At 43.4% G+C, this 71906-nt stretch overlaps 3 protein-coding genes and 1 long non-coding RNA gene across 6 annotated transcripts; 1 reads left to right on the forward strand and 3 right to left on the reverse strand.

Annotated features, from left to right (window-relative positions):
* Positions 1 to 925: 925 nt before the first annotated feature.
* Positions 926 to 26803, reverse strand: LOC104938476 (enhancer of polycomb homolog 1-like). Of its 3 annotated transcripts, XM_027274145.1 has the most exons (15): positions 26614 to 26803; positions 25964 to 26051; positions 14575 to 14734; positions 13084 to 13229; positions 12624 to 12830; positions 12389 to 12537; positions 10249 to 10402; positions 9090 to 9248; positions 8924 to 9013; positions 8566 to 8714; positions 6911 to 7335; positions 4357 to 4478; positions 3914 to 4055; positions 3338 to 3752; positions 926 to 2736 (listed from the first exon to the last, which is right to left on the reverse strand). In XM_027274145.1, exons 3-15 carry the CDS (start codon positions 14672 to 14674, stop codon positions 2664 to 2666), a joined length of 2331 nt encoding a protein of 776 aa, XP_027129946.1. In that variant the 5' UTR covers positions 14675 to 14734; positions 25964 to 26051; positions 26614 to 26803; the 3' UTR covers positions 926 to 2663. The 3 variants fall into 3 exon arrangements, with proteins under 3 accessions (XP_027129946.1, XP_027129944.1, XP_027129945.1); XM_027274143.1 differs by lacking the exons at positions 25964 to 26051; positions 26614 to 26803 and adding an exon at positions 22001 to 22685; XM_027274144.1 differs by lacking the exons at positions 25964 to 26051; positions 26614 to 26803 and adding an exon at positions 22001 to 22681 and having other exon boundaries at positions 3338 to 3749.
* Positions 26804 to 28072: 1269 nt separating this feature from the next.
* Positions 28073 to 40545, reverse strand: LOC104919703 (integrin beta-1-like). The gene is made up of 16 exons (XM_027274270.1): positions 40514 to 40545; positions 40256 to 40319; positions 38229 to 38320; positions 37005 to 37227; positions 35807 to 35977; positions 35220 to 35464; positions 34688 to 34843; positions 33049 to 33144; positions 32119 to 32208; positions 31873 to 32013; positions 31547 to 31752; positions 31229 to 31461; positions 30918 to 31137; positions 30100 to 30335; positions 29735 to 29904; positions 28073 to 29409 (listed from the first exon to the last, which is right to left on the reverse strand). Exons 2-16 carry the CDS (start codon positions 40317 to 40319, stop codon positions 29344 to 29346), a joined length of 2409 nt encoding a protein of 802 aa, XP_027130071.1. The 5' UTR covers positions 40514 to 40545; the 3' UTR covers positions 28073 to 29343.
* LOC113744450 (uncharacterized) lies at positions 30986 to 35325 on the forward strand. Its single transcript, XR_003461538.1, has 3 exons — positions 30986 to 31098; positions 33081 to 33195; positions 35189 to 35325. It is a non-coding gene; the product is annotated as an uncharacterized LOC113744450 (long non-coding RNA).
* A 2405-nt stretch (positions 40546 to 42950) lies between the features above and the next one.
* On the reverse strand, positions 42951 to 52072 carry LOC104919704 (serine/threonine-protein kinase H1). Its single transcript, XM_019279382.2, has 3 exons — positions 51801 to 52072; positions 49986 to 50715; positions 42951 to 43927 (listed from the first exon to the last, which is right to left on the reverse strand). Exons 1-3 carry the CDS (start codon positions 52070 to 52072, stop codon positions 43556 to 43558), a joined length of 1374 nt encoding a protein of 457 aa, XP_019134927.1. The 3' UTR covers positions 42951 to 43555.
* Positions 52073 to 71906: the final 19834 nt, after the last annotated feature.

A 71906-nucleotide genomic window follows, 5' to 3' on the forward strand; every position in this document is an offset into this window, starting at 1 on the left:
TAGATTTATTTAATTTGTTTATACTGTTCTATTTAAAAAGAAAAAGCTTAAATATTCTGTATTTACTCGTGTTTTACAAAGGGTTTAACCTGAGCCAGGCCTTACCACAATGATAGATAGTTGCGGCCTAAAATTCCTGATGTTGCACGAGGTTTTCCAAAAAAAATTGCGGTGAAAGTTGCTTTTTACATTTTTGTTGTGGGAGGAAGTTGTGATAAGTTGCGATTCGACAGTCGTGGAGAGGGCGCATCGAGCCAAGTCCACGGTCCTGGAAAGCGTGAGGTCCGGCGGGCGGGCGCTGTAACACCTGAGCCCCCGAGCCTTTCCAAGCCGACTAAGAGCCGGTTGCGGTGCACCGCCGCAGAGGAAATGCGCCCGGTGGGGGCCAGCCAGCGCCGGGGAGAGGTCCCACGAGGGGATCTTCCCGCACCATGCGCCCGTCCAAGTTCAATCCCCTGGGCAGGCTGCGCGGAAGTTGCGGAAAAATCGCGGTGATTGGTTAAAATTGCAACACCGCCCTGAATTCACGGGGATTTCACTGAATTTGCAAATCGCAACATCGCGAATTCCTGGAGGGTCTGAGTACTCGGTATCGGCCAAAACCCACAGCACAAGTATCGGAATCGGGAGGGAAAAAATGGTATCGGAACATCTCCAATTCCTGCACAGCTGTATTTATACTTGTAATACTTGACTTTCTGTATCTTTCTTATATTTTTAGATGCTGTTTGCACCAGTGACACCAAAACAAAATTCCTTGTTTGTGAAAAATCATACTCGGCAATAAACCTGATTCTAACGTGACGAGGACTGAACCTTCGTACACGAGGCGTACACTCCACCGGGTGAGCTGTCAAAAAATAAAAACCAAGTGAAAGCATAACACACACACACACACACACACATAAAGACAGAGTCCAAAGGGTTCACATTTAATGCCCTGGGCTTTATTGTCTTATTTTAGTGAGAGTTCTGTCACATTTTTTTTTTTTTTTAGTCTTTTCAGCCTCCAGGTGGGACAAGTAAACCTCAAGGATATATCCTGCCATTGGACTGGGCATTCAGATTCACGACAAAGACGAGAAGCACTACTAAGTAATGCTGCCTTTGTGCCTAACTCTTCACAGAAGAGAGTACATTAATATTCCCCAAAGGAAGGCACCCAATACTTGTGGTTTTTGGCCTTGCAGCCGTCTGGAGATTCTTTTTTCAAAGAAAAAAAATCAAAGAAAAATAACAAAAATAAAAAACAAAGGGGGGGGCAGGCGAGGTGGAGAAACCCCACCACCCCCTCCGCCCCCTCTCTCATTAGCATGTTTTTGTTATTAAAAACTGGAATGATGAAACACGTACAGCGATCACTGCCCATTCACCTCCCTTATCACCTAATGCACGAAGAACAAGTAACAAAAAAAAAAAAAAAAAAAAAAAAAAGGAACCAAAGAATGAAGTCTTTCAATAAACGAAAAGCTTACAATCGATTCGACCACAAGGAGGAAAAGAAAATACAAAAATAACTCGATTTTTTTTTTTTTGTTTTACAAAAAAAATGTTTGTGGGATAAAACTAAAATATATATAATAATAATAATAAAATAATAATAATAAACAAAAAGGGACTCTGCTCGCATGAAAATGAAGAACGACCCTTTTTAAAAAACAAAAAAATACAAAAGCAGCATTGATATTTTATCAAAACCATCAACAGAAAACAAAATAGTGCTTTAATCAGAAGCAGCGAAGGCTTCTGGGAAGAGACTTCATCCCTGTTTTGTTACTTGTGTTTGGGACGATGTGACACAGAGGAGCGACCCCGCCTCTTCACGCCAACACAACCTCCACCCTCCTCCTCCTCCTTCTCCGCCTCCTGGCTCTCCTGGCCTGTATGTACGTCACCATTGATTTTTATTTTTTTCCCCCTCACATGATCCACAGAGAGAAGCACAGGGACCCGAAACAATAATAAAAAATAAATGCTAAAAACGTTGGGCGGGGAACCTGCTTTGTGTTCACAATATACAAAAATACCCAGGAGTCCGTAGCTACCTAACATTTACTACAGCACAGGAACCAACGAAGGTACAGTGTACAAAGAAAAGGAACGAAACAAACAAACCGAGAAACAAAGAAACCTGTAAACACGGCACAATAAATAGATTTAAAAACAGCAGGCTCCGCACCATGCACGTCATGTGATAAAACTCTTTGTCTATACAACTCCTACATCTCTCACTCGCCACAACTTACTTGGCTTTACTTCTTTTCTTTTTTTTTTTTCCTCTTTTTTAACTTTTAACCTTTTAAGTTTGACTCCCAAGTGCAAAACATCACAAATGGACAGTTCTGTATTCAAGTAATATATACAAGGTGGTGGGGGGGTATTACAAATATGTAAGTTACTGTACAGATACTAATTTTGCCGTATTCATAATTTACAGATGTCGTTATCTTTTTAACGGTAACAAAACAAAACAAACAGGGTTTAAAAGTTCTGATGAGAGATGAGAGATGCAAGCGTCCGTCAGTCTGCGTCCGAGTCCTGCTGTCCCTTTTTGCATTCCCGATGCTACGATGCACAGCACCTAAAAAAAACAAAACAAACAAAAACAAAACAAAAAAACAGAAGAAGAGCGGACTCCATCGCCGAGTCGCGCCGCGCCGCTACTACGTCACCTCCATGGCCACTGTGTTGTCTGCTATACTGTTCAGTGCTGGCTTGTCTTCGTCGTGATTATCCCTGCAGAGAGAGAGGAGAGGCGGTGAGCGATCAAACACGTTACAGGTTGATGCTTCGACCAAGTTTTACTCTTTCGAATAATCAACCACAGTTACAGTTACACTGCCGCCTCGCCCGGGAATCTCACCGGGTGCAGTGTCTCGTCCAGACACGACGTCCTCCCCCCCATGCTGACGATTCGTGGAGGCCCGGAGAGGTCCGCCAATCACGGCATCATCATCATCAGCTCTCGCTCAGCTGTGAGATTTTAAATTTGTGCTCCAGCGAGACTGACACGCTCACAATAGCGTTCCCTTCTGCGCACACACACTTATACATTTTCTTTATCGGTGTCTTTTGTCTGGGGCGTGGAGGCGTCGTTTGAGATGCCGTCGTCTGGTCGCCCACACCTGTACGGAGGCTCTGCAGCTTCAGTTCTAGTCTGAACTGATTGAAGCCCGTGGGCTGAGCGTCTGTTTCTTCTCAGTCAATCAATCAAACAATCAAACGGCTCCTCTGTCAGATTTCAGAGTCGAACAGCACTGAACTGCTAACGGGCCGAGCCTCAACTAACGTGTACAAGTGTACAAGGAAAAGGAACCGCACAGAACAGGAGCCTCACCTTGAGCCCAGGTCCATGGACGATGCTGCGGAGACTTTGGGCATCTGCAGGTTGGTGGTGGCGGACAGCTTTAAGGCAGAGGGCGGCACGTTGCCGAGGGTCCGGGGAATGTGTCGTCCGGCCAGGCTGGCGGCCGACGGCACGCTCAGGCAGATGTTGTTCCCGATGAGGACCTGAGTGGTGGCGGGGGTGGCGTTGGCGGCGCTGCATCCCAGGATCCCCAGCGCGGCCGCAGCGTGGGCGCCGGGGGCGGTGGCGAGGGAGGTGGGGACGGCGTTGGCGGGCGAAGGGGTGGCCGAGTTGGAGGAGGGCTGGAGGAAGGTCGGGGTCGCGGAGGTGGTAGTGTGTGTCGACTGGTTGGTCTGGTGGAGGGCTGCCGTGCTGCTGGACAGGTGCACGCCTTTGAAGACACCTGCCGAGCAGAGAGGAGCTCGTTAAGCAAACGACATTCAGTAACAACGCAAACCTCTAAACCTTAAAGACCGGCTCGGGTTCATCTGAAGGATTTTTAGAAGTCAAAGACACAAACTGAAGTTAGAATAATAACGTCTTGTTGTTGAAGTAAGCGGCGCTCACCTGCACCCGTCAGGACCCCGTTGACTCCGCTCGCCAGCACCAGCTCCTCTTTGGACTTGTAGGCCAGCAGCTGGTCCGTGGTGACGAGGGCTGAAGCAGCGAACTGGGCGCTGGCCTGGTCCAGCGTCTTGGACGCGAGCGCCTACATGGAGAAAATAAAAAACACACACATGTGGGTCGGAGCCAGAGACTTGACCGCTCGGCTGAAACGTATCAAACTGTCGAGCTCAGCACTTCGGCTGCCAAGCAGGAACTCGGCCAGCGGCGGTAATGCTTCTCGTGGGAGTGAAGATGCGTCCCGTGAACTGACCTTCAACTGCACATGATTTCATACCGGGACGAACGCACGGTGACAAAGACACGAGCCAGAGGAGACACACATCTGACTGCTTCAAGTGTGCGTGTGTGTGTGTGTGTGTGTGTGTGTGTGCGTCCTCGCTGACCTGTGTGTTGGTGCTGGCTGCAGGTTTGTTGGCTTGTTGCTGCTGTTGGCTCTGCTCCAGCTGCTGCTTCTGCATGAGGGCCAGCTGCTCCTGGTGCTGCTGGTACTGCTCCGCCGTCAACACTGTGTGGACAGGAAGGATTAGACGCGCCAGTCAGAACCAGAACTTTGGGTGTTATTTACTGCACGGTTCACTTGGCGCTCTGAGCCGAGGACACATTTTCGTGCTCGTGTTCGTCCTCCGTACGGGTTTCTGAACTCTTTGGGTTTCAGGGTGAAGCTTCCAGGACATAAAGCAACAGCTCCATGGAAACATGAGGGAAGAATTCAAGGTAAAAGTCCAGACTGAAGGCTCAACACACACACACACACACACACACACACACACACACACACACACTACAATAGCACATCCTGCACTGAGTCACCAAAGCAGCCAATAAAGTCGTACAGTGGAAAGAACTTCACTCAGTTTGTTTACTTCATTTCTGAGCCACAGTTCTGGACTCTGACCAAAGTTCTTGTGTCAAAATAAAAGCACCGTTTCGATACGAGAAGCTACGCTCTTATCTTGTAAACTCTTCTCTCAGCATGTCAATGGCACGCGTTAGTTCAGAGACATCGAGAGACGATCTCTGTTCACGGCGAAAGCACGACGACGCAGCGACGCCCACCGACGAGCAACAAATCACACACAACCTCATTTCACTTTGATTACAGAAAAAAAACATCGAGGTGTCGACGATTTAATATTTCACAGAATTAAGGCATCGATGGAAAAGATGAAAAATATAAACAGACTAACAGGTCGTGAAACAAACCAACATATTCCACGTTCATCATATGAATTTATCTCATGTGACGGGGTTGTCGGCGCTGATCGGAGGCGCTGCGGTCCGTTTCAGAAGCGGGTCTCAGCTCGGGGTCGCTCGAGAATAAGCAGCCTGGAAGCGGGTCTCAGCTCGGGGTCGCTCGAGAATAAGCAGCCTGGCTGACCGAGCTCACAGGAAGTCAGAATCCGGCTGATTTTCAAAATAAAAACAGCCAAAAGTGAAAACAACTTCCCTCCGTGGCATATTTATATATTTAGAAGCACATAATGTGAGCAAGTTCACAAAGTCTGCCTCTGGAAACACGACAGCGTTACGTCTCCAGGGCGGACTCGCCGTCACACCGTGCGGATCAGAACAACGAATGAAACGTGAACACAGTCAGACGCCGTGTCTCCCCACAGACTGATCAGTTTGAGGAGGCGAGGTCGGGGTCAGACTCACGGCAGCACGTCTCGTCGATCCATCGACTCCCTCGAGCCGTGAGATGAATTCATGTATTCTGATGTGAACAGAGGGTTCAAGCAGAGTCCGGGTCAGAGCGGAGCCGTCTACCTTTAAAGGTGTCAGACGAGAGCAGCAGCTTTTTATTCAGACTTTGTTTCCACGTGAGCAAAATCAATTCGACGGCGGCGCCTCATCATTTCATGCATACAGACTCCCCGTGCACTGAGGCGATCCTCTAACGGTCGAAGCAGGCGGCGTCTGCTGCCGCTACTTATTTATTAATTAATTTATTTATTAAGCCTTTATTTGGGTGATGTGATGATTTGTCACACACACGGGGAGATTCTGTCGTTTCCATTCATACAGAGTGAGTAACACCGTTTTAAAACAAGACACCCTGTGGAGTGTTTGACCACACAGCACAACAGAGACGTTTTTTACAAGTGGATCCCGGCTTTGTTCGTATCGTGCACGCACACGCACACACACACACACACACACACACACACACACACACACACTAATAAAGGACGGTTGTTTTGATTTGCACAGGTAAGACGATGACGAGGCAGTGATGTGAAATAGTTTTCCACCTTTAAAAGTGTCGAGTACATAAAACAACAGAAGGCGCCGTGACGTTCTTCATGTCGACATCACAAACTTCTAATTTAACCAAGAGACAAAAAAAAGCTGCAGTTCCTCTAACGTCCACCTGAGGCTGGCTCCAGAAGTGAGTCAGTCTCCATAAGTCCCCATGTTCACAGCAGAAATAAACATGTTTACAGCCTGGTACAAAAAACAGTTTTGGTCTCTGTAGCTAATTTCCCCGTTCATGACAACTGTACTGAGGGTGAATTTATATACAACTCACCTGTTCACATTATATTAAGGCTTGAAGTTATGCAGGATTAACAGGTAAGTGCCATTACAGACGGTTTACTTGAGCAACCCGGCGTCTTTCGGCCCACCTCAGGTCAGCTGATCGTCTTTGCCAATATTTAGTTTAGCTATAGGAGGAACAGGCGGCTTCATATTTTCAGCTTCCAAGTCACAAGATCAGAATCTATCGTCATCAGTCACACCGCAGAACAACCAGAAGACAACGCAACAGTGTAGAAGCATCGACGACAACAGACCGATCTGAAACCGTGAGACAGAACCACGTGAACGGACCTCGTGGACAGACATGGACGGTGATGTCTGATAAAACAACAAATCCACTCGAGACGTACAAGAAGAAGACAGCGAGCAGCGCGGCAGAGGAAACAAGCCACTCACCGTTGACAGGCGTCGGGGCTGGACCGGTGCGGTTCTGAGTGCTGGCTCCTCCAGACAGAGTCCGGCTTAGTCCTGATACTGTCCGGCTTAAATCCCTAAATCCTCTGCGAGACAAGTCTCCTCCACCCAAGGGGTGATGGGATAGCGTCCGTGGTCTGAAGTGCCTCCAGCGGCAAGTTTTAATGTTCAAAAGAATCCGGCTGAGGTCCACGGGCGTTGGCGATGACGACGACGACGGAGGTGACGGAGAGGAGGGAAGGTGGGAGGAGCTGGTTGGGTCCGAGGTATTGGTTTCTGAGGTACTGGCGTTGGAGTTGCGGAGCGGAGAAGTTAGAAGTGGTGAGGCGAGCGGTTCGGGCTCCGGGTCAGAGTCGAGGCTCTGACAGATGCTGTCCAGATCTGCGTGCGCTCTGTCCAACAAGATCCTGAAACGACGACAGAACAAATCATCAGAATAAATCATGAGCGAGCCGTCTGAGGTCAGACCAAATGAAAAACATGCTGCAGTCATTAGCAGCACATTACCACATCAACATCCTCTGGTTATGAGTCGAGTGTTGCAAAACAAAAACTCCTTGCATACCGCTCGTATAATTACAATGTCCAGTGGGCCAGTACCAAATATAGAGCTGTTGCACAAAAACGTGAGTTCTGCCATGAGCACGGAGCAGAACACTTATGTAACGGAACAAGGCTCCAAGTTTACGGCCACGCTGCAGCTTCACGAGGCCGTGATGCTTTTTAGAAATCCAAAAACAGAGAGACGACGCGGCTGTTCTCGAGCTTTACCACGAGCGCGGCGCGTTTCCTTTGAGTTGGTCGAGAGCAGAGGCCGCGCCGTTAACCAGATGTAGCGAGCGGTGACAGATTTAGAACGTCGAAACTGCGGCGCTGGCTAAAATCTGAGGGAATAACCAAAGTCACGAGGACACGCTTATTCATAGAAATGCTTGTTGACATATTTAACTCTGCTCATCTGGCTAAAACAAACACACCGAGCTCCGGTTTACCCACATATGATCGAGTCTTGCTCTTCCCCTGATAAGGTCGACTGCAGTCACAAACAGAACACTGCTAATCTCGTGTGCGTCCGTGAAACAGATACCGCCTAACCCGGTCGGGCCTTCTCGATGACACCCGGAGCCGTGGGAGCCTCTGGGTAACTCTCTGCAGCCAGCATGCTTTATTCAATCGCCTGTGTAATTACAGAAGAGATAGGAGTGTACGCCGCGGGACGCGTTGCTGTTGAAGTTTCCTGATTTGTCTTTACAGGCCGCGGCGGCAGGTGAATCCCAAAAAATGGGACTGTCATGTTCATCATTTCAGCAGCCAGCTTGATATTTATAATAGAACGCGCCCGCCAAATGATCGCTGGGAGCCTGCCAAAGAGCCGATATGGTAAACAACCTCGGCTGCTACAGCCAACACTTGGCTGGATTTCCGCTGCTCAGCGTCGGCGCTGGCAGCATTCCTACACACGTTTCATGTCTGCATCTTCTCAGACTTCATTTTCTCTGTGAATTCTGGATGTCGTGAATATGATGAATGCACCTGGGCAACGTGCGGATCACAACACACGTATCAGAGGACGAGATGACGCTTCAGGAAACGCCTTGAGATTTGGAAAGAATCCAAGCGTCAGGAACTGAACTCACCTGCCCCCTCTGCCTACGCGGCGCCGCGCCAAACCTATGCAGCGCCGTGGCGTGTTCAGCGAGGTCAGACAGTAGCGGAAGCGTGGGTCGCCGAGCCCGCCCTCGGACGGGCTTACCCAGGGCCAGTTGCCATTCTGGTCCGGATGAGACTGGAGGAAGATGAAGGAGGAGGAAAGGATGAGGGAAAGAAGGTCACGTATTAAAATTGAGAGCAAAAGACAGAAACTGGGAAATGAAAAGTCTGTTTGTTGCATTGTTCTGTCCGCCGGACAGCGGACGACGAGCCGGGGCAGCCAGACTGACCGGCCTGCTGTTGGCACTATAAATAGAACCACGGGAGTCACAGGAGGGCACTCACAGCGTAGTACTGACAGCCGGCCTTCCTCCTGAACGCATAGCAACCATCTGGATCGTTCTCCTCTTCTGCCTCTGAGGAACCTGAATGGATCTACACAATGAAAACGTTATCAGTAAATGAAGAGTTTCAGAGTTGAAACCACCGTCATACTCTCTCTGAGCGTTACCTGTGAGAAGGGTTCTTCATCTGAGCTGGGGAAGTCGTATTGGTTGAGGTCCTTGGGGTTGAACACCGAGGGCCCTGAATGCTGCGGCGCCGACAGAGGAGGGATCTTGGGTTTCTTTTCGTATTTCCTTTTGGGTCGCGCTGCCTCTGTCTTCTCCGGCTGTGGAGAAAAGGAGGCGCTCAGTGTTTATACTGCAGGTCCAAGATGCAGAGCAACTCTGCTGCTGGTGGCAGTCTAGAGTCGGTGGTCTACGAGCGTGTGCAGAAACAACAGTGAGTAAAAGAGGCATTGATATGCAGATGGCAGCATGCGCCAGATGCCACTGCCTAGCCAGATGGCTGCTCCCCCGTCCTCCTCCTCCTCCTCCTCCTCAGTCCAACCCGTGCCACCGCTAACCCCAACTTCCCCAGTGGGACGACCCCTCCCTGTCTGAACAGACTCCAACTCTACTAGGATTAGTCAGATCCTATTCAGCCCTTAGACACGGGGGACAAAGCAAACAGGGAGGCAAGGGACTCTACAGTGAAGGACTGCTGTGTCAAATCAATGAAAGGAGGAGGAGGGTGGGAGCGATGAGGGAGGAGGTGGGCAGAGGTAAACCAAAACTGAACGTCTGTCAACAAAAGGGAAAAGTCAACCAGCTGGTGGAGGAAGAGGGGGAAATAGTTGTGTCCCTGCAGGGCAAGAGGAGGAGGGGGAGGGTTGTTGGACACTGGAGCTAATGAAGTTATAATGAGAAGAGGTGTCACGGAGTTCAGCGACAGCGCGGCGTAATGAAGTGCTACGTTATCGAAGCATACGGCAGCGCTGCTTTAAACCAAACGCTTGGAGTTTGAAGCAGAGCGACACGCGACTGTTCCGTCCTCCCTGCGTGGTGAGAACTTTCAATATTTTAAAATCGTCACATCTCAAGGTCTCATTTGAGCCAGTGTGTTCTGCATTTTACAGCTCCTCGCCTCAGCCGTCATCGCTGTGCGAACTGACTGAAGTGAAGGACAAATGTGAAGTCACTAACATTTTCTGATGCTTCTGCAGACATTCTGTTCCGACGCCCACGCTCGCCGACAGCCAGAGAGGGACAGAAATCATTTTCCCGCTCTGTTCCCGGCGTTACTGCGCCGAAGCGCCGCGTGCCGCAGAACACATAAGGCGGCCTCACCTTCTTGTAGTCCTTCATGTCCAAGTGGTCCTGGTGTCTGTACTGGTTGCTGTTGGACAGGGGAATGATGGGGATGGTGTAGACGGGCTTCACCAGAGCTCGCTGCGCCAGCGCCTCTGCCATCACCTCGCTGCCGAAGTCTGGCATTGCGTTCCTGACGGGGAGGGACAGAGAAGAAGGAGACGCAGAACATTCAGAGATTATTTTATGGTTTGATTGAATCAATGAATTCAGACTAACAGTAGAGTAGTTCACACTGAGGAAAATAACGGTGCTATACAAATAAAGCAAAGAGTGGGTGTACCACTGTAACATTAGAAGAGTCAGCAGAAAAATTCAACTTCAACTGTTCAAAGAAAAGAATCAGAGCCGAGTCAGTTAAAAGACAATCTGTTAGTTGCAGTATTGCAATTTAGGGTCGCAAAATTCTGGGAATTTTCAAAAGTTGGAAACTTTCCATGGGAATTAACAGACATTGAAGGTTGGATAAAATATATTTGATCATCATCTTGACTAAAACAACCAGATTTCCTGCAGGTCCTCTTGAACATCTGCTCTTCCTCAGTCACATGCACATAGCACACTGCTTACTGCAGGTCTACTGAGGCCACGCCCCCCTCTACCTGCACAGGTGATCTCTGTACCTGGACCACACTTTAGAGCCCAGAGCACACAGAGACTGTTGAAGACACACATGTGATTCTGTGGACTACATCGTATCGTTCAATGAAATAATTCAAACGGATATGATGCAGTTTAAATTCCCATGGAGAATTTGGAATATTCCCAAAATTCCTGAGCTTAACTTCTCATGGACAGTTTCGGGAAAATTTCCTGGAAACTTTCCACCCCTTTGCAACCCTAATAACAAACCCTCCCCTACCCGGTATAAAGGAGAAACACTTGAAAGGCCTGTCTAGAGTCAGTGTTGCTATAGAAACAGTGTTTCAACAGACCACTCCCATAAAAGGATGATAAAAAGAAATATATAAATAAATATAAATATTTTTTTTTCAGGTGATTATACCTGCTTAGAAATCTTACACACTGGACCTTTAACTACATTTCCTGCACGCCGCATTCTGCAATATTCAGCAACAGCATCTAATTAAAGCTTTGCTGTCGACACCACGCTGCTGTGGCCAGCACACAAAAACAAACCAAAAAAAAAAACAAAAAACACACTACCCGCCAGACTCCCAACACCTGGGTCACTCCACACTGGCGTAATATCATGAAGTGGGCTGAGAGAAGCCATCGACTGAGAATAGAGTCGGTCCAATCTGGGAGCGAAACACCGGCTTTGATGCACAGGCAGAAAAACCAGGCCCGGGATAACAAGAGGAAATTGAAATGTCACTACAAATCAAAAGCACTTCAAGGAGAAGGGTCCAATTTAAGCTCACACACCGACAGCTACTTTCAGAGCAAATTCATTCTGTTCGGGTGTCATGTTTAGATGGATCGCTCAGGCGAAAAAAGGGAGAGAGGACGACTCGGAGTGGAGCTGGGAAAACAGTAAAATAGAGAAATTAAAAACAGAAAATGTATCATCCGGTGTGGACTGGGGAAAACACTGTAGCAGCCGCGGAGAAGTCGATGAGCTCATTTGCTCCTGACATAACTGAATAAACATGGTGAACTCTAAAATTGATAATGCATGCAAAAACTGTGTACATAAGCGTGCCCTCAATTAACACGAGCAGCGAAGCATGACTTTACAGAAAGTGTGGTTGACTCTCTTGTGCATCAATCTGGCCTCCACTCGGGATTTCAACTTGACGGATAAACAAAAGCCTGATCAGACGTGGGGTGACCACATCCAGAAACACGCATGAGGTGAGAGGGACGACACCGTCACCTTCTCAGCATTGAAACCTCATCAGGAACAATCCCCCGAACGCTCCTGCAGACAGGGCGAGAGCACGGCCGCAAAACACAACACCATACCCCCAAAAATAAAGTGTCTGCTCATGGACATCTGTCGTTTAATCAGATTCATCACACTCCTGCATCATAAATCCCCGTGATCCCTAATAGCAGCCACTTGCCTAACAAGGTAGTTAGGTGCAGACAACCCTAAGAGCCGCTGCCGAGCTCTCTCTTGGCCAATTTCACACGCTGGTCTCGTCTTTCTTACCTCTTCTCCACAATCTCCAGAGTGAGATGCAGCAGTTCCCTCTTGCTCTTCTCCCTCCTCTTGATCATCTCCAGGATGGTGACAGCACGGCTCAGATCCCTGCGCAGCTTCAGCATCTTCTCGTACGACGCCTCGTCGTTCTTTCGGTTCTGAAGATGGGACAGCGGCGACACTTCAGACAAAGAGTTCCCACTCGTACGAAAATGATTCCAGTTTCACATCTTCCGATTCCTACCTTTCTGGTCTGCATCTTCTCCGTCCGTCGGCGGAAGGCCACGTAGGGGTCGCTGGTGCTAGAGCCGTCCCTCTTCTCCTGCTTGACGTTGGGAATGAGGCAGCTGCCCTTGCAGGTTTTCCTCTTGCGGCTCCAGTAGTCGAACACCTCCTTGATCAGCTCATCGTCCTCCTTGAGCAGCAGTTTGGCCTCCTGGAGACTGACGAGCTGAAATATAAGAAAAGATTTCGGTCATTTCAGACGGCCGAAAACACGACACGTGCTGGAGAGGCCTGGCTGCCTTCAGGCACACCTCATCAACTCAAAGTTTGACAGCTGATTGAATTTCAGTAGCCGAACCAAGAATTTATTCACCACTGAGTAAAGCACAATATGACTTAGTGAGTTTATTATGTGTGTGAAGCAAAGCCAGTCGTGTGTTTGTGCAAATGCCATGCAAAACTGACAGACTGACAAATACCTGCTGTCCGCTGCCTTTCTCCAGTCGGTCTATCATTTCTTCAAACTGCAGGGCTGTGATTTCCATTTTCTTCTTCAGCTTATTCACAAACGTCTCGTCCTCGGAATCTAGGTCGTAGTCTGGCTGCTCCGTATCCAAACTGAAAGCTGAGAGACGGAGAGAGCGGTTCATTCAGAGGCACTACAGGCCGCACTGTACACAAACCTGGTGATTTATTATCAAATAATTATGACATTTGAGGATATTAAACGACGCTTGCACAGACAATTTTGCAATTTTCTGTTGGGTTAGATATGCCAGACGCACTATGAAACTTTCAAGAGCAAATATGGTCAACCAAAGTGAAATAAAGTCGCGTCATGACTCGATTACGCACAGTCATTTGTGTTTAGCGGCAGTACGTTGCGGGCAAAGTCAATAAACGAGCCACGGGCTGTGAAACGCGGGCTTCTTTATCTTCAGACAACCACTGCCAAACTTTGTTCAGGAAATAAACGCGGCGCTTTTATCGTGACAAATAACCGCGCTTGTGTTTTGCTCGGCGCCTTCAGCAACTTAATGAAGCAGCGCTTTGGGACGAACACCAGCATCCAGGCTGGGAACTTAACCAGCCACTTCCTCATAAATACTGCCTGTAGCTCGGGTTTTTTTGTCAAGTCTGGCCAGAATCTCCAACCACGGCCTGGAGACTGTCCAGACAATAACATATTAGTCTGCTAAAAATGGGGAAGTGGCTGTCTGTTGTAATCCATCAGCTACTGTGGCCACTGCATGAACACACACACACGCGTTTACTGCACTGTCACTTTGAGAGCCTTGATCTAATCGACACATTAACCTGTCAAAACCTGAAGCGCTGTCTCTCGCCGCCCCACATTTGAACTGTTAAGTAACAGAGCTGCACGATCACGGTCCAACTTCTCGTGCTGGTTCACACAGCGCATCTAACGGCTGCAGCACATGGCAAACAAACTGTTGTCATGTTTGTTTGCTTTACGCCGTTTTCTCCAGATGAAGAAACAAACCACGCTCGACAGCTCGCAGCCTGCAGCCGATAACGTGACACTGTTGACCAGATGCTGGCAACAGTTCACTGATGTGTAAAACATTTGCATAGAGCGATGAGTGAAATCTTAGAGAGGCGATAGCAGGCAGATAGAGACCGTCACATAACGTGTCACACACGTGTCCGTTTCCGTCATGAAACCTGCAGCGCTGCACATAAAGTAGAGCCTCACGTGCGGCTTCTGTATGAACTGTATGCACTTTGCGAGCGTTTAATCTGACACAAACGAGGCGCGCTTAATTAGTCAGCAGTCACACTCACAGCGATACAGAATTAAGCACACAAATCTCTCAATCGGCAGCATTAAAACCCGCCTGAATCCATCAGACACGCCCCGGTGCATCCGAGCGCCGCGGCGTGCCCGCGGACCACTAACACAGCTTTGAGAGGATAATCCTGCTGCGAGCGGTCTGTCTGCTACTCACGCTGTATGTGAATAAGCTGCTTTGGCATCTTGAACTCCCCGGGGTAGAGGGACTCGTAGTGCGTGATGTTGCGCTCCGCCTCGGGGACGGGGATGACCATGTTGTCCCGCTTCTCGCCGTATACCTGCTGCGCCGAGATGGCCCGCTGGAGATGGTGCTCCTGGAAGAGAGAGAGAGGAAACAGCTGTTTACAACAAACTAAAGACTTCAGCAGACTTTCTTTTTTCATCTGGAGACATGAACGTCGGCATTATAAACCGGTAGACAAACTATATCACATAATATCACTTCATTACAAGGACATGCATCGACAAAGAAGTGTACTGGTGTGTGATGGGACGGGAATAAAAGTGAGCGAGGTTGATTTAGTTAGTGAAAAATAAAAACGCTGCCGTTTCATCAAGACTTTAATGAATTTGTTTCCTGATGAAGACGATACAGGAATCTGGACAAACAGCCACAAAACAACCAGATTACCAACATTTAAGTCGCAGGCTGACAGCGCGGTCATCTCACGTAAGAAGATTACAATCCCAAACTATCAGACCAGCAGGACAGTTTATTAGCACAATATGTTGCGAAAGCTTTGTGGAAAAATCTCAGTCTTGTCTCGGTCTCTGACGAAGAGACACGACCAGATATCATCAGTTTCCCATGAATCACCTAATAACGTCTAATTTGTCCCGACGCTTTCATAATGAGACGAAAATATTTAATTTCAGGCGTGACTCGAGTTTCATTTTGACTTTGCGCTGAAGAGAAGAAAACAAACGACAAACAGATGATGAGAAACAAGATACGGAGCTAAAAACACCTGTGCACGCTCCAGAGTTCCTCCAATCCAATCAAACTTTATCAAAACTTTAGAATGCAGCTCGTTATAAAAGGAAAGACATTAACGTGAACTAGTTCAGTCTGAAAAACAACACACTGAGACGGCTGGGAGGCCTCTCCAGTGTCTGGTCTTGGTCTCGGTCTAGGTGGTCTTGAGTACAACACTGATTCCACATTAAACTAATGATTAAAAGGAAAAGAAACAAACTTTTCTGTTCTCTTCTACATCATCCCTGCAGCATGTAAGCTGCAAAAAGTGACGCAAACATCCAAAAATAAAATAAAAGCATTACAAAACAGGATGTACCTTTTCCTGATTATCTTCCGTTCTTATTTTCAGAGACGCATCTACTTGTTCGTCATATTTCTGAGGCCGTCTCATCAGGCAAAACACAGTATGTCATGCCTACACACACACACACCAGCTGAAATGAGTCATCGGCAGAAGAAAGGTGTAAGATTTGGGGTGTTGAGCGATTATCTAGCGAGCGTATAACTGTGTCAATCCGCTGAGCGCACACAGAGGTGACTCACGGGTGGAGTCGTGCTTCAAAGCGTGCGCGCTCTCTGGCAAAGACCTCCGTAACAGGTAACCCTACTATCACTACAGTGACTCATTGTTTTCGTTTCACGAAGTTAGTCAAAAATCTGCGCTGCAAGTTTTTTACAAAGATGCCGCTGCGCCGTCTGAGTCATGGGAGCAGAGATGAAACACCTGAAAGTTTCTGGAGGCAAAACAAAAAATCTGGCGCGTTAACGAACTTGCACAAGCAAGAGGACGCCGGCGAATGAGTCACACGGTTTGACTCCTGAACTCGTACGTTATGTAATCTGATACAGGATCCCACACAAACACACTTGTTTTTCTGTAACGCATGTGACTGAATAACATATTACTGATGGGACCAGAATGTAAGCACAGACCTACTTTAATAACAACTACATCAAAGACACAGCAGCTTATTACGAATGCATGCTTGCTCTGCAGCGCGGCCTTCTCTCCGCGGTTGATGCAACAGATGGCCAATCCAGTCCGACTGACTGAGGCCCATCTTGCTCTAACAAGTTTTTTTAACGGGGCTCCTACTCGTTTTGCACTTTTTCTACACAGCCGCGGCTTCTTGTGGAATTTGAGATATGGGTCAGTGCTCGATGACATGCCGATAAATGCGAGCACTGACCCAAACCACGTCTGCGCATGGCTAATATCGTTACACTCAAAAGTCTTTCAGGTTTTTAGACACTTCCACACTCGCGTGGGAGTTTTTAAGTGGCTCGAGTCTTAAGTATAATCCAAAGCCGCGAGGAGCTCTGCGTGGAGTAACAGGAGAACCACAGCAGAGCTGTGAGCTGGCATGAAAGGACACAGCATGTCTCCAGAGCTGAACCATCTGCCCCTGGTAAGCTTATCAACAAGCCCGGAAAGTTGTACACTTCACACGGCCGATGCACAAAGAAAAGCAGGACCGCTGTCGAGTCTGACCTCGAGGACTCGTGGGATTAAAGTAGAAGCGTTCACCTGAGAGGATTCAGGCGACATCCATCCTTGTCGGTGGCTCTTAAATGAGTTTGGGATGTAAACATGTGTGTAAAACTAACAAATTGCCTCTATTCAACTTCAGCTGGCGAGTGGCTCCACACACAACTTAGACACATTCACACATCACATCACAGGCTTTGGACGGCAACAAAACCTCTGTATTTGGCTTCGACTGTCCGGCCGAGCTTGTCTTAACGGTCACACAGCCTTGTTCACTGCCCACAAACACGCAACCGCCGTTCGGCAACTTCGTGTGATCCAAAGTTTAACAACTCCTCGCTTAGCTGCTCGGTGTAAAAGTGCAGAGCCTGTGCTTCTCCGTCCCCAGATCTCAGCAACTTTAAAACTTTAAAAAACAGAGCTCTGAACACACAATTGAGTTGCAATAGCATTCTTGCAATTCCCTCGGCTCTCAATTTAACAGCACTTTTTGCCGAGAGCACAGTGAAATCAATTTTATTTGGAGCACGCTGCCAGCCCTAACCAGCGACTGTAAGAAGAGGCGACTGTACATGTGTGTGGAGTGGAGTGTCTTGATTCAGAGAGAGTCAAAATAGTGACTCCGGATTAGAAACGATCATATTTGCATTCCAATAATGAAGCCACCGTGTTTCTACATGTTAAGTATGTCCAGTGCTTACAGCTCTAAACAAACACTAAGACGAGCACAGACCGCCGCTTAATTCTGCGCCTGTTTTTCGGTGTGACCTATGAACCGGTGCTTCACCAAGCAAGCTGCAGGATTTACTCCCTCATGTAACTTATCAAACACATCCTCTCCCTCTGTGAACTCCGACACGCCGATGACCCCCACAAGCTTTGCGAGTTAAGGTACCTGCAAAACAGTTAAAGCATAAAAAAAAAAAATCCAATTAAACCCGAGCCTGGCCCGGACCGGCCTTTGCACGCTTGCTTCCGTGGAGGATATCAGTTTGGCAGACTGCAGCGGTGTAGCCTGAGCTGCCTCTGACCTAAAGATATCCTGATCTTTCGCAGCTGTGATCCTCACAACCGCGATTCACAGCCTGGGATTTCCTCTGCTGAGGAATTGTGTGAGTGGGGATAAAGGGCTTTTGTGAATGGCACATGGGAACGAGCAGACTGGGTTATTCTAGGAAATCTTGCAGCTGTCCGTTTTTTTTATAAAAGCTTAAAGTTGACATATTACTACTTTATGTAAAAACACACTTAAACATTTGAGTATTCTTCTCAGACAAACAATGAGAAAATGCTCAATGTTCAAGGACCCTTGCATACAAAACACGTTCTACACTGCACTTATTTAAAACTAACTATGATCAAACTGAGGGAAGACTTCTCTCGAGCCCGTTGCGGCCGCAGATGCAGATGCAGTCGAGACGAATGAAAATCTATTTTTCACAACGCCACACGATACTTCCATTAAATGTTCCCGAGAAAAATAGATGACTCCAATAAAAAGTTGCCATGGCGACAAAAGCGCGGCCTCCAGCAGGTGTTTTCAGCTCGTGCCGACCAGAGAATCTGCTCTGTGCGCTAAGGTACGAACGGCGAAACGGACCTGACTTCTTTTCCCTCTAACAAAACTCAGAATACCACGAGGAAGCAAAAGATACAACGCTGAGCTTCTGAGCTACGTGACCGTAACAAGAGTGTGTGCATGTTTGTTTGTTTTTAAACTCCACTTGATATTGACGGACACAACAGAATTGAGTCATTTAGTGTCTTTCTTGCAGACCTGACAGCGACAGACCTGCCCAGCTTTAAGTCAACACAAATACAACTGTTTCAGACCGTCCGACATAGTAATGGAACAAAACGTTCCTGCTGACCACTGACATGGCGATCCATGATCCGACCGTCGCGTACTGCTTCCACAAACTGCAACGTAGCGGCGCAGGTGAACTGTTTCATGCGGCGTGTGCACGGATTATTAAAAAAATTCAAGTGCTGTGTTACCAGTTCGACTGCAACTACTGATGGCACACAAACTGTGCTATCACACTTAATTATTTCTGGCAGTCACAGACAAACAAAAGCGCTCGTTTCAGTGATTAAAATGAGCCATCAGCAGCAACACATGGCTTATCGCTGTATTCTTTCGATCACTGAACTGCACGCAGCGACAAGGAGCAACCTTCCAACGGGTTACACAAAGACTCTTCTTCCTATGTGTGCTCGCATGGCATCGCCAAGCGTGCTTACTCGCTTTTTAAATAGACACTCAGGCCAGCATGTGGCCGGTCAGTCAGTCAGTGAGTGAGTGAGCTCCGCACAGCCACGCTCCATTGTTGCTGGACAGGATGTGGGTCAGGGAGCTAAGCCATGCACAGCCTTGTAGTAAAACTGTCGTCTTTATCTCCTCTGTCACTCTGTTATGTAACGCCGCTGTGTGTATGTGTACAGTAGGTGGAGGGGAGGCAGGATTTCTGCTGACTTCGCGGGGCCCCTGAACGTGCTTCCCTCGTGTTTGTGTCTGCTGAGGCATCTTGGCGGCACAGAGGGGCTCTCCTGCTGTGGAGGTGATGGGAGAGAAATTCAGCAGCCAGGAGGTGTAATAAACACCTTTGACAGTGTGTTGCAGTCAGTTAACGGCTGGTTGAAGTCTATTCTATAGTGTGGTTTGAAGTCACGGGCAATATCTGACCTCTATCCAACATAACAAACGGGTTACAGTCTCACGGCTTTACATAATCCGTCTACAGACACGACGCCGATCATTTCTATATTTAAACGTGAACTGAGCGAGGGTGAAACGTAACAAACTGATACACACGAGCATGAATGAACCAGGATGAAGTCATACCGACTCCACAGTTAGCACACTAAAGCCAGCTTAAACATTATCCATTGCCTGATCAGCGCTTAGCTCGATCCAAGCATCCAGGGGGTTAAATAAAGTCTGAATGATGCACTTCACATCCTACATAACAACGGCAACCAAGTGTTTGATTGTTTTAATCCCGTAGCATCTGCAGACTTTCTGCGTAACATTAAAGGGTCAGTGTGTAGACTGTAGCAGGGTCTAATGGTGTAGTCGCTGTATTGCAATCGCCTCACATCACCATCAAACAACACCTGAATTGATTTAGTTTAGTCTGTATGAGAGAGGACCCACTCCCACTGTAGATATAAAAAGTAATAAAATAAAAAGATTCTTATTTTCAACATGAAAACAGAATATTATATTACATGTCTGCCATATTCTGATCCTTTATTTCTTTGGGACCCCTTCATCCTGTTGTATATCTGTATACTGTGAACTCTCACTCTTATTACTGCTCATATACTTGCACATCTCTGCACTCCAGCTCTTCGCAGAGAATATATCGTATTATATTGTTTAACACTTGTTGCCAGCTACACCGAGCCAAAAAAACCTGGTTCTCAGTTTACGCTTCAAAATAAAAGTCACAGCTGTTTACAAACCACACGCTGAAAAGCATTTTCATAACGTGGTGTCTACAGACACGATGCAAATCAATTCTTTAAACGACAACTGAACGATACACATGAGCGTGAATGAACCGGGATGAAGTCGTACTACATGAGCACACTAAAGCCGGCTTAAATATTAAACTGTGTTCACACTTCAGCTCAATCCAGGCATGCGAATAAAGTCTGAATTATACAATTCACTGTTGTTATGCAGGATGTTTAACCTAAGAGTTTGATTATTATAACCTCAGTTCACATTACAACTGTTTACAAACCACACACTGAAAAGCACACCGTGATCTACTTGTACAATATAAGTAATTTTCATAATGTGGCGTCTAGAGACACGATGCAAATCAATATATTTAAACGTAAACTGAACGATACACACGAGCATGAATGAACCAGGATGAAGCTTAAATATTAAACCGTGTTCACACTTCAGCTCAATCCATGCATGCGAATAAAGTCTGAATCATACACCTCACTGTTATGCAGGATGTTTAACCTGCAAGTTAGTGTTTGATTATTATAACCTCAGTTCACATTACAACTGTTTACAAACCACACCATGATCTACTTGTACAATATAAGTAATTTTCATAATGTGGTGTCTACAGACACGATGCAAATCAATTCTATATTTTGAACTGAACGAGCGTAAAACGTAATAACAAACCGATACACACGAGCATGAATGAACCAGGATGAAGCTTAAATATTAAACCGTGTTCACACTTCAGCTCAATCCATGCATGCGAATAAAGTCTGAATCATACACCTCACTGTTATGCAGGATGTTTAACCTGCAAGTTACTGTTTGATTATTATAACCTCAGTTCACATTACAACTGTTTACAAACCACACAAAGTGCTTTTTAAGCCGTTCTGTGTGCAGGTGCAGCAATAAAAACACTTTTAAATAGGGTTAAAATCAACCATGCCGACTCTTATTGCCGATATATAGTAATAAAAACATGAATGAAGCACTATGCAGCCTCCATGGCTTCTCCCCCCTCTGCCTCTGCCTTTATCCGGCAGCGCACATGTCGGTGCAGCCGGAGCTGTCAACACTCGGCACCGAGCTGTCAAAGCCGGGGCTGAAGTGAGGAGGGGAGCCGGGGCTGAGTGAGGAGGGGAGCCGGGGCTGAAGTGAGGAGGGTAGCCGGGGCTCACTGTCTCCCCCTGGCATTTGTTCGCGGAAAGTACACACGGAGGCCCCGCTCCTCCACACGCTCCTCCGCGCGCTCCCCCTCTTTAACCGAAGAGAAAGTCAACAAAATGGTGGAACGGAGACAAGTCACGTGACTTCTTTGTGCTTTTTTTTTTTTTTATATATATATATTTCGGTTGCGCGATTTCAGGTAAAAACAAAAACGGCCCCGCGAATAAAAACACCAAACACCGACACACGCTAAATAAAACGACGCCCGCCGTCGTTACACTCGGTGTTCGTCGAGTTCCCGCCGTGTGTGTGTGTGTGTGTGTGTGGCGAAACGAGCCGTTATGGCGGCCATTTTGCTACCAGCCTTTCCCTGCGCAGGCGACACAAGCGGCGCCTCGATGTGAAAACGCCGCCGGACGGATCCGGTCAGGCGGCGGTAAAAAAAACAACAAAACAAAACAAAAACATACCGATTCCTCCTCCTTTTCCATCCCGGTTGGCATCTGCGGCACTGCCCGGTTGATCGAGGCATATTCGTGCAGGTCAGGCAGATCCTCGCAGCGGAAGACGGGTAGAGGCTTACTAGCATCCAGCGCCCGTGCCCGAAACGACAGTTTACTCATTTTATTGTTTTTATATTAAAAGACGCAGCATAAATCTATTCGGTCTGCTCGGAATAACAGCAGCTCCGCCTCGAGTTCTCATGGATGAAGCTTGTTGAGCCGGTTCGATTGAGGTGAAAAAAAGCTCCGGGAAAAAGCAGCGCGAACAGAGCCGGGGCAGGCCCGGGTCTCGGTCGCTCTCTGTCGGTCTCTTTTCTCCCTAGGCTCCGCTGTTCCTCCCCCGGTTCAATACGCCATGGCCAACATGGCGGACATTACAAACTCATGCAGCTCTCCGCTCCGCTCCGCGCGGCCCAACCCCCTCGATCACACGAACAGCCATTCCCACGCAGCTTCGCGCGCGTGCGCGCTCGCGAGACCCTTGAGGTAAAGCAGGAGGAGGAGGAGGAGGAGGAGGTGGAGGAGAAAGGAGGTGCACCGACCGACGGTGGGGGCAAGATGCTGAATGCTGATGAAGGGATGAGAACTTCCCGAGCTCGGGATGTTCTCATCCTGTAATGCTGCTGACATAACATATTCATGCTCCATGTTAGAATAAAAATAAATAAAGAAACAGTGGAAATATAATAAAAATAAAAACTGAGCGCCTGTTTCTAAAATAGAACATTCCTGCATTAAAAACACACTTACCACACACACATACAGACTGTTTGCAATGGTGCATTTAAATTTAAACTTTTATCATGTGTTTAAATTAATATGCAACCCCAAAAAAATAGGACACACACACGCTCCTCACAACAGATCAATTGTTTTGTGAACATCGCCACCGTGTGGTACAAACACTGATGCACCATGATCCTCCCACTAATTACAAGTCAACTTATATAAACATATATAAATAGAGAAGAGAAATATAGAATCATGTCATCACTGTTGCCACACTCGTACAACCAGTTGTAGAAATCATATTTATTCCATCACCCGCACTACCACCATCTCATCCAGACTACAGTGTCTATAGATAGATAAACATATCTAAATATCTATATTTATGCACATTTATATATATCTTTTAAATGCATATAGTTAAACTGTATGTATGTACAATTGTAAACACAGTGAACCAGAGTCAAATTCCTCATTCTGATATATTTTTAAACTATATAAAAACGGTTGTGCAGGAAAATACTAATTTAGTGGCGCTCGATAGGTCATGAAGGTTAAATCAGGGGCAGTTTCATGTCTGCAGGGGCAGTTTCTAGTCAGATAAACTGATGAAATATAATCATCGCAACACAAATCTGGGGCAGCTGGATTTGTTGGTTGTAGATCTGTGAAGACGTTTCGTCTCTCATCCAAGAAGCTTCACTTCTTCACGACTGATGGGGAGACCCAAGTATTTATCCTGGGCAGGACAGTTGATCTTCATGGATCTACAGCTAAATCCAGCTGCCCCAGATTTAACCTTCTTAAAGAAAGATGAGAATCTTCACGCAGAAGCTACATGATGTTGGAAAATGTAGTTAAATTTGCTTCAGTTCTTTCTTGACTCTCTGCAAACTGAAAATGTCATGCATACAGACAATCATTTATAAAACTGAGATTGACAAGAAGACATAAATGTACCATTGCTCATGTGTCTGGCCATTAAATAATCAACAGTGGGCTCTGTTTGAAGTCATAATATATGATCCACAGACTGAATACACTCAGAGAGGCAACGTTGTTTAACTTGTCGTGTGTCGCTTCGTCCTGGTGTGGCTTCATTTATTTTGTAACTGTAAGATGTGGAAATCAGCAGAAATCTTCAAGAGTGAGAAGTCTTGACGGGTCCTCCTGCATGTTACTGATGCACTGCAACTGTTATTTCCATTTGACCATTTGACACAGGAGACACGGCTCGCCGACCTTCCACAGCGCAGCGTTTATTCCACCTACATTACATTCAAAACGCTCTTGGTTGCCTCAATCATTTCTGAAATGCGTTTGTTTGCCACAAATGATCATACCACACTCTGAATGACATGGCACGTCCATTTTTACGGCCAACGGCTACTGAACATCTCACTTGTGCTTGATGTTTGATTTAAACTTGACCCAAAAGAGCATCTTGCATAAAGAGTCTGATACTTTGGTCACTCTGCATATGATACTGAACACTGAGGTATACACACATCATGTGAGAGCTTGTTGGTTTGGATATAAAAGCTTAAAGCCAAGTTAATGTCAAAAACTCAAAACCTTGCTCGAAACTTTGTCCTCGCAGTGTGCGTACAATGTTGGAGTGCTCAAACACTCGACAGACAAACTTCTAGTCAGATAAACTGATTAAATATAATCATCATCGCAACACAAATCTGGGGCAGCTGGACTTGCTGGTTGTAGATCTGTGAAGACGTTTCGTCTCTCATCCAAGAAGCTTCACTTCTTCACGACTGATGGGGAGACCCGAGTATTTATCCTGGGCAGGATCGTTGATCTTCACGGTTCTACATCCGAGTCCAGCTGCCCCAGATTTAATCTTCTTGAAGAAAGATGACCAGGATGAGTGAGAACCTTCACGCAGAAGCTATATGATGTTGGAAAATGACGTGAAAAGTTACATATTTCTGATTGACAAGAAGGCAAAAGCCAAAAACAACTCTGTCTACACACATTCAGTGTGCGTACGATGTCGGAAACACTCGACAGGCGAGCTTGTAGGCAGATAAACTGATTAAATATAATCATCGCAATACAAATCTGGGGCAGCTGGACTTGTTGGTTGTAGATCTGTGAAGACGTTTCGCCTCTCAACCAAGAAGCTTCACTTCTGACTTGACTTGATGGGGAGACCCGAGTATTTATCCTGGGCAGGACAGTTGATCTTCTACGGATCTACAACCGAGTCCAGCTGCCCCAGCTTGAACCTTCTTGAAGAAAGATGACCAGGATGAGTGAGAACCTTCACACAGAAGCTATATGATGTTGGAAGATGTAGTTAAAAGTTACATATTTCTGATTGACAAGAAGGCAAAAGAAGCACTCTTTAATTTTCTACACACATTCAGTGTGTGTACAATGTCGGAGTGCTCAAACACTCGACAGGCGATAAACTGATTAGATATAATCATCATTGCAACACAAATTTTAAACTCTACACATTCAGTGTGCGCACTGTTGTGGAGAAGTTGCTGAAGTCAAAGGTCAATGGTGAGGTCAGGAGTTCAGAAAGTGTTCAGGAGCCTCTGATGTCTTATGCTGTATTATTTATTGACGCTTGGCCCAAGGAGAATTAGAGACACTCTCAAAGTTCATCAGAAGTGCCTGAGTCGGTCTCACATTCTGCCCCAACTCATCCTGGTGGATCGACTTTAAACCCCAAGATAACACCACAAATACTACACGCCCAGAATGAGTCACAGAGAATGTCTTTACCCATGGAGGTGTTATTGTCAGCATGTTCTAGTCTGGAGACACAGATGTCTGTTTACGCAGATTGGACCGTCAACAACAAGCTATCTATTATGTCTATGAAGGCAGCAACAGGTCTCTGTGACCCTGGACACCACAGTGTTGAGATAGACTGGCACCTACTGTTCCCAACCAAAGCCAAACAACTGATACTGCTGAGGACCTCGTGTAACCTAGGGAGAGAAAACTCCAGAACACGTACGACGTTGGAATCCTCAAAGACTCGACGGGCGATAAACTGATTAGATACAATCATCATCGCAACATAACCTGAGGGTAAAGTTTGGCACTGAAACAGGTTTGCACGTGCAGATAACAGAGCTCTGACCTTGGCTCACGTACACGACATGTACGTTATTAAAACTCATCTTAATGTCTCAAGCAGACTGAGGAAGATGAAGAAATGTAAATAACCTGCAGGCACAGAGACGCAGGAGGCTGACACGGTGATCATGGTCCGCTTGGGAGCGATCGGCTGGCGTCTGCGGTCCATGACGAGGACCTGAGAGACAAACAGACATCATCAACACACATTTAATATGATTCACTTTGTCTCTGCTGGGCATGAGCTGGAATATGTGATGATCACACAAACACACATTTGCTCTTAATGAATTCAAACGACGGTGTGCATGTGTTATAATCAGACTGTGCTTATAATGTAGAGCAAGTTTTTGGTGCTACAGCATCACAAGAGTGCACATTAGTGCAGATTAGTGCAGATTAGTGCACCCCCCCCAGCTCATATATGTGTATATGGAAGAGTGGAGGACACGACCGTCGACAGGCAGGCATGCATCGCTTACGAAGCCGATTACAGAGCGGTTTTTCCCGCAGAGGTGGAGGTTAGTGAGCCCCGGAGATCCGAGGCTAGCTGACAGACTAACGGCTGCTAACGGCTTTAGCTTAGCCTCGGTTACCCTGACCCTGCGCCATTTAACACACACACTAACACACACACACACTAACACACACACTAACACTAACACTAACACAACTCAAAACTAACTTGTCCCCCAGCAGGGAAGCAGTCCGGCTGTTTGAAAGCCGGAGTTGTAACTTACCTGCTGCTACAAATCCACAGGGAGGATGATGATGACGAATGCTAACGCTGGTTAGCTCCCCTCTCTCAGGAGGGTTTCTCCTCTTTAAATATATAAATAAATATATATATATTATTATTATTATAATTTAAAAAGTGGCGTTAACTCGCTGTGACACAGAGGACAGCAGCCGCAGCTCGCAGGAAGTGTCGCCGTGTCGCTGGCGGTAAATAAACTTGAGAAGTTCAAGAAAAAAAAAAAAAAAAAAAAAAAGATCCAAAACTGACCAGAGCCACTTGAGGCGAGCTGTGATTGGACGATGAAAGCCACAATCACCTGTGGAGAGCTCAGGGGGGATGAGCTCATTGGCCCCCCCCCCTCCCGCCTAATAATAATAATAATAAAATAATAATAATATAATAATAATAATAATGATGATAATGGTGAATAAGAATATAATAATAATAATAATAGAATGATGATAATAATGATAAACAATAATAATAACAACAACAACAACAATAATAATAATCTCATAATAATAAAATAATATAAATAAAATAATAAAATAATAATAACAATAAAATAACGAAATAAGACAACTATAAATAATAAATAATAATAATATAATGATAATAATAACAATGATATAAATATAATAATGATGATAATATTCAAATAAAATAATAATAATAATGAAATAATAATAATAAATACTGATAATGATAATATCAATAATAATAATAATAACAAAAATAAATAAAATAATAATAATGATAATAAATCAATAAAATAATAATAACAATAATATAAATAATATGATAATAATAAGAATAATATAATAATAATAATGATGATAATAATAACAATAATAACAATAATAACTACTAATAACATAATATGAATAATAACAACAATACTATAAATAATAATAATAACAATATCAACAACAACAATAATAATAATAATATATATAATAATAAGGATAATATATAATACTGATTTTTTATTGCAGTTTTTCATGCAATAAGCGTTCAAGGACCTAGAATAAAAGGGGTACACACACACACAAATACACACACACACACACTGTGTCACAATCTTTTTGATAGATAGAGATAGATATAGAGATAGATAGATAGATAGATAGATAGATAGATAGATAGATAGATAGATAGATAGATAGATAGATAGATAGATAGATAGATAGATAGATAGATAGATAGATAGATAGATAGATAGATATACTTTATTTATCCCAAGCTGGGAAATTACAGTGCAGTAGCAGCATTACACACAATAGACATATGAATAAAAAATATAAAGAACAAACTATACATAATAAAATATCAGAATAGCAAATATATTGTCCAAAAGTATATACAGCAAATTGGCAGCAGTGTTGATTTGGTGCAAAGTAAGAAAGGAGAAATGTGCAGTGACTGTAAATTTTAGTTTTTTTTAGCTGTTATTATACTTATTGTAGATTTTAATCCACTCAGATGCCACAGCTACAGTGTTTTTCCAGCATGGTTGCAGTGTTTGTTATGTAACAGTCTCTCCAGGGCTGCATGGTCACCTCCCCTCCCTCCTTTCCTCCCTCCTTCCCTCCCTCACATCTCTGCCCCCTTTCAGACAAGCCTTGTCGCAGGGCTGCCTCACATTTTCACCGCACATTTTTTTAATTTTTATGATCAGACACATGAAAGAGAATGCTGCATAGTGGAAAGTCATTTTCTCTGATGCTCCACCACTACCACCACCGCCACTACTAACCACCTCCCACTTGCTGTTAAAGCTGCATGCACGCCTGCCCAGTAACTCTGGGAGTAGAGGAGGAGGAGGCATCATTATGATTAATATTGCTTTGCTCAACTCTCCTCAAGCAAGGTCATCAGCAGCCATCTGTAGGCAGTGGAAAAACCCTAATATCCATTTAGATCCGAACATCCCATTGTTTCTGTGTGCGCTTACACGATTCAGCCCAGTGCACTGGCAAAGTGGCTGGCATGCACGTATACACCGGCTGCTCTTTTAAAGTTGTACACTACATTGCACCATATCGAGCCTGCAGTGTTCTGTGTGATGAATTCACACGGGTGGCTGTTGGAATACAAAAAAGCACCACGGAGTCTGGGTTTCATGTTTGTGACCAAAATAGCATCATCTCTGACTATGGCGAGCAGTAAATGAACGTGAAGCTGCTTCATCATATCCAGACATGACAGTTGCATCTCCTCTCATCTAGAGGGCAGTGAAGACCCACGTAAAGACTTTTTGTGTTTGCACTGGGATTACAGTGCAGAATGAAGAGTGCTCGCCTCACTACACCTTTGCCTTCTGAGACCCAAGTTACACACCGTGTACGGGAGACTTTTCTTGCATATGCCTTACAAAATATTACACTATATGTAATTAGCTTTGGTGTATTTTAAGACTCTGAGGGCATTAACTTTGCATGTATCATACAGACAACCAACCATGTATAGGAAGCAGTGTGGGTTGTGGGGGGGTACTGTTGGAGTGTGTGTGCGTGCAGTGCATGCAGGGGGAAGGGGAAGCGTTGGAGACTGGCAGTCCGGGGTTGCATATTGAGATCAAGGGGGAGGAAGTCAGACATCCACATGCACCCCCCCACAAGTTGAACCAATCGCTGACAACAGTTGAGATGAAGGATGTTGTTTCATTGTGCTGTGTGTGTTACAGCAGGGGTCCTGATCAAAAAGCAGATCTCTGTTTTAGCGTTTGCTCTCACTGGTCTTTATATTTGGGGTTGACAGTTGTTGTGATGGCACTCTTGTAGATGGGGTTGTCCCTCTGCAACACATTAGAAACAAGTGTCATCCTATGTGGTTATTCATAGACATCAATTTTGCGTCACGTTAGTTCTGATAAATTGAAGGTGTGGATGATTAAACTTGTATATATGTGGTCCCTTTTTTAAAATCTGTCATTGCCACGTCCTTAGCCCTTTTTATATTTTTCTTTTGTACCATATTTACAACAATGCTCTTGTTTTACAGTGTTAGTTGTCAAAATGTCCCTGCAGCAATGTCACCAAGACCAATTCCTACATTTACGGCACAGACTCTTGACAGACACACAGGCACCGACAGAACAGGTTTGTTCGGGCAGGGCTCACCCTGTTCCAGCGTCTTTGCTCCAGCTCTCTCTGGAAGTGGGCAAACTCCCTGCGGTCATGGATGCTGGTAAGTAGTTTCCATAGCAGCAACAAAACCACACCCAGCAGCACCACAACAGAGGCTGATAGCACTGCGGTTATCAGGATCACATTTGGACCTGACGGGCATTCTTGAAAGACAGAGGAGGCTTCCTTATCAAAATGTATTACAGGTGAAATTAATAGGCTCAGAAGCACTATTTTAATCCACTTTATTGAAAAAAGTGGATTAAAATACAAAGCCCACACAAAGTAGTATTAGTGCTCTGCACATTATACACTAATAAACGAAAATGGTGGTGGAATAGAGAATCCTGTCTGCCTACCTCGTTCAAGAGCTACATGCACATGGACAGAATCTTCTTTTTGTCCAGCCGTCAGCAAGAAGTACACTCTGCAGCCCTCTGCATCCACTTCCATGCACCTGTGAAGGCCTTGAGAGGGAGGAACTGTCGCTAACACACCAGCCTGATCCACTAGAGTGAGGTTCAGGTGCACACACCTTGTCTCACACTCTTTCGGATTCAATCCCAGTGAGAAGGCCCTGCACAAGATGCATTCTCTGTGGAAAAGAAGAACCGTCGGTGCAATCAGAACTCAAGCAGTGTTCAGAAGGGAAGGCAATTTTCTCTACCTTCACAATGTACTGTTATACTTCTGTTATATAAACTACATGTTTGCTGGGAGGCTAATCTAAAAATGGGCAAGGATGTGGATCATTGGTGGACCTGAGGCAGGCTGAATGATGCTTAGGTGCTCAACGAAGCCATCTTTAACAGCATCCACCTGTCAATCAAAGCGTCCACGCTCTTAATCCTGCATAACTTTAAGCCTTAATATAATGTGAACAGGTGAGTTGTATATAAATTCACCCTCAGTACAGTTGTCATGAATGAGGAAATTAGCTACAGAGACCAAAACACAGGCTGTAAACATGTAAGGTGAGAAGTTTGGAGGCAAAGGAAGCTTTACTATGGACGACAGGAAGGAAAGTGCAGTTCATACACATTTTACTACATTGTACAACTAGAGAATGAATATCTCTTGTATCTTTTTGTCTTTAAATATCAAGTAAATACCAGAAAACTTCTATACTCCATTTGAAATTTCACTTCGTTTTCAAGAACCACAAAGATCACGCTACCTGTGCAGGGTGCACACGCTGGGGCAGGAAGGGCAAAGCTCACAAGTCGGGCCTTGGAAGCGGTCATGACAGATGCAGGTGCCACAGTGACAGTCCCCTCTGCCTGCACAAATCTGTTTATCCTGAGAAAGACAAGACTCCAAGCTGAGAGGGCACTCACATGCCCGACCGCGGTATGCTGGTAGGCACATGCACACCCCGCAGACACACCTGCCGTTTCCTGGCATAGTAAAGAGTTTTATATCCAAATGAGGTGTATTCACATTGGAATATTTGACACATATCATTTCTAAGTGGTTGTTATGTGTTACCTCCACACTGCAGTCCTTTATATTGATCACAGCTGAAGTCACTGCATTCACAGAACTGCCCGTAGTAAACATGGTTGTGCTTTTTGCGACAAACACACTTCCCACAAACACACTCCCCGCGTCCGCTGCACGCTTCTGACGTGTTATCATGGCGGCAAAGGTGCGAGTCGACTGCTGAGCTCGACTCTGCTCGATCGCATTCGCACAATGTTCCGACTCTCCCCTCTTTACACCTGCAACACAGAAAACAAGTGCTTGGTTTCTTTCCCGAATAACCTGAAATTAGCAAAATTGAAGCCATCGAGCTACTTCACCTACCTGCATGTGCCACACTCCAGTGTGCCGTTGCCATGGCTACATGAAGGGCTGTGTAGGACCACGTCTTTTTGACATGAGCATTCGCATATGGGGCTCAGCAGGACCTCGACCTCTTCACTATAGCCCTGGGGCTTGATAATGACACGCTGTGGCCTTTGTGAAGCAGTCACACAAGGAGGTGCCGTAATGCTTACATTAAAGCTCACCTAGAGGGGAGGTGAGAATTCCTTGAGCACAATCATGATGCTCCACTAATGAGGTAATCATAATTAGCATTACCTTCAATGGCCACACGCTAGCAACAGCAAACCCACACAAATACACACCTTGTCGCCAATGGAGATGTTGGAGCACTTCCTCCCCTGTTCGCCGCGCCTCGGTTTGTGGTCCTTACAGTGTGAAGTGTAGGAGATGCGATAGCCCGGCGGTAGCTTGCTGTTCTCCATAACAACCTCAGAGGTCAGTGCCTGCAGTCAATAGAGCAGTTAACCCCTTAAAGATGAGGAGGTGTCAGCAGGCTGCACACAGGAGGCTAATGACCTTTGTGGGAAGGGAGTTTATGCCTCACTTACATTGTACGCTTCGACTATTATCTGCAAGATGTTGTGGGAGTTGTTGGAAAGCATTCCGACTGCACATTTTGGGAAGATGCTTCTCAGGCCCTGCAGCAACAGCAAAGCAACAGTATGCTCAACATAGATGAATGAATATGTGCTCATTGTCAGTCCGCCAGCTGATTTATATGCTACTCTCTCTAGTAAACCTCTCTGTTATGGTGGCGGAGACAAACTAACTGTGATGCCACAGTTGTTACACGTAAAGTCTGTTTTGAGAAAGTATTGTCTGTGTTGTCAGCAAAGCCTGAAATATCTTTGTATCTCTGTAATGTTTCTTCAATACAATGCACCCCAGCAATGTAGTTTATTGTGAATCAATCCTACATATACATACAGACATATGTTTATTCATGTTTATTGGTATGCGCCAACTCCTTGTACTATATGTTCCTTTAAATTCTGATTCTAGTGTTGAACATTGTGTTTTTACAGTAGTCCAGATAGGACCTTCATGTTCACAAGAACCCTAGTTTCTCCTTCATGTTAGGATGGAGAGGGTGAGACAAGAAGGTTCTACACACTGGTCCTTTAACCTTTTATGTAACGTTATGTAAGTCCTTGCCAGTTTTAGGTTTCAGACTTGATGTGCATGCATAGAATTTTCTCTATAATAATCAGGTTAAATAAATACTTATTTACATATTGGAAGCCGATGCAAAGAGTACAGTTCAGATGCAGCGTTATATGTAGTGAAACGGAAGGGAGACTTGTGAATTTAGTATATTTCTTGCCTATGTAACCGCCATGAAATCCTTTCCATACACTACAATGCAGATGTAACTGTGGTGCCCACAACTGTAATGTCCCTGGACTAATATATTGAAAACAATGTATGCATTTCTGAATAAAAGGTTGAATATTGAATGAATAGAGACTCTGCTGTACCTCATACAAGTGTGTGACTTCTTCTGTGACAGCAAAGATGATCTGGATGTTCTTCTGTCTCAATGTTTCGGCGATGTGACCCACCGAGGGATAGTCCTGACGGAGCCGATTCAGTTGCAGATGCAAAATGCAACGCATAACACTCGGGTGAGAATACATATATATGTGTAATCAGTAGTTAAGCACACTTGCCCTCTTTCCTCCCTTCATCGCTGTCCTCCCCCTTTTCCTCCCATCTAACAACTCCTTCAAACGCTCATTTCATTCACTCTCCCTTGCAGACTTTCCATTTCCTCCAAATAGACAAATAAGTACCATTCAGAGACGAGCAACACCGGCGTCTCGCACATCCATTTTCACCCTTGGGCGGTCATTTATCCGGACAGAAATAGATTTATAATGTATCTATATTCACTCCACCTGCCAACTAAAAGGATTGCAATGAGGTCAAGCCAAATAACACTGTCATGAACCTAACGAGACGGCATATGGATGTTTAACATACGTGGACAAAGACATACGCTCACAAGCCAATAAATCAACACACATTCAAGCGCCACCCACCTAGCCGACTATACACAAACACTGTAGGATTAAGAGATGAAAGCTTTGGTTTGGATTACTCCACAAACACTCCAGCTGTTTCCCATCAGGGTGTGCCTGTCAGCATCGTCTTTACCCAGGGAACTGTGCTGTTGATTCTGACCTTTAAATCACTGTCTTTGACTTCTGTCTGCAGCAGCCTGGACCTCTATTTCACCGCTAGGATTGCAGACGGGAATCAATTTAGCACGCGCCCACAATATCTGGTCCATAGCATAAACACTGTATGCTCCTTGGGACCAATGCATGCTACAAACAGAGTGAAAACATACACATATTGCTGTGATGGCTTGCTCTGTTGAACTAAAGCTTTGGTCTATGAATATAAGAATAAGATATCATTCATTTTCCACAGGGGAGAAGATCCTAAAAACAAACTGACAGACAAAATGAGGTGAAAGAGTTACCAAACAGGTTTCTGTCCAACTAATAAGTGGAAGTATGATATATTTTCTCCTTTTAGCTTTCGTTTGGTCTCTATTAACTCCTCAGAAAACTTTCCTGACCTTTAGCTGCTTGATGTTCAACTCTTTTTTTTTAAAGTTAGCTAGTTGGTCTGCTGTTTGGTGCTTAATAGGTGGCATATTGGGTATTTCAAAGGTCCTCAGCTGAAAATAGCTGCCTGCTGTAAAAACCTAACCATGCAGTAAATGTGCCATAAAACAAAGAAGATGAACTAAACACACGGCTGGGTATTAAACCTCAATACATGGTGCTGTCTGGACTCTGAAATCTGTAATAGATACTTGTTCACATATTCTTTCATCAGATATTGACTGATTTTTATTAATAAGTTCGCCAACTTTAGGCTTCTGACTTCTTTTGTTAAGCACTTTATTGAAAAACAAGTAAGGTATCAAAAAGAAAGGTATCAGTATTGCTCCCACAACCCAGATAAAGTAGACTGGCAATGAAATCAAAAGATTTTAAATACTATAGCTGGCTTGGCAGTGTAGTTAACCTAACTTTCTAGCAATAAGCACCATGGTGATAGTTTTCTACAAAACTTTAAAAACATCAAAGCTTAATACCAAACCTGGGAATTTCCTTTGGTGTACACATTTTTATGCAAGTGACACTTTCCATCATTAGGAAGTACAATGCCGCCTAGTTTGCCATCTCCGGCAAAGTGGAAGTCGGCGTCAGTAGAAAACACCAGCAGACGGGTCACATTCCTCCAGCCGATCTGCTCCTGCAAGTGAAGAACATCAAATAAAGTCAATGAACTGCCAATCGGCAGCAAATAGAGCACCATGACTTTGGGAAAATAATTACTTTTCTGCTTTTGCATGTAATCAAATGACTGTAGTGCTTTATGCCTCCCTGCTTAATTCAAATCAGTCATTATGATATAATTTAAGTCAATTTTTCATTTTTTTAAAACTCATAATGAGTTTAAAACTCATAAAATTGGCTAGTGCAGTTTCCCAAAGGAAGCTTAGTATTCTGAAACACTCCTCTCATCTATTGTCTGCAGTCTTTCCACTTCCTCCACATAACGCCCACCTAAACAAAAACAACAATCTCTATATTCCAGTCCTGCTCCCTGCTGGGCTTCCTTGCATTACCTCACACACGGCGGCCTGCATCAAGGCATCCAGCCCCCCTTCTGGTAAATCCAGGTTACCCGAGATCCGCTGCCTCCCAACCAGCTCCGTGAAGAGGCTCCCGTTGGCTGTGAGGCTCAGGACATGGTGGTAGGTGAAAGGAGGGACGCATGGAAAAGGCTCCGTCCTCTTACAGGGGTTCTTGAGCATGTCCTTCGCAGTGCTGATGTACGGCATCACCGTCTTGTCCACGAATGCGCCAAAACCTTTTGGAGTTGGAATGAATGGAGGGGAGTAAGAAGTAGCGTAAAGTTTTGAGAAGTGATTCTATGACTGAAGGGTGGAAAGTGAATAACTAATGCTCTCCCTTCTCTCAAAAGCTACCATTTGTCCTTGAGCAAAGCACTTAATCCCCAATCGCTCCAGTGGTGCTGCTCAGTGGCCAGTAGTAAGATTATGATTGTACCGGGCAGCTCCCAGGTGTGTAACTGTGTGAATGTGACACAAGGGTATACCATAAAAAGATGTATTGAGGTATAAAAAGTTAAGAAAAACGATGTTAGCCTACATTTCAGGTTAGAAGGAAATTGAAACTGAGGCAGACAGACCCATTCTGAAGTCACTAGTCATGTTCCTCATCTCTTCCATGAGGTCAGCTCCCAACTTCTTGACATTGGGCAGGTCATCCTCCATGGAGAAGGACAGATCCATCAGGTAGTACAGGTCTATGGGGTAGTCCTCCACACGTTTGAACTTCACCTCAAAGGTCTGGGGTTCACCTATCAAATTGGAAAAGTCGTCATTCTTCTGGAAGCATGAATCTGCAGATGTTATTTGGAGATGTTATATTGACTTAATGAGGCGTTTGTACAGTTTCACACAAATCACATACAGCAAGCTTCTTCAGTCTGATCCTGACATCTGTTTAAAGTCTGTATTGTTAAATTAGATGAGATGTTATGCTCAATTCCCATATAGCTATGGGTTCATGATTATGCATTGTGATCCCATAGACACTCAACAATTAAGACAAGGAGTGTTATGTTTGACATAACTTCAGACTACTCCACATACATAAAAGATGTCTGCCCTTTGGCATTTATTAGTTTCTGGCTCTGGGAACGTGGGAAAACAGTAAAAAAAAAAAAAACCAAACTACTGCATGCCTGAATGTCTGACGATTCTATGTGATCTCCTTTTGATAACCAATGTCATATTTCTACACTTCCATTCACTAAGCCTTCCCTGAAACAGTTTGAAGCCCCTGGGAAGTCCCCATCCGCCTTTGAAAACCTGTGAGTGAGAATATCTAAAATGTGGAAAGAAATGAAATATTTACGAATTTCTCTTCATGGTGGGGGGATGGTTTCTGTGGGATTTTGGACTCATGTATTTCTATAGATATGATGCTGCATAATACCACTGAACTACATTACAGAGGCCAGATTCAAACTAAAATCCATGTGTCATGATGAATTATTCCATGTATTACTCATAGCAGGAAAAAAAAAACTTGTTTATGTTGACTGTGCTTTTTATCTATACCAGCAGAACAACATTTGCCCAACAAAGTCATTTGCTTCATGTGCCATTGCCAAAAATTCTGACAGTGTCCTCCAGTTTCACCGAGGCCTGGAGTAAATCTCATCACAATCACAATAACAGGACTTTTGATTTCCTGAGGCAGATGTCTGTGATCTGAATATGGATGACATCTCCTTGATGAAAAAAAAAACACACACACTGTGTGGAAAATAGTGTGATTGTGTTGCCATCTAGCTGAAAGGTGGTTTATACATCACCCACCTGGCCTGAGGTGCAGCAGGACAGACTGAGGCTGGAGTTGTGTGACCTGTCTGAGCTGCTGCTGGCGTCTTTGTTCTTTAGGTTGCAAGGTGATCTTCCGGTTCTTTAGAAGGACAGTGGAACCTCTGGGGTCTTCCAGGCGATCAAAAGGACAGCCCCTCCTCAGCAGAGTCCTGGCAGTGTCACAGCGCTCCCATACGTGCTGGCCCACTTTGAGAAAATTCTTGACACAGGTTTAAGGTGAGTTAAACTCCTTATATAAACTCTCACTCAGAGAAAAACATAACAGCTATAGTGAGAAACAGTTTGCATAAATAAATATCAATGTTACATTTCAACACAACATGTAAATAACAGCAAATGAAGCATCAGTTATAGTTTCAATCATTTCTAACATATGATCTTGACATATGTTACTGTGTATGTAATGTAACATCACATCTCTCCACCAAACAGCCATAACATTATGACCACATGTCTGACATTGTATTGTAAGTCCCCCTTTTGTCACCAAAACAGCCCTGACCCGTCGAGGAATGGACTTTACTAGAACTCTAAAGGTGTGGTGGGGTATCTGGCACCAAGACATCAGCAGCAGATCCAACTTATGTCCTGTAAGTTGAGAGGTGGGATCTCTCGGTCCAGAACTTCACACAGATGCTCTAAGTCAGGTGAACACAATGGCAAGTCAACGACTTCAACTTATTGGTGTGTTCAATTGCCAAGCCATCACAGTTTGGCCTTCGTCTTTGTCCATTTTTCCTGCTTCTAACACTTTGAGAGCAAAATGTTCGATGCTGCCAAATATATCATACCCACTGGCAGGTGCCACGATAGCAAAGTAATGTTGTTATTCACCTCAGCTGTCAGTGGTTAGAATGTTATGGCTGATTGGTACCTTTTCATAGTAGCTTAAAAACCTGAATTTTCCATTTTTATCATTGGCATAGTAGGAAAGCTTATGATTGATAAGGAACAAACTCCATTGCTAACTTTCTAAAGTAAAAATATTTTCCATCTATAGGTCAAATTCAACAAATGGCCCTTTAAACAAATAATGAATTCATAAGAAAATCCATAGCTTTTTCCAATATGCATCAGTCTGATAAAGAAAGTGAACTTGTGCACTGAGGAGCTTCCTCATGGTCCCAAACACTGCACAGGGTTGCGTTAACAGTGTTCCCTTCGAAGAAGAAGGCAGAGTGTGTTTCTGAGGTCACTCACCTCCTCAGCACACCAAGCACAGTGAGACCCTGCTGCCAGACACTCTCCACAGCTCCTGACCCCACGACTTTGGCACTCGTGATCTGAATGATCTGTGGGTGGAACAGAAACCAGCAGAAAGTTATACTTTTCCACCACATAAATGTGCTATATCATATTTGTGCAGGTGAAGTTTTGCTTTTCACCTCCATGGTTTTGTACGTAAGAGTTCACTGTTTGGAGCCAAGGGAGGTTACTTCAGTTTAGATCAGTTTTCCTCTAATTTTTTCTTCCTAAACCGTGCAATTGAAATGCAAAGAAAAAAAACCCCACACACCTATCAATCATTAATGCCCATTTTTGTTGTCAGTTGCCTTGAAACGGTGCGCACACAATTTACCACAACCATGTACCGTACATCTTGTACTTGAAATCAAAACCCCAGAAATTCCATTTGAAGGCAGCCTGTGATCTGAATGTTACTGCTGGAAGTCTGGAGGCACATTCATACGCAGATTTTAAGAAATAAACAACCACTATTGTATGATTCTTCCAATCCTTTTTTAGGGCCACATGATAGCCACAAATTGATAGTCAGTCTTTGGACTTTATGGATATTTGTGCTATCTTCATAAATATTCATAAGTAGGAGGAGGGTGTCAGAATACATCAACTAGCTATGATGGTTCACAAATTGAGATCACGTTTTCTTCCAATCGTCCATGAGTTATAGCGTCCGATACACTCTGAATGCCAATTGGGTATTGGCTGTATATCGATATTGGGTGTTAATGGGGAAGGGAGAAGACAATACAATACACACATGCAGTTATGCTCTAAGTACTTATGTACAAGAGTGTTTAACCACCAAGGATGACTTCATAAGTAAGTTTCCTTTTGGAAGTATATAGCAAATGACAGGATCATTGAGACGTGAATTGTACTGCAGAGACATGAGTTGTGTGCAAAGTCTTCAGGAATTCAAGACAACACAGGGTGACTGAGTAATTGATACAAATCATTTCAGGGATGAAGCGCTCCTTTAGGTAAGTTAGCATGCGACAGTGACACCAACACCAGACTGCTGTCAGCGCTGTCAGGCAAAGAGCAGAAACCTTCTTCAGGTTTAAAAGTGCCTTAGCCGTCTTCACAGGCAGACATCAGTGGAGCAGGGAATATATAAGAGCAGCTGTTGCCCTATTTCTATCACCCTCCTATTCTTGTGGTCATTTTGAGACTTGGTTTGTAAAGATTACAATCATTATGAGTCGTCCTCCTGCATGCACCATGCAGACACCACCCCGGTGTATTTTCACCGTGTGAGACTGCATTTGACATAGACAATCTCCTGTTTTTGTGGTGCATGGGTGAAACCCGATTCTCTGGACGTTGTATGTGAAAATGGCTCAACCCAGCTGTGGCTTGGCTCCCAATCCCAATGTCACGATTGCTAATTAATATGCGGCCAATTAATCTAATCTCAAACTGGCCAGTTTTGGATATTACATCTATGACCTTTGAGTTACTAGGCCACAAAGCTGCTTTCAAGGAACACCCAAAAAAGATGTCTTGATGCTTAAGGGTGAAATCGTCATTAACTTTATCATCATTAACTTTATCGTCATTAACTTTCCTACACAAAATCATCTGTTTGTCAGTTCACAGGTTACATTTGGTTTGTTCCATCCATCTATTCCCCCAGTAAACCTTTCCCAGCTGATTAGGGGAGGGCGAGAGGCAGAGTACACCCTGGGCAAGTCACCAGTTCATCACAGGTGTTTAAATCATATATACTATAGCCTATATAAAAACAAAATGTATAATGAATATAAGAAGTAGATACATGTCCACATGCTGTCCCATCATCTCTGAGACTGCACTGCGTTTAAAACAGAGCCGCTCAGCCCCGAGCGGATGACGAGCTCGAATTTGCAGTGGTAAACAACTGGTGGGATTCAGGCTACAATCTAAATGAGAGTTTCTGAGTAGGAAGAATAATGAGACACTTTACTTTTATTGCATCCTCAATGAGAAAAGTATTGACCCACCTCGTGTTCCTGTGGCGTTGTATCTGCAGCACAATAACAGGACAGCGGCAAATAGCAGGCTCATCTTGAAAAAAATAAAAGGAAAGCAATTCACTGACTAAAAAGGTAGACAATTCTTTCCTCTCAAATCATTAAGGTGGAATGGAGTTGTAATTGCTGTTTAAGGAAAATAATCTCTACGCCGAGCAGGTCACAAAGGACTCCAATATTTGATCTGCTGGGTGTTTGGTTTATACAATAGAAATAAGAAGAACTCACCGTGACTGATTCAACTGTGTGAAGACACACATGAAGGGAAGAGGGGGTATCTGAGCTCTGGGGGAGGGACCAGATGGTTCCTCTATACATCCTGTATAGCACATGAGCCAGGGGACTTCACCACCACTCCCTCCCTCTGTTATCCTGTTTCTTATGGCAGCCACAAGTGGATCTGCCAAGCTTATGTTTCAGGGTCCTGGGCAGCAAATGATCTCTTCAAGTAAGGCCAAAGATAAAGAGAATAAGTCCCTGCTTTTTCTGCTGAGAGAAGCTGAAGAAAAGGAAAAGACACTTTGTTCATATTGTTAGAGAGCAAACGCTATCTCATACACTCTGCTTTCTCAACTGTTTAGCTTTGCTGACCACTGTAGGAGATTTAAAAAAAGAAGACCCAACTAAATGAGTTTTGAAGATGCACTTTCTGCACCTATGCAGCAGCAAAAGCATTTAAACGTCACAGTCCGATCCACTTTCCTGCAGCACCAGGTAGACGAGTCAAACAAATAATATGACGGCTAATGGCAGACTTATTTGCATCCATCTGGTGGGATTGCAGCCTTATCCCACAGAGGAGTCAGTTACCGGGGCTATGTGGAGAATAAAGTGCCCAGCGATCACATTGCAGCACAGACTGAAATAACAAAAGGATTATCTGCAGCACTCTGTTAAAGACTGGAAGAAAATATGCTGTGTGTTTCTTCTGGCTCAAGCAGCTTTCTCTGCAGCCTCTAAACAAAGTGTAACTGCAGAAGACGATGGAATTAGTCCGTGTGCAGAAATGAGATGGACAATACAGTGAAGCGACGTTTGGTTTGTTATTCCTTTCTGAAAGATAAAGGCAACGAAACTGGAATAATAATAGTTATGGGAAGAAAAAAACTTTCCATTACCGCTGGCTTGTTTGGTTTAATTCAATTCACATTTCGTTATCAGTCTGCAAGTGGAATTTTGTTTGCAGACAGACTTTCAAATAAAAATGCATAACAAATCACCTTCTTCCTCCACCATGCAGCCAAACATCATTTGATAATAGCAGATATGAAGTCGACAAACACAAAGCACAACACAATTCAAACAATTCAGTAAAAAATATAAAGTTTTCACCATTCCACGTGGAAGAAAAAGTCAGTGCGACTTATATTAAAGCAGAATATGGAGCTCTCGTCAAAGCGCAAAGACAGCAGACCATGCACCGTCAACTCCGGCAATTTAAGGAGATTTCCTCTTAGCCCGCTAACATCCCACTTTCAGTACATTGCTCTCTCTGTATTTCTGCTTGCTGACACGTTACTTCCAAAAAAAATGCACCAGCAGTTCTCATCCCCTTCCCAAAGGGACATTGATCTCAGGTCACTGACGATGAGCAGCCATTGAAAGGCACTAACAACTCTCCAATGCTCCCTGCTGGAGAAATAATGCATGAGGCCCCTCCAAATGACACCATCATACTCAAGCCTTCAGACAGAGCTGTTGTTGGATGTGTGAGATGAGAGTGGCAACAAACAGAAAGATTGACTTACAGCAGCAATAATAAGTAATAATAATAATAAGTCAAGGTCTACTTGTTGGCTTCTTCTGATGCTTTCACCTGCACCTCATGGTCTTCATTAGCAGATGAGCGAACTTTGCAAGATGCGATTCAAAACTGAAAGTTGAAGAAAGGCTCACTCCCGCGGCCCTTTGTCGCAATCTTGTAAACACTGAGTTACGATATTTATTATTGAACTAGAAAATTTGTCTGAACGCTCTGAAAAAAAAATTGAGTTGAGATTATTATTTAATCGATAACTGATTAATAACTAACTTGAGAACTTTTTAAAGGTCAAGCATGACTTTAGTTTTTCTGGAGGTTTTAATCATATTTTGCAGTTCCCCACTGATGAAGACTTCACGTGAGGTGGTTGAAAGCTCAGATATGTTATGTCAGTTATGCCATTTAAACCCCAACCATAAAAATTGGAAGCATGACAAAGGACAAATTTGTATTTCATTTAACAAAAGAAATGCACAACTCCTACCCTATTATGAGATACTTCATTGCACAAAACATCACTACTTTAAAGTAATTCCATAAGTCAATAAAAAGCAGAAGGAAATGTATGTTCTTTGATGAAAATACCACTTTAATATTCATTCAGTCATATTTTCATGAGGTGTTTACATTGTTTGTCAGTCCTTCTGTTTGACCAGCTCATGTTTATCTTTTGAAACTCAAATTAATCATAAATGTTAATAACAAAAACAGGGAAATTGCTAAACAAGATTGAACTTTATTGGTAATTATGTTCTGCATCCCACTTGCAGTTTAATGCACTTCCAGAACTCTCCCCCTCCTGATGCATACTTGTATTACCATTTTAATTTAAAACTTCCTACTGGAAAAAAAGCTTTATTTTGAAAATGGTGTTGTTTACAGGTTACATAATGTTTGGGGGGGAGAAAGGAGCTCTTTAAACCCAGAGCTTCATTTTAACTTGATAGAGGCTTGTCACCAAGTATCTGTATTGTACTCTATTGTGGGTGCTGCTATGTAGGAGGACTGACTACAAAAGAGAAGGCTACAGCGTATTTGCTTCTTTCTCCCTTACAATGTTAAAAAAAATGAGTTCAAATTCTATTCAAATTCAAATTCCTCGCTAAGATTAGCTCCCATTGCTCGATGATGAATTTCTCATTTTCTCACAGGCAGGTAATGTGGTGACTCATAATGATCTAGATGAGACCTTGAAGTCATTAGTCTGAGCTGTGTGAATAACCAGGGGCTAGAGAGCTTGTGGAGGTGGACAGCTCTGTCTCAGTATAAGCCTGGACCTCGAAACTGAAGGAAATTCACTAAAAGCTAAACCCAACCACGAGAAGCTAATGAAGGATGGAGCTCAGCCTTCGGGGGAAAGCTCCTGACTGAAGTCCAGAGAAGGAAGGAAAATTTTTTGTCACAACACCTGTCCCAGACACTTTGGCGCCCTATTTGCAGCTCTGAGATTTGTGATAGCCGTACACACTGAGCCGGGGCAGCTGGTTCCATCCCCCCCATTAGCCTCCTCATGAATCTGGTGCTCCAGTTGGATGGCGATGATGCTCCTGGAGCCCTCGGGCTGGATGTTGTATGGCTCTCTGCGGCTGACTCCGTCCAGATGCTCTGCTTTTCTGCAGAGGCGTTCGTCTTCCCGATCCCGCGCCGTTAGAATTGCCCGAGCTCGTGGTTCTGCTCAGGCACCGGGAGGAGCAGCGTGACGTCCGCTGCCTGAGGTTCTGCGAAATAGATTGATGGAGGTTCCTCATGGAGGAGCTGGCCGCCATGGTGACCACCCAGGGGTGACGGATGGCTTGGTCAGCCGTCAAGCGGGTGGCTGGGTCCAACAGCAGCAGGCGCTGGATAAAGTCCTTGGCCAGGTTGGACACTGAGGGCCAAGGCTGTGGAACAGAAGAAGCAGAGAGGAGTGATTGCCATCAGTGTCCTATCCTAGAAGATATCATACACATACAGACACTCTGGAAACCCACAGACCTCGAGATGAGGTGCTTGCACAGATTCAAAACCTCTTCAAAGCAGGATGCAAGATTTCATTCTAACAAAGCGATGAAACTACTATCCCAGCGCTCTGCAGGCCTAACAAGCAGAACTAACCTCAAAGGAAAGCTAAATGTCACTGGGCAAAGGGAAGCAGCAGTCTTGGGTGAAAGAATACGAAGCCTGGGAGGTAGGACAGCCTCGGCGTATGTGTGTGGGATTTGGGCGCATGTTTATTCTTAGCCTGCATTAGATTCAGCATAAAAAAAGAAGGCCTCGCTGGGATCTTTGGCTCTTTGTTAATTCAAATAGCAAATCACTCCTCTTTGTCATGACCCGAGTTGACATTCAAGAATGCTTTGAAATCTGCCATGCCATCTTCATCCAGCGGGAGAGGAGGCATCGGAGTCATTATCATAATTCAGTATCATTAAATTATTCAACACAGATTTGGCTCTTTGTCACCGGGACAACATCACGGAAGCCTGCCTCGGGAAATTGATGACCTTTGTGTTTCCATCTAAAATATTACTGATACAGACGCTGAATTAGATTGATGTGGCATCAGATTAAAAAGATGGCTGGAGACAATTGGGTATGGAAATTGGGCCATAACACAGTGTCACAGTGTCTTTTTCGACATCACACTTAGTTGGGGTTGTCTGAGTGAAGTCAGGTAATGATAAGCGTAATTCACGCCTATCTCACTTACCCTGTCTTTAACGTGCATCTGTATTTCCACCCAGCCAATTAGCTCAAATATTCTTTACCGTGTCTGACTGAGGAGAATAAAAAGCTAAATACAGTCAAATCTGTGCGTGTGCAAAATTCTCTCATTCCTCGCCCGACCTCGCAAAGACTAAATCTCGCTCTTTAGGGAGGTCTTGCTCTCCATTTTAATCCTGAAATGCATTTCTCTCCAAGCCCCCCTCTTTTTTTGTCTCTTGCCGAGTAATGACAATTAATCAAGCATGAAATTGACAATCGCGAGACTGTTGCTGGTGAGAGGAATTCAAAGAAGCGGGGACTTGCTTATTCTCACAGTGCACTCACTGGAGAGGAGTGTGCGTGCAGAGCACAGCTACCGCCCCGGTGTAGAAACGCTTCTCACTCAAACTTTCTTCTCATTGTGTTGTTATTTCACACCTGAAAGGCAGGCAGAGTGACACTCGCTTTTCCAAGGGGGAGAGAGAAAGCGTTTGATTGAGCTCCCACGACTAACAAGACTGGCTTTCCTCTTCATCCGGCACTGGTGGTGATTCAGCGAGGCTCCCTTATTACTGTTCCACGAGATACACATTTGATAGTTTCCATGGCTAATCAGATGCCTGTTGTCCTCGATCTGGAATGAAATGACGTGAGGTTTGGTTACGTGAAGCCTTCAGCAGGTGGGAACCATGCAGAAAACTCACTAAAAAACTTCTGCTATCAACATGATACACCTAAAGAAGAAGAGACATGACTGTGCCTGGATTAGTTTCTCTCTCCACCTTTATTTCGAACATCATTCACGTCAGAATACACAAAGGCTTTATTGTGTTTGGTGGAAGGGGTGAGAGGTGGTGTTCATACATCACTGTTGAGCAGGAAGCTAGCCAAAGCAGAGGAGAGAGAGCCTACAGGGCTCGGCTTATTGAGCAACATCTTGTTAGAGTGAATGAGAAGCTCTGCCGACTGTGTTTGCAGCGTGCCGCACGTCCACCTGACAAAGTCGTAATTGCAACAAATGAAGAAAACGCTAGAAGGTCGGATTACGTTAATGCGATCACGAGGATAATGCACTTTTGAGTAATGAACTGTTGCACACATGAGAGTCCCCCCCGCCCGCCTTACAATCGAGTCAGATCTGATTCACCTGGCGGCGTTTGCAGAGAAACAAAGCCAGGTTTAAATATGCCTCATCATAATGAGTCCAAATGGGGAAGGTGGCCCTGTTGCTCATTCAGGTGAAAGTCGCAGCTAAACTACGGTAATCAAAATATCAATACCCGGATACAGGAGAGATTGGGCCTGTCATGTACAATACACTGTGGCCAAGTGGAGGCTGCTGGATGTTGTTCACTTGGTGCTCACTAGGGGGCACACTGGGCTAACCGTTACCCAGGTGAGAGATGCAGATGTTTGAGGCTGGGTCAGGAAAAGTGTGTCTTCAATAGACGCAGCAGCAGAATGCAGAGGAGGTTAGCAGGCTGCTGTCTCACCTGAACTAACGCGAGGATTTGTGCTTTACATACAAAAGGCTGCCATGACACACACACACACACACGGAAATCCACTCATACACCCACACACACATCAGATGAAATGGCCTGATTCTGTGCCAGAGTACCGCTTCTCCCTACGTGCGATGAACGGATTGAGTGATAAGGCGCGAAAAGCCCCCCAAGGCTACACCCGCTTTCCCCCTGCCCCGCTCGTCCTCTGTCCCCTCCAATCTCCTCCACCAACCACCACCGCCATCAATCCTCAAGCCTCCACCCTCCCCTCCTGCTCCCTCCTGCTGTTGAGTAAACGCATCAGTGTGAGTCTGCACTACAGGTCCTTAGGCCAGGAGCTGTTGCACCTGAGGGAGGGTGTAGGGGAAGGGAGTGTATGCATAGTGTGGTGGTGGTGGGGGTTATATGATGGGGGAGACTGAGGGATCTGGTTTCGTGGGCAGGTGCCGGAGGCCGTTTGCATTTCTTAGCGAGTCTCACCTCCATCCTACCCCCACCTCCACCAGCAGCCCACCCACCCACACTCACTGACTGCATCTCCCTGTTCTGCTTCAATAAACACAAAAGGTTATTGATACTTGGGAAGGCTGTTTTGTAATTGCAGCCCTTGAGTATTGATTTGCATAGTAGAGAAGGAGAGTAACTTTCATAAAAAAAAAATAAAAAAAAATATTCACAGGTAACCAAGAATACACAGTGGAGTTTTAAAAGAAGGGATTTAATTAAGCAGCTTTGTGGTTTTTCCAGAAGAAAATCACAACATTTGACTTTTAATTTGCATCTTCATTCACCAAATGGTGTCTTTCCTATTCCATTTAGCAAAACGATTATCATTTATTGGTCCTTGTTGTACCAACGGATCTCTGCTATCTCAAAGGAGCAAAACGCCAACTGCCAGAAAATTCATTCATTCATTCATGTGAGGGCCAATTAAAGCCATATATTTTTTTTATATGTTTGATTTTAGTGGCTCAGCGGTTAGTGCTGTTATCCCAGGGCCATAAAGTCCTGGGTTTGAGTCAAGCGATCTTTCCGTGAGGAGTTTGCATGTTCCAAACCCCAAAAGACACAAGGCCAAGTAGTAAGTTTAGAAATTTAGAGTGCATATTTACAAAAAAAGCAATAAAGTTGATCAGTTTCAACATTAAATATCTTGTATTTTTCTCTATTCACTTGAATATAGGTCAGACAGGATTTGTAAATCATTACATTCTGCTTTTATTCACATTTTCACGGCGTCCAAACCTTTTTGTAATCCGGGCTGCGTCTTATCCCCTCACGTCTCGAAACTCCATAATGTGAAAATGTGTGTGTGTTCCCTGTGATGACCTGTCCAGGCTGCACCCAGCCCCTCACTTTATGCATACAGTGATCCTGACCCATTATTAGTTTTATAATATATTTTTTTAAGGGCTCTCTCTGTTGCTGCAGTTTCTCATGTGATCATATAATTTTTATTCTGGTCTAACGTGCCCTTTTCATTTATGACATTTTGTGGCACGGTAAGAAAAAAGTGCCGGTGTAAGTAATAAAATTAATGATGGCTGAATTCCATTTTGCTGCTTCAGTTTTCAGGGTTCCGGTATTGTGCATGCTAACTCACTGTCACGCTGTCATGACTTACAGGGACTTGGACAGAACAGAGCAATGGTTAATGTCATTAGTAACCCCTGTGCTTTTATTTCTACGACGCGTCTGCTGTGAATAAGGTCTATTGTATTGACATCTAATCACACTGACAAGAGACAGACATCACTCTTTGGAGGTAAAAAATGCATCTTTTATTATGAACCTTATTGGATGTTTTGATGCTGCGGGTACGTTAAATTCAAATTCTGATATTTCACCGAAGCACAGGGGATCCAGTCTGTCACTCTTTTCATTACTCAAGTATGTTTCGCAGGTCTCCGTGTCACTTCAGTCGGCAGACTGCTCATTTCAAATGAAACTCTTCAAAGTCAAGTTAAATATGTGGACGGAATTGCTCCCGGCTGTTGAGTTTGTTCTTGTTCCGAAGAGAAGCACCCTTCTGATTGACACGAAGGACCCGTTGTTATGGCAGAGGTCCACGCTTTGTGGATACTTGTGCACCTTCATCACACATTACAACATTATTATCACCACCTGTGTGTGTGTGTGTGTGTGTGTGTGTGTAGCTGTGTTATCTGTCTATTAGAAAGGGTGTATGCTTGCACATGATGAAGAAGTGTCTTGTCAGGACAGGAATGTGATTGATGTCTGATCCATCAAGCCCTGGACTGCTACTCATGCATGCATGATGTCTTCATATTGTCATCATATGAATTTACAGATTGATGACTTCACTGTACCTCAGTGAGCTGTAAGACGCTCTGCATGTGGTCCTATAAACTCAGCGGTGTGGCCTACATATGAGCTGTGTCGAAAGCCAGCATAACAAGAAAAAGAACGTGGAATAAGCCCTTGCATAAACTCTAGAAGGATTTTGCACTATTGTTCAGTTGGTGGTCAGTGCAGCGGTAAACACAGGGATAATAGTCCAGGGCCTATGTAAGGGAGCTTCTTGTATGCCAGACTAAAATGTCAGACTGCATCCCTGAGAATCAGGGCCAGGCTTAAAGCCCAGTGAATAATCCAAGCCTTGGGTGTAATCAGCGTGAAAGAACAAGCCCAAACTCACCACTGAGCTTGACAGAATAGGCTGTTAAAAATACCCACTTCAGTTGTACGACAGAGAAAATGCAGGGCTGCCTTTTCCGAAGCATTCTCAAAGAGACACGGTGAGCGGCAACTCGAGACATCACAACAAACTTTCCCACATCCGTTCTGGTGCTTTACAATGCTGCAGAAGGAAGGGGATGTAAACGAGGGGAAAATTTCTACTTGTTACCACACCTGCACTGCTACATGTTGGAAATATTCTACTTTTATTGGCATGGGTGGAATAATGTAATGCTATTTCTGGTAGCTCTAATAACATAATGACAAAGGTGTGAATCATTCTTGTGCAGTGAGTAGATGCAATAGCCATATGTGAACAGATGTGTTGCTAGGGTTGGATATTCATACTCCAACAAATCAGATTGTGTTGTGGGAAAAAAGGCCGACAGTTTTAGTTTAAACTGTTGTTTCTTTGAGGCAGTGGAGCAGAAGTAGACTCATTCATTGGGTTAAACCAAAAAATAGGAACTGGCCAAATGTACAGGGAGTTAAATGGTGGTTCTGAGCTTCTGGCTAGCATCCACAAAACAAAAACAAAAAAAAAAGTTTCCATATTGACTGCATGACAGCCCGGTGGAGGACTGTCAAAACACTGTCAAACCTGCATCACTAGAAGTAGGGGTCAAGTCTACATTATGCAAAAGGCTAGGGGAATGACAACTTCCACTTTTTCTATGAGAACACATTTTACACTCTTTGTAATCGCGGCCCCTTAAAACACATAAGCTCTGTGAGAACAGAAATAAAACACTTGTGTGGAAATATTGCAATCAAAATGCAACAAGCACCCAGAGTTCAGACAAAACAAGCAAGAAAATCAAGATATAAGTTCACCGGTGTGCCAGACTTTCCAACCTTCCATTGAGTTGTAGCACTAGCTGAACCTGCTACACAACCATACAGGCGTTACATGCGTACAACCTCCTCAGCTTTAGTGTCTGCTATGCCACAGTGATGTTGGCTATAACTCATTCTGTGTAGAATTATTCAATATGCATGTATTTGCGAGGGAAGTACTTACTGTACATAAGCCCAGTAAACTTACATCTCCGTGGAAACTGTATTTCCCTCTCACAATGGATCTGTAGAGCCGCGTGCGACTGTCGTCCTCAAACGGCATGGATCCACTGAGCACAATGTAGGTGATCACCCCCACTGCCCACATGTCCACTGCGCAGGAATAGGGTCTCCTCAGCAACACCTCAGGGGCCAAGTACTCAGGAGTTCCACAGGTGGTTCTGAGGAACCAAGTCTTGTCTCCGGCTCCGGTTGGATCTCCTCCGTCGCTTCTGTCAGGACCCGAAACCTTGGGCCTTGTGCCTGCGCTGCCAAAAGTGGCCAGTCCAAAGTCGGTAACGAGCAGTCTGGAGTCGGCCCCGGGGTGGTAATACAGAAGATTCTCAGGCTTCAAGTCTCTGTGGGTGATACCCAGGTTGTGTAGGTATCCTACGCCAGCTAGCACCATCTGCAGGGCCTGCGTAGCATCCCTCTCCGTGAAGTGGCCCCTGCTGACGACACGGTCTAACAGCTCCCCACCTGTGGCCAGTTCCAGCACCATGTAAACCCGCCGCGGAAACTGAAACACCTCAATCAGCTGAATCACATTAGAGTGGCTCACCCGCTGCAGCACCGCTAGCTCCGAGGCACACACCTCACGGCCCCCCGGGGCCTCTACCTCCATCATTTTTATGGCGAAGGGCTGGCGAGTCGCCCTGTGCTCCACACGCACAACACGGCTGAAGCTCCCACGACCGATCAGCGCCTTGATGTCATATCTGACAGGGCAGAAGGGAAATGATGACTCATTACAGTGTAAGTATCTCATCATACACTGTTGCAAAGCCCTCAACGTCTCCCACTGCAGCTGCAGCTGTGATGTATGGGAAGATATCTGCATGTGTTATAGCCTACTGCAGCATCTGTGTCTCTCTCTCTCTGTGTATGTACACATATATGTAGGCAATATTTCTTGTATGAACAAGGACTATTAAAAACCTTCTATGACGTCCATGCAGTCGTCTGCTGGGGAGGGGTGGACACAGAGAGGAAGACAAGAAAAGACTCAACGAACTGGTCAAGAGGTTCAGCTCTGTCCTGGACTGACCTCTAGACCCCATAGAGGAAGTGGTGGAGAAGAAAAGTTAGAAAAGCTGACATCCATCACCTCCTGCATGAGACTGTGGAGCTCCTTCAGCCACAAACTGCACCACTAACAGCTGACAGACTCTTTAACACCAGCATGACTTCATGAAGTCTATCTTATCATATCTTATATTAATACTTGCTCTGTATGATTAATCATGTAGAGAGACATGCATTTCCCTCCCTTGCTTTAACTGTTTTCACACTTTTATCTGACAAGTACAAGAAGGCTTCAGGTGTTACCGGTACTTGGCCCTTTCAAATGAAAGTCCACTGTTACCGCAAATCAATTGTACAGCACGAAGTTTGTTGGTGTATCGATCTATTCTTAAATAAATGTTAAAAACTGTCTGCTCACAGGGTTTGGATTATATAATATTTTGTTTGTCGTTCCAGTTATTGAGCTTTTCTTTTCTTTTGTTGTTTTAATACAGGCAATCACTTGAAGTTGGAAAGATGAACGAAGGTCATTCATCAAGTATGATTAGACCAATTAGTTTTTCTTTTTCAAAAATCTTGATCATGATTTTAATTTTAATGATTGTTTTTTTTAAAAAAGGTTACATTTGGACAGATTTGATGTTAGCACAAATTATAATTAACAGTCTAACGACAAAAATAAGTTATGTAATACTATATGACTTGAAAATTTTTCCTTTTAAAGCATGTTACAACACTATATATTGATACTTGATATTGATATTGTATTAATATTTACCTTGCTGTCACACGTGGATCAAACTTGTCCTTGTATTTGGTAACTTTGCCCGGGTGTCGTCCGTCTCTGAGTGTCTGCTGCTGGATGTTCGATGCTGGTTGAAGATTCTTAACGTGAGTGGAAAACCACAGACCACTTTGCTTCTCCGTACGCTTCTTTGGCTCATCATCACCATCATCATGTGCTTTCCTAAAGGCCACAAGCGATTGCACCACACTTACATAGCCCTTCTTGGATGCCTCAGGCAACACCTTGCTGTTCCCGCAGCCCATCACTCAGAGGCAACAAGCCATCGCTATGGAGGAAACAAAAAAAAAAAACACTAAACTAAATGTACCCTGGAAATAACACAACACTACATGGCTGCTGCTTGTTTCTGCAGGGGCATCTAGGTTAACATTCAAGCAGGTGTTGTTTGAGATGTGTTAACAAACTCCACCTACCCAGCAGGTTGGAGGTTGGCAGATGTGTCACTGCACCCCCTCCCACCCTCCCTCACGTGTTCTGTGTGACTCATGTGATAAAAGTGTCAGGTAAACAGAAAGTGTTTGAAGCTATTGTCATTGTCTGGAGTTTGTATCCCCCGAGGTCACAGCCATGGAAGAGAGGACGTCAAACGAAGACCACACACCAGTCACTTTGTAAAATACACAATATACGTCCTTTAAATGATTTTAAAACGCTGGTTGATCAACTTCATTGGCAATCAAATGGCAGCGTGTTTCTCTGTTAGGACAAAGTGTTCCACTTGAGTGTTTTCTACCATCCAGAGTAAACTGATAACAACATGATACAGACAACAGAAGCCAGTGCTGGACATTTTAAGGCATTATATATTGTTTTTTGCTTCACTGCGTTGATCTGACAGCTAGAGTCAGTATTTTTTTTGTGTGTAGATTAAAGAGGTACCTGCCTTTAGTGCTGCACTCTCATCAAGTCAACTGTAATCTCACAACAGAATGAAAAACTGAGGCAGCAGAAGCCTAATGCAGGAAATGTGGACCACAAATACTGGTTCCTGTGCTGTTGCAATGTCGATTGCATCTTGATGACGACATCTGAGTCACAATCAAACTTTAGGAAGCTCCGTCCGGATCATTTCTGTCTTTGATTGCAGAGTATTTTATTGTTTAAAGCAAACATACATACAATTCATCCACTCAAACTGACACGAGCAACATGGAGGACTTATCCTTGCAACCACAGCTACATTTGTACTTGTTATGGCAGAACTTATGATGCATTTATGTACAGGAGGCAAGCACAGCATACTGCATTGTGTAACTGATCTTTGTCCCCACTGTGTTTCTTACCGGTTGCAGATCTGTGTCTCATTGTGTCAGCTAATGCAGAGCATGTTCGTTGTTTTGTTTGTATTGTCGAACGCAGTGTGTCACACAGTGTTCCTGTCAAGCCTGTGAGTAGCGCTAAGCTACTTTTTTCTATTTTCTGCATTATTGTTGTGCTGCTGTCATCATGTGTCCATAATCTTCAGAGAACGGGGGAGGGAAGGGAGGACGAAAAGTAACACACAGCCTCCTCTCTCTCTGTCTGCGTCTGCCCTGCACATTGTTTAAGAAAGCTAAAACGTGGCAGAGGCTGAAGACGCCACCAAAACATGCACATATTTATTCATACGAGACGGCGGAGAGGAAGCAAGGGATCAGAAAGAGGCAAGAAGCACCTTTTTAACACGAGTAGCGAGCTGTAGTTTAAATTATTCCTTTTTCACTTGAGTAGCGCAGATATAATGTGGTTATATGAGGTTTGTATAATGAGTTCATGTTTATGAATAAATTGTGCTTGTGTATTAAGGAAGAATTGCAGAGGCTGCTTCCAAGGTGATACCTATAGGCTCGCAATTCATCAAACTTTAAAGGGATGATGGTGAGATCTCTTAATCGGAGGTTTGTTTCTGTTGCTGTTATGTTCAAGCATCAAAACCTGATTTTATTTTGCTAATTTTCTGTTGTTGAAGTTGAGCGGTAGCTATTGCTCATCAAGATGTGTGCTGCTGGTTGCCGCATTAGGAAAATGCACCATTTCCTCTGTGCCAGGAGGATTATTCCCACCAAAGGCGCACCAGATGCCGAGTGTTTAGATGCAGCAAATGGAAAAGCTTTCATGAAGTGAGCAGAGGTTTTATCACTATTGTGTTACATCCACTGGCAGCGAAAGAGGTGGGAAAGTGTTTATTTATATGAAAATGTCATAGATGTTATTATACTTACACTGTGTCTTTTCAAGAGGTGTAAATTGTCTTGTCATCGAACAGAAGAGCAGGCTGCATCATCGGTGCTTGTCTGCTGCAGCTTTTTTTTCTTTTTCCAGTGGAGCCAAAGGGGATGCTGGGCCTATCAGTCTGTTCTGCTGTCACCCACCGTCTATGTCTTCTCAAAGGACTGCAAACTCACACAAACATAAACACACACATAGAAAGAGACAGACAGAGTTCCCCCCACGCCCCCATACACAGACACAAAGAGCCAACAGAGGATAGACATCACATCAGCACCGAGGTGGTAAATCGCCCTTCAGAAGCGTTCCTCAAGGGAGTCAGCAGTTCAGCGCTTATCGAACCACTATCTGATTACTAAAAGGCTGTCCTCGGTTATAAATGAACCCGCAACATGTGTGTGGTATTGGTAACACGGGGCCTTTGGGAGTAAAAGCCATTATAGGCTGCTGTGAATCAGTTTAGGCCAAAGGAGCGGTCAGAGCGCAGATGCCACTTGCCAGTCAGTTCATTACTGTTGTTGTTGTAGTCAGAGGATGTGATACCTGTGTGTGAAAGAGGAGTGGAGTGGAGCTAGAGCAAACTAAAAGCTCTGGACTGAAGTGGCTTGCGAGCAGAGTTGTGTATAAAGGCGGCGAAGAGAGCTGTTGTTCCTTGCTTGAAAAAAAAAAAAGTTGGAAAGAGAAAGAGAAAATGAACACTTGAACTTTGAAAATGGAAGCTTTGGGTTAGACATTATGAAGCCTATTTCTGGTGTGCACTTAACATCACAGTGGGGAGGATCGGAAACAGCAGCTTTACCTTGACATTCAGAATACAAAGTACGCACTCAGAAGAAGGGGTTCTGGGCGAGGTCACTTAGCTCTGATTAAGGTAAATCTTAATGCGACAGTTATATATTTTAGACAAAGTTTGCTTCCAACTTTGTGATAGCGCCTTTCTTGTTTTCAAAAACATAGTGTTCCATGCACAAAGCCAGGTCCATAACAAAATGTTTTTCCTGTTTTGGTGTGGAAGAACTTGACTACCCAACAGAAAGCCTCGACCACAATCCCATTAAACACCTCTAGGATGGATTGGAATGTCAACTGCAAACCAGGCCAGCTGAGTTCACTAATGGTCTTATTGTTTCAAATCTTCCAAGAGTGGAAAGGCTTGTTGTAGTAGTTCACGTTCAACACTCACCCATAGTATCCACATACTTTTTGCCCTTTGCCTTTAAGGATCTCAACAGCAACAGGTTTTAAAATGTTTTGATGGACATTTTAGAGAAATTCATTCTGTATTACTGCGACAGAAACATCAAATTCATGTAATCTTTTATGGTTTTTGGTATCATTTTATCTGAAATGTTGGTTTTCCTTACATGAAAACAGTCACGTTTGAATGAAAAGAGAATAAAAGAGGATCTAAAATAGAGCCTTGTGGTACTCCACAGGAGAAAGACGCAGTCCAGTCTTAAAACTAATATGAAACTAGAAGGTCTTTATGGTAAGTGGCACACAACTGCATAACATGATCCTGAATGTCAATAGATATGATCAAATAATCAATTAAGAATATCACAAATCAGTTGTCAACATTTAAATAACACCTTCGTTGTTGTTATTTGGGCTGATCTCAAAACTCACTTGCCTCAGTTAACACCACATTGCGTAGAATACATTTCCAAAACAATCTGCATCATTGCATTGACTTCATCTGCTTTATATTCTTCTAAAGTGTCCTTAGTAATAACCCTTCAATGATACCAATGCATTCTCTGTTACTCTACAAAATGCTGATTCATTGGACTTGAATCTGTCAAGAATGTTTTCTCAAAAATAAGCACTTTTTACGTAAGATCTGAACAAGCTGACTCATGTTATGGGAGCAAGGATTAGTCCGTAAGCCTTAATGTAATCTCACCTGAGAGTATGTCAGTGCACACATGATTCTCTAGATATCCTTTACGTCTGTGTGGTGTTCTTATTACCATGTTTTTTTGTTCTGTTCCGTGTCCTAAAATCCTGTGCACACCAGATAAATACCTCCAGAGAGACCATGTGTGGACTGACGAAATAGCAGCACTGCTGTTGTTGATCAATCTCAGAGATTTGCTCTCCCATCCATGATGGGCCGAGGCCCTCCGTGACCTCTTTCATCCGCACCGAGTAGACATGCAGCATTATCCAGCTGTTTAATTAAAGCCACCCACGATTCATCAATGGAACACTGGCCTGTAATTGTTGTTTTTTTGCAGAGAGATACAAATAAGTGGGGAGGCGGACACAAGATGTATGTTTGCTTATTACAAGCTGTTGAGTGCAGAAGGAATCAATGCATGACAGGGATACTTGTTTTTTTTCTTCTTCATGTCAGGGCATTTAAATGCAGCCTACTTTAATACAACACTGTGGAATGAGGCCCGACTGCACACAGCTATGCAGCAATAAAAGCCGGGCTGCTGAGTACAATGGTAGCAAAACAAAACTAATTACAGTGACAAGTGAGGCGGGCGCCAGGTCTGTCAGCAGAGGGGGAGGATGCTACATCTCCCAAAGGCAGGACCCTTTGGGACGGCTGACGGATACTCTAATTTTCTTTTCTGTGAAGAGCTCGGAGGTGGCCGAGGGACAAAGCACGGCAGACAAATTGCCTGTGACGTCTTGATTGTACAAATCATGAGCGTTGCGCAAGTTGGCAAAATTGGATTCAGTTGACAGATACAGTCACCTGTCCGGGGCAGCGCTCTGATGTCTGGCCATGGACTCACATGTGTAATTAATGACCGGCTCTCCTAATTAGTCTTTAGTAGACAGAAGGACGCAGGAAATAACTCACTGCTGTGCTGTGCATTGTAAAGACACACTGTGAGATGCTTCATTCGCCCCTTGAATTAAAAGCATAACTGGAATAATTAATTATCTGGGTAATTATGTCTTAAACCAACATACTTGGATGATGTTCTGCTTACATTGACATCATTTTAAAGCAAACTCTCCTGTATGGATACAAACTATGTGACATTTTAGACAGATCTTTTCAAATCTACAACGTTGACCTCTGAAAAAAGGCTCTTAGGTGAACATTTGGTGTTTCTCTCTCCATGACTCAGAGACCACAGTTTCTAACCATCAAATCTGACCTTTAAAAGCACAGAGTGGCAAGGGCAAAATGTTAAAACTCTTCCCCGAATTCCCCAGTAGAATACGTGCACATTTCTCAAGCTACCATTATATACCACCCCTTACAAAAAAAAGCACGTGAAATTCATGTTTTTATGTATCAAATGTCCTAAAACCACATATTTATTCTTGACCTTGGCAACAACAGTTGAGAAAACAGTCTCACCACAGGCCCCCATTTAGCAGCCGTTGTGGAATTTCTGATCGTATCACATGATCTTCATCAGCAGATGGAGTTTGCCCATTTGTCATGACATGTAGATTTTTATCGGATCCCTGCGTGGACTTCTCTTCTCCATGCTGGTTCAAAAGGTGATTCCTGACCACGGATCTTACCGCAAGGTTAATTTAATAGCATGTTCCGGAGCTTTCGATCGCATCGCACAATCTTCATCATAGAAAACATGAGAAGTCGTTAAAGAGCCAACTGAGACAACTGAGCAAACTCCGTCCATCCGCTGATGAAGACCTTGTGATATGACCAAAGGCTCTAGAACTGCTGCTAAACAATTCATCACATTTGAAATGCTGCTTCTCATTTGATAAACCCATAGACTGTATAAAATATAGACATAGTCTAGTCTACATGATGTCACCCATAGGTTTATAAAAAACAGACACTATGAAGCTCAGAGTGTGGCGCCTCTGGCTTCCACCATCTTGGCAGTGCCTGCCTCTGCTGCCTCCCAGCTAATTTAAAAATGGGCAAAGCCGTGGAGCAGGTGGATGGAGGTGAGGTTTTTCTGAATGAAGCCTAGATGCTGAAACCATCCACCTGTGAGGAACCGACCCGTCGATCAAAGCAGCCACACTCTTAATTCAGCATAACTTGACAGAGACCAAAACTGTTTTTTGTACCAGGCTGTAAACATGTTTATTTCTGCTGTGAAACATGGGGACTTATGGAGACTGACTCACTTCTGGAGCCAGCCTCAAGTGGACGACAAGAGGAACTGCAGATTAGTTGCGATAGATTACATGTGAAATGTGTTTTAATGTATCTTACAAATGTGAGCTCTATAAATACTTCATTCATTACATTCTTTTTTAGGGGATGGCTTAAAAAAGAATTAAACATTCATAAATACATCTATATTTTTCATGTACATTTTTATTGTAATTGTATTTTTTTTAAATTATCATTATTAATATATTTTGCCAATTTACCAGGGAGTGACTAACATGAGGAGTCTGACAATACAGATATCATCTTTACAATAACACATGACGAGAAAGTTTTATACTACGTACCTATGTGGCAACAGCTTCAAAAGTCGGACACATACTTTTACAAAATAAATGCTGGTGTGGGAGTGAGTCATTTTAAGGCCCCTGCTTACAGAATAGTTATGCTGCTGGGGATAGACTCATCCTCACTTTTGAAATATTGACTGATAAATTTGAGGGAGCAACATTTTTCTCAAACAGATATATTGCGTTTTTATGGGAGAAGTCTTCAATTATTTAGTCACCCAGTGGCAGAAACTTCAGAGTTTGAAGTGATGGAAATCTAATATCTGTATCACATCCATCAAGCCTCGAGGGAAGTTATTCAAACGGAGGATTTGCTTCCAAGAGACGAGCACACACACTCCTCTCGCCATGAACACTGAAATTTAATTTGAAAATGGGCAGAAGGATTATTCCCATTATCCTGCTCCCAGACACTCATTTTTAAATGACAGACAGAAATATGCAAGTGGCTGTAATTATATTGCGAGCACAGAAAAGCTTTTTCTTTTTTTTCTCTCCCCGTCCTTTGATTGCACCTGTGGTGGTTTTTAGATGCTGTTATTGGTCACTGCATGGGAGTTTAATCAACCAGGCATTCATTTTCATATTAACAACCTCGGAATAACACAGGATTCTGAATGCAGGTTGATTATTGGGGTGATTATCTGTTTTTATTTATTTATTTATTTTTCACAACAAATCTTGAAGAGCAGCAACGACATTATGAATGCATGTGTTAGTGTGGGTGCAGTATTAACCTGAAAACTTTTCAGACTCACATAAAAGCAAAGTTCTTTTCATGAATGTTTCTTTATACTATATATATATATATATATAAGATTGATCAAGACGCACCCCAGCTGTGCTGATAATTCCTTTAAAGAGCACAGAAAGCTATGCTTTAGTGTTGCCATGCCAACACCAACTGGGGAGCTATTGCTTTCACTTGTTTTATTACTTAGACGGAAAGATTCCCAATCAATAGACATGCATTTCAAGATTTATATAAAGGTCACAAAACGCCGTCAGGATCTGTCTGAAAAAGAAAAACTCATTTCTTTTAATGAACTTAGTAATTTCATAATTTGCCTGTCATTCCTTCTGGTTGTAAAATGACTCTCATTTGTGACAAGTCAAGTCATTTTCACATTCAAACATGCGGTTTAGATAAGTATTTCTCAACCTGGGACAACATCAAGGGCTCAGGATATAAGTTTGAGGAGTAGTGACAAGATTAACGAGTTTTTTTCCTGCACAAAATGTTCATTTGTTTTACATTTTTAGCTTTGCTACAGGCATGGCTCAAGGGATGAATGTTGGTCTGTCCAGACTGAAATGTCTTAAACTATTGGATGGATGGATTTCCATGCAATTGGCATTAATTTATTCATTTATTCATGTTCTGTAATACCATCAGCAGGAGAATGTTTTCAACAAATAACAGATGGATGTCTATAAGATTTGGTGCGAACGTTCACACCTCCCTCAGGATGAAAAACTTTGGTAATCCCTTACCTTGTTTTGTTTTCTTAACTTTTACAGGTGCATCGCCATCAGGTCAAATTTTTAATTAGTCAAATTCTTTGGTTTACAACTAAACTAAGCCAATAACATCCCCAGCTGTGTTTAGAGCTAATTAGCAAATGTCAGCATGCTACCTTTTTTCTTGTGGGTTCAGGCCTCCAAACTGTTAAAATATAACAAATAATGAGGAGAAGAGTTGGACAATTGCGTCTATCCGGATCATTCCAAGGTCCCTAGATAAAAATAACAATGACTGATGACTAAAATATTATATCTGAGTGAAATGAGAGCTAAAAACCATGAAAATAAATGCCAGGTTTAAAAAAAAATGATGGTTTACAGCTGTTGAGCGATCATAATCAACTGTGAAGCCGTAATGTCTTTTCGGCTGCTTCATTGCCTTTTGACTTCTATTATTTATTCCAGTGAATCACATTTTCTAGTTATACACCAGAAAAGAAATGGGACAGAAACACCGCTGGGATTCACCAAAGCAACTGTGGGAGCTTTGACAGGAAGGACTTGATGAAGTTAACTAAATCTAATCTTTGTTGGACTTTATTAGTTTGAAACTTTGTGAGGGAGGGAAATGGAAAAAAGAAAAAGAAAACAGGACATCATCTCTTTCGTCTTTCTTCACGTCCTCTTTCTTTCAAGTTTAGCTTATTTCAGAAGAAGGTATACGGAGAACTTTGCTGTATAATGTGTACAGATGACGTGCCATCATTTAGCTGAAGCATGCAGAAACCTTAACTGTGATAATGGGACTTTGGCACTGCTGACAATGCCTGGGTGTCCCTCTAACCTCTCAGCATTGCTGTCAAACCCATAATCACAGTAATGAACGCCCTCTCAGGTGCTATAACACACCATACCAAAAGCCGTTATCTCTCCACGGTCTTATCATCTCCCAGCAGCTCTACCGTGGAATATATGCCTCCGGGAGGGGGGGGGTAAAAAAATGGACCTATGCAGTCAAGCGACTTATTATCAAGTGAAATCATTGCCGCCTATACTGGGTGAGCACGAGGTGTCAATATGGAGTCTAGAGGAAACATCTATCTTGATGGAGTGATACTGCATGCGAGTTGCTTGGTTTCAGAGCTTGTGTGTGCGTGTGTGTCTCATGTAAAATAAGGTAATGCAAATGTGAGTACAGTCCTAGGTAATGTTGGAATGAATCATTTTATGTAAAGCGGTGATTGCGATTGGGACAGCCACTCTGCTGCTCCTGCAGTGAATGAGGTCCTAATAGAAGCCAAAGCGGGGGATTTGGTAATCAAGGCACGCTCATATTTTTTATTTTTTTTAGGTTAGCAGAGCTGGAGTGGACTGAAGGCTGAAGACAGATGTTGCAGCATACAGTCCTGCTGGGGCTGCAGTGTTGCTGTTAGTGCACAGAGGTGCATCAGACCATATTTGATCGCTCACAGCAAGCACTGATTTGGTGGTTGATTGGTGGAAAGATTTCGTAGATTTTGTCTCAGACCTCATGCACACTGTGTGAGCGGATTGCATGGCTGTCCAATAGTTGTTGCAATTGTATGCAAGCAGGGGGAATTAAAGGATGAACTGTTCTAGTAATGTATTGGTGTTGTTACACATGATCATACCCCTGTGATCATGGCAGCTGAAATAACACTAAAACGGCAATAAAATTAGTAGCTCCTCCGTGTCTCGTGTAGAGCAACAAGATGAAAATTGATACAACAATTTTAACATGTGGCCATAGAAATCATAAAGCTGTGCTGTCTGTTTAGTAGAAAGCCACAAATAGATGCAAATATCTTTGAAATGAATGCTGTATGATGAGAGAAACAACAGAAAATGAGAGTGGTATTATCTTTATCCCTAAAGTTAGAAAGTCTACAACAACCAGAATGGGCCAGACCAATAAAGGCTCCATCTGGTGGGTGGATTTGATGCCTGGCCACCAAGTTTCTCCAATTACAGCCAAACAGTACAATGATATATATATATTTCTGAAAATATTTGGAGTATTGCGATGCAGTGCCAGAATCATGATCCATATTCGATCATTTACTTGTGTATACGTGGAAGAAAATCCTCTTGTACCTGCTTCTGGATCGAGATATCGGGATATGTGAAATGATATTAAAAGTTGCATACTGTAAATTATGTTTCAGCAGCAGACGTAGGTCTAATACAATCACCCGGTGATCCCAGTGACCCATCTACCTCACCAATAATTGAGCTAGAAGTCCGTCCACCACCAGCTGTCACATCCTTCAGTGTTGTCCCATGCAAGACCGATCCAATTGTCAGAAATAACGACAATTTAATCTGGTTACAGCCATAATTGCGGCTCATATTGATTGATAATTGTTTTGATTGACGTGCAGTGAGACACTAATTGGGAGCTTCTGGAGTTATCAGAGGAATTAGTGGTTGTCTTTGTCCCCCTCTTCCTTCAGACTTTGATCATTATGATGTGCGGCAGGTTGATTGACAGACAGATGAATTGGGCCTGCCAATTTGGCTTCAGTTTGTGAAGACACAACCACACACAAACACACACACACACACATGCAATCTGCATGCATCTGTTCTCTGTGTTGATTTTTTTGCCCTCAAACACACAAACACACACAGGATAGCAACACACACAGACCAAAGCTCCAACCACTCAGCTGCAGCCTAGGCCACAACCTTTGCAAAGCCACTGCGCAATTCATTTGATCCATGATTCCATGTGTCAAAGACCGAACACTAACCTTTCACAATGACAGGACCATGGGGGAAATCATGACATAGACAGAAGATCATCTCCCGCTACAGCTCCAGGTTAAAGACACCATACAATCCTCGCTCTATCTCAGTCTGACCGACGCTGCGGTCTGATTTTTCTATTAAAAAGGGCAAAAAAACATTTCCTGATCATAGATATAACTGTCATGCCTCTGCTGCATATTAGCGTTGAGAAATTCTTCTCTTTGCCTGATTCAAAGATGTGCTCGCTTAGAAACGCTGAAGCATGTGAAATATAATTGAAAATAAGAGAAATGATCTCAACCCAGGGCATGTTTTCAGCATTTTAATTAAAATAAATAACATTTTTTATCATAGTGCTACCTAAAAATGTAATAGTTTCTGTTAAAAGGTATCAAATGGAAGATGGAAATTGAAAGTTTCATATCTTTTACAGTTAATCAGAAGGAAATGTGTTTCTTACAGGGCAGTTTAACACATAAAGTATAAATATAGGCTACTGTAGATATTAAAGTAATGAAAAGCTAGATTCCTACAGACCCTGTTTGTCTTCTATAGACGGCAATATTGGTTATTCAATTGCATCCAACATGTTCTTGTAAAGATCGATTTGCTGAAAAAGACCGGAGTAACAGACATAACCATTGGTTGGTGGATAACTGACTGACCATTTCAAGAGTTGTTGGCAACTCATCCATGCTTGTTGCTGTTCTCAAAGCTCTGCCGCCAATTCTTAAATGGCCCTATAAAGCTGTGATTGGTTGGTTGTCAACAATCACGATGCTCATTTAAATTCCTGCGATTTAGAGGTGTGGAACCTGGCAAGATAAGACCTCCTCCACAAAAACATAGCGACTCTAATACTGCTGACACCATGATTATTGTAACTAGATTAAGTCTAATGAAATGTTTACTTTTAAACCAGAGTTGCCCAATTTTAACCTGGATGTCTATACATCTTCCTTCACCTGCAAGTCACCAACCTAATGCTAATGGGAAAGAGCAGCTGAACAAACATTTATAAGCTCCGCCACAGGGGAAGAAGCTCTAAGCTCCAGAGTTTTGCTAATTACTTCATGTACTGTATGTGTTGAATTATAGTGGGTTTTTATTCAGAGCCAGTGCCTAAAGCTAGAGGATTCCAAGAAAAGACACAGAAGGCAAAGCACATGATCCACGAGACGTGAATAGTGAGTATGAACAAGTGGGAATCATAACATATCTTCACCTCGCTTACATACTCAAATACATTTCCTGTGTTTTCTCACTGATAACAACTCTTCCACTGCTCACCTTCATTTCAAAATATATAGGGCTTCAAATGAATTTGGATCTTAACCTATAACACTGAAATTAATCTCTGCCTGATGTCAAATCAAAGGAATTGCCTGGGTTTGACAATGCAGAGTAACAAAACACTGGAAGATGGAGTGCTGGAAATAATTTTGAGATAAATTGATATTCCAGGCTGTGAAGGTCTTAGACCCTCAGGATTAAATGCACACCACATTGTATTTGTTGATTGATTCTTGGTTGTGGCTATTTTTCTTTTGCAGGCACTGACATACTGTGCATTAACACCACGCAGAGCTAAAGGAAATGGTAGACTGAACAGTGTTGAAGAGCAAAAATCATTTTCAGATGCAGTTGTGTTCTGGGAAGCGAGGTTTATGTGGCTGAGGGCACAAGATCCCAAAGTAAATGTCGAATAAGTTAAAGATGTATTTTGAGGAATTCTATCTTTTCACATCTTTTCTATTTGAGAGTTTTCCCCTTATTCAAATCAGTTGCATAGGAGGCGCCATGCACAGATTTTATGTCCTTCAAAGTCATTTAATAAATATGATAATGCAACACTTCCAATGGGTCTTTTCTGCATAATTACTACTTTTACCTTTGATATGTAAACTGGCCACCGTTTAGCCACCGCTGTTAAACTACTTTTGAAGGATCTTCCTTTCACCATTGCTGTTTTTCTGTGTCTGATTCTAAAACATCCTCCAAAACTCTCAAGTGTTGCTACATGTTAGAATACGTTAGCTTTCAACAGATAGCTCTATTTTTTTCGATTAGACTAGAGCTGCTTTGGACATTAAAAACAACAGCCAGTCATTGTCAAATGTTTGCTATTGCCACTTGTAATTTTTGGCTCTGACAAATAACAAATAACAAATACATCCTTAACTCTGACACGATAATCCATGTCCAAGAGTCCATTTCCCAGGATAAGATGGGTTTTATTCGTTATTTGCCACTATAAACACACTCTGACCTCCTCGAGCACTTCCGGTTACCGGCATTTGAATTCGCATTTTAGCTAAATATTTAGTTTCATCCGAAACATTTAGCTTCAACATTTATATTTATATTTATATTTAACATTTATATTTATATTTAACATTTATATTTAACATTTATATTTATATTTAACATTTAGATTTATATTTAACATTTAGATTTATACTTAACATTTAGATTTAACATTTAGATTTATATTTAACATTTAGATTTAGATTTAGCATTTAGATTTTACATTTAACATTTGGATTTAAATATTTAAAATATCTCTAAGTTCACAAATATTGTTCTAAATGTGCAAAAAAGTGACTCTCAAAAATTCAAACCAGTTTTTTAAACATTGTTTTTAGCTAAATGTGACAAAATGTTGCTGTTATTTTCAGAGCGAGACGCTTTACAAACGGCACCCCATACCCATCAACATAATAATGATGTAAGAAAAATGGACGCCATTTGGAGAAGGTTAGGATGTTTACATTTAAAACTCCAGTTCTCAAGCATGAGTAACGTGATTAATTAAGTCACACAGATAATTTCCATGAACTGCTTTATTGGCATCTTTGTGAATGCTGGTAACCAGGGTGGAATTAGCATGTTACTGCTCACTTGTACATGTTGCATTTCTGTTTGAAGGTGGAGGGAACGCTGAATCTTGATGCTATCCTCCATGTTTGCCCCATTGTAGCAAATCAGTCATGCATTTTCCAATTACAGCTCTACAGTCACCAAGCCCATTCACAATCACTAGAGCAGACACAAACAAGAAGATTAAGAATAAATGATATGACACACAATCACATCTCTAACCAGACCATGACAGAGCTAACAATACAGCCTGACTCTTCACATGAAAAGGGGGAAAATCTTTTTGGGAATGGTGCGAGCACAAGTGGGAAAGAAGCACAAAGATTTGCGGTGACGATAGACGTTGTTGTGATTGATTACATGTGATGTACAGCAATTAAAAGAAATTAACAATTTGCATTTTAATAACATTATTATCATCAGTTAAATTAATTCATTAGTCTTGATTAGTTTGGTATCGGTATGACAAGTGCAGCTCGATAGAGCGTGATGACACTAATAGAAGGCGGCGCAACAGAGCTGAGACAGATAGGAGAGATGGGTGGCGATACAGGGACATGTATGTATGGGGAGCAGGATTTTCTCAGCCAGGCAGTCCATAAAGACAGTGAAAATCCAAAACTGCCAAATACAAATAATAAGAAATGTGCTCGGGTTGGGATTAGCCAACAGATTTCACATAGGGCATTTGGGATCTAAAGGTTTTAGCGTGGGTTTGCCGTCAGTGGAGTCTCTCAAAGATTTTTAACAGGCTTAAAGAAATAAATGCATTGGAAATAAAACATTAAAATCAACTTCATGTACCTGAATGGTCAAACACTACTCATTATGTGTCTTACAACATTATGGAAATGATTCTGCAGAGATAAAAGCGGAAGATCATTTTCGTTTAACCAGAAACAAACTCTGTTCAAAGCCACCAGACTCCATTAACAAAAATGGTGTTGACAAATTAATTTTACATTGCAGGAACACAGGAGTTGATCGTTTACCGCTGCCTCACTGGGTTAGTTTGCGTTGTTGAGTGACTTCGATGAATGGAAACACCAACAATGTCACACAATAACATAAAGAATCTGACCAGACAAGGCAGCAACTAAAATCACTCCAAATCAATTTACTTTTTAATAAAATCACCTGTCTTTGTAGGATCTTTCTATAATAGTGCAAGGTGCTTAAAATACCAACCTGAGCATGTTGTTGGCAGAAATAAGCACCTTTCGTGTTCAGACGTCGATGGTGCACAATTGCCCCCCAAGGATTACGCAATGTAACGCGCTTCGCGGCTGGAGTCCTCTCGCTCAATACTGGACCAATTTCAAGAATTGTTGCCACTTAGACACAAAAAATTAGGCACAAAAACTTTGGGAAAATAGGATCAAGGTGGAAAACTACCACCTGTGCTACCTTTTTGAGACCTTCGAGAAAACGAGAGGTGCAATCTCCCATGAGGTAGAATCACCAGAATTTTGTTCCACTCCAAGGTAGAATAAAAGACACACATTTAGGATTTAGCTTTTTAAGGTATAAAATATTGTGACTCCCATACAACCACCAGTTATGACATGACCAAAACTCCATGCTCATGTCATGCAATGACAATTAAATCATCTTGTGACAACTGTGGAGTCCATGAGGCGTGGCTGTTAACATTTGTTTGTCCTTTTATTATTATCATTATTTGTCCATGTGCGATGTGGACTGTTGAACTACCATTTATTTCAATGTGGAATATTCATTGGAGTGTGTTTTGCACTGTGGAAGACATTATTATTGTTATTATTTTTGCAAATTTTGTTTTGCAATTTGCATCTTTTACCAATCGGCATCGGTACAACATTAAAATGAACCTTTTCTGTTTGGTGATGAGCATCGTCCCTGTCGTTTGAGCCTTCTAAAATGTTTGGTTGAATGTGAATGAATGCGAAATTAACAGTGGGAGGAAAGAGACATCTTCTCTGTAATATTTTTGCATGCAGTACTGTACAGCTCGTTCTAATGGGAGATGATGATTATTGCTTCCACCTACCAGCTCTATCTTCGCATCCTCGATTCCTCAATTTCCAATCTGTCCTCAAGCTAAAGTCTAACACATATTATCATCCCAGCCACAGCTTTGACAATGCTACTCCATCAAACATTTATTTTTGTAAGGCTCTGAGTGTTGCTCGGGTGTTTCCCAAGTGCCCAGGCTTATAGGTAATTAATTAAGTCAAAGGAAGGCTACGCTAATTCTCTCTTACTGATTATCATCAATTAATTAATGGTGACATGGTGAGATAAGACAACAGTAGCCTCTGTATGGAGTAATAACCCAACGATTATTCAGCCAAAGACTGGAACAGCCGAAAATACTCTTCCTACTCTGGGGAGCTCCATAAACAGTCCAATCTGTCTGGGCTGCAGCACAGTGTGTGGTGCCTGCATGAACAATTATCTGTGTGTGCGTAGGTCTCTTTTTTTGTGTAACACTAGCTAAACAAGCATAGTTGGATTAATCAAACTGATAAAATAAAGTAGCATATGTTGTATATCTGTTAATTTGACCTAAATGTATAATAACTATATAAACTGTAACTGTTTATGCCACAAAAGAAACGTCTAAATTAAAGCTGAATAGTGGAAGTGGTAATAGGATTAAAGTGTCTTTACTAAAATAATAAGAACACTACTGACAAAAAATACAATCCATAAAGCAAATCAATTCTTTTGCATGACTAGATGTCATGTAAAATCCATGCAAAGACCCAGGAAGCCATGAATTCATGTCAAATTGGGTGTACTTTGTTTATTAATATCATATGCATAAGTTGAAAATGTTCAATTTTTTGGGTTTTGGGTTGGGTTTTTTTTGGAGAGTTTTTTGTGGGAAGAACTGGGCAGAGTGTAGGAATAAAGCTACTGGTGAGTGCTGGAGCTCTGGAGGAAAGACCCGGTCGCTGGGTGGAGTCCTCAGAGTATCTTTTCAAAACTTTTGAGATGGAAATGTGGATTTTATCGTCACTGTTGCTTCTTCACTTGACCTCCACTTGAAGTCCTCCAGAGCGAAATGAGACTGCTTGGAGAAAAAGCGAGGAAGTTGGACTAAGAACTGAAAATATGTCTGTTACTTGATTTCAGCAATTGGTTATGAAGTTATTGACAAACCTGACAAGATTTTAAGAAGTTGTCATAATGCTGTAGTTATTCGAGCATCATTGATTTGTTTATTGCAAAATGTTAAAATGTTTCCAGATTATTTACTGGGTGAATTAAACACAAATAATTAAGTTAAACGAGAACTACGATTGTCTTGTGAAAGCATCATAGACTGTTCCTAACTTCAGCTCATCAGTCATACTGTCAAGTTGTGCAGAGTTCCAGGCTTCAGTATCAGATCAGAAATGGTCCTATCAATTATTATCGGATTCCTTTTGTATGTCTGAATGAAACGATTAAGAGCCAGTGTTATATTACAGCAACAAAATTCAGATGCAGTTTGTACCCACCCATCAGATCTATAAGAGAAAACACCACTAAAGGAATTTAATGATCAGGCCGTATAACGACGTCTTGGAAGAATGATCACTTCCAGCCGGCTTCACAGCGAACGTTTGAAAATGTCCGAGTATGGATTCATACATTTATCTCTCTGACATTTCTTTCTGCTATACATTCACTGATCTGACACCGAGCCAGGCTGGAAATCCACTGCACAGGACTAATATGTACGTTCCATTGTGGTATACTATGTGACGGTGAATGTGTGTGACTACGAGGCGTATGTCCTTTATTGCCTGTGAAAGTCTGCGCGTGTGCTTTCCCGGGCTTGTATATCTGCTGTTTGACTGCGTGGGTGGATGGATATGTGATGTGTATCAGTAGTGACTGTCTGTGCAGACAGGTCTTCCTAAAAGGTTTGCCTGCACAGGAAGAAGCACAAGACTGGGAATACCTTTCCCCCACCCAAGATCAATAAACAGCTTAACCAAGTATTTCACAGCGTGCCCCTGAGGGAGCCTCGGCTACCGCGCACATTCGACAAAACCACCGCTGCAGCAACCAGGTGCCCTATAAAATCCCTCAACTTCCTCCTAAGTAGCAGAATTGATATACAGCAGTGAGATCTCCATTCATTTGTGGGGTCATTTAAATCATTATTGCCATTCCGGTGCTTGGGAAGGGTGAAGCAGTCGCTCCAAAGTAAATGGATTTCACAGGCTTGTGGAAATTGAACGGATATATTCAGTGAAATGTTTGCGACGGGGGAAAATATTGAGCCAAATTGGGCTAAAATTTCCTCCGGGAGGCTCTGTTGTGTTTGGATTCGTTGCGTCGAGGAGAAAGTTTTATGACAAACAAAGTGAATATATTTTACCTGTAATGGAGTTGAGCACAAAAGTATTCCGTGCGTTATGTTTATATGACGTCTATTTCTGCTAATCCAGCAACGAAAGCCAAGAGCTGACAGGTGCTCTTAATGCACCGCTAATGGTGAAGCAGAGTGCCAGTTTGCAATTTTCTCCCACCGACTGATGACTTGGTTCCTCTCCTCGGCTGTGAGTGTCCTCCGGTGTCTTCAAATGACGATTTTTCTTATAAACAAACTTAGTAGGAGGACTAAGCTTCTGTCATGACGCACTTTTGGAATCCGCCATGCCTAAATGCACCTTTAATGAGATCTTTCCCGCCTTGACAGCCCACCAATAATCAGGTAATTTCAAACTGATCCCCCCCAAAACCCCCGGCGAGCCGCAAATTAAAGACCTTTTCTTTGCACCAGAGTCTGCTATATTCAGCTGGCTGTCAAACACTCATGGACTATAGCTGAGCTGATCTATTTTTTTTTTTTGAGGTGTTTAGTGGAGGCCAAAACTAGATTACGACATCTAGAATTGATGATTACGCTTTGATAGATTTCAGTTACCTTGTGGATTGAACTGTTTTTAATAATGCTTCGGTATTGGAGTGTCTTTCAAGGGAATTCCCAGAAAGATTCAATAAGTGTATAATAATCATGATGAATGGCTTGTTAATTGTGTTTGACTTGATTCGGTCACCCTCAGGAGGAGGCAAACCGAGCTCAGTGGCGAGAGTGTGAGCGTAGACAATGACAAACGAAGGAAAGAGAGAAAAAGTTGAGATAAAAAGTACTTCAGGACTCGTGGAGCGATTTCTTTATTCCTGATCCATAAATGACCAGCTTGGCCAATTAGGCGATGATTTAAAAGGAGGGACCTCTCGACCCTGAAGACAGTTCATAATCACTGCAAAATCATTAAATGATGTGTGTGTGAAGCAAAGCGGATAGATAACAAGCTCTGATTCCTCTCCCATTACAGCTGGCTCGAGTCCCGGCAGCGAGGGCCGCTTCACAGACTTTCGGAGGCCGTGGGTGACTTTGAAAGAGTGCTTCCACAAAAAGCCTTTGCCTTTACATGCAGGGGTTGTGCGACAAAAGTGCAATTTATAATCTATCTGACAACACCCCCCCCCCTCCTAGCTGGCGCAAAAAGAGCATCACTCACGGCGGCCGCGCTTTGCATATTGCGAGTCAGAAGCGTTTAATGGTGAGATGTAACTTCCCTCTCTTCACATTGATCATGTGGCAGGCTGCGACTCCCATGAGCTGTGTGCATTAAGGCCAGTGACAAGCGGAAAACATTACAAATGAGCTTTAGCAAATTTGCAAGGCAGTGTCACCTCTTTGATGTATAGATAAGTGGATGTCGGCTTCTTTCTCTCTTTTCGTTTCACTCTCTCCATTTAGTTTTTTCCCCCCTTCTCTCTCTCCTCCATCCATCCCCACCTCTCTGTCTGCCACCTTCTCTTGGATTAAACTAAACCGATGCGTGTGAACACGTCATCGCTCTGATGAGGCTGAGGGTGAGCTCGCCATAAATCATGCCCCTCGGGAGCAAGGTGGCGGGGTTGAAATTGTACTATGATAAATATTGAGAGGTGGAATGAGCAATAGTTTTGTCACAATGCGGAGGCGCCCACATCTCCTCCCCCACCTCCCCCCCTTTTTGCCATGAAATGTGGCTTTGTGATTGGGCCTGGGCAGAGAGCTGTAATTCAGGCAGACTCCAGAGCTACAGTCGGGGATGCTTTTTGAAGCCACATGCATCCGGGATACAAAAGCAAAGTGATAAATTGTTATCCAGGCGGCGGATCATCTTCTTTTTTCACTTTCCTGCCAGACTTGGGAGACACGTAATTGAGAGAGAACACGCAAACAAAGCTAATGATTTTCCTCCCACTTTACATTTCTTTCCCTGAGGCTCTTGTCTGCCAAGACGGGCTCATGCATCTTTCACTAAGTACAGCTCAGTGTCTGCTGACCCCCCTCAC

This window comes from Larimichthys crocea, chromosome XXIII (genome assembly GCF_000972845.2).
Source record: "Larimichthys crocea isolate SSNF chromosome XXIII, L_crocea_2.0, whole genome shotgun sequence".
In the NCBI taxonomy this organism is placed as follows: Eukaryota; Metazoa; Chordata; class Actinopteri; family Sciaenidae; genus Larimichthys; species Larimichthys crocea.

Coding starts and splice junctions, on each gene's coding strand:
- LOC104919703 (XM_027274270.1), bottom strand. CDS start 40,319: ATGAGCCTGCTATTTGCCGCTGTCCTGTTATTGTGCTGCAGATACAAC. Junction 37,228..38,228: donor GTGCTTGGTGTGCTGAGGAG/GTGAGTGACCTC, acceptor ACCTGTGTCAAG/AATTTTCTCAAAGTGGGCCA. Junction 29,905..30,099: donor GCATGTAGCTCTTGAACGAG/GTAGGCAGACAG, acceptor CTGTCTTTCAAG/AATGCCCGTCAGGTCCAAAT.
- LOC104938476 (XM_027274143.1), bottom strand. CDS start 22,153: ATGAGTAAACTGTCGTTTCGGGCACGGGCGCTGGATGCTAGTAAGCCT. Junction 13,230..14,574: donor GCAGCTTATTCACATACAGC/GTGAGTAGCAGA, acceptor TCCGTCTCTCAG/CTTTCAGTTTGGATACGGAG. Junction 9,014..9,089: donor ATGAAGAACCCTTCTCACAG/GTAACGCTCAGA, acceptor TTCATTGTGTAG/ATCCATTCAGGTTCCTCAGA.
- LOC104919704 (XM_019279382.2), bottom strand. CDS start 52,072: ATGGGCTGCGGGAACAGCAAGGTGTTGCCTGAGGCATCCAAGAAGGGC. Junction 50,716..51,800: donor GATCCACGTGTGACAGCAAG/GTAAATATTAAT, acceptor CTGCCCTGTCAG/ATATGACATCAAGGCGCTGA. Junction 43,928..49,985: donor AATACAGTTTCCACGGAGAT/GTAAGTTTACTG, acceptor TCTGTTCCACAG/CCTTGGCCCTCAGTGTCCAA.